Here is a 72,089-nt window from a genome sequence, read left to right as displayed (position 1 = left end):
TATCTGTTAAGGCTCTGTTCTAGTATGTGGATGAGCCCCATAGGCTAGTATCTGTTAAGCCACTGTTCCAGGGTCTGGATGGGCCTCATGGTCTGTTATCTGTTCAGCCACTGTTCCAGGGTCTGGATGGGCCCCACAGCCTGTTATCTGTAAAGCCATTGTTGCACCATGTGGACTTTTCAGTATCGTCCACAGTCCCTGCACACAGTCCTGTAGTCTAACTACATCATTTACAGTACATACAGTAGTTCTTAGGAAAAGGCCCTGTGGACTATCTCTGACACTTACTGTACCTTCTTGTTTGGAGTTCAACCCTCCTTCCCCTCCCTCCGTGTCAGCCATTGTACCTCACACACACCACAAGCACCAGATTCTTTTTTTCCTTCTCAGTAGCGGTGTGATGGTGACACATTTCAGCCATTTGCACCGTCTCTGGAAAATGCCGACCCCCCCCCACTCTCCCCCAGTGACAATTTGCAAAGTTCAGCGACGTGGATGTCAATCATGTTTATCTGCAGCTTCAGACGCGCCGGGGAGGCGGCTTTGCTCACCACACCGCAAGTACCAGAACAGGCGATGCACAACAAGTCTTCATTTCTGAGGAGGTGGGACACACTGAAACACAACCCCCCCCCCGGGGGCTGTGGGGTATTCTGTGTGAAATTTATGCCCTGCACTTCCACCCCAGTGGAAGCTGGCTCGCGGCTCCGGAAGCTGGCTTCCTTGGCCGGGTGTGGAGGTGCCCTCAGTGGGAATGCTGGAACACCGGCTGAACCTGCAGTCCCGACCGTGGAATGTTCTGGTGCAACACAGATTAGCAACGGGAAACAAAGCAGAAGGAAAAGACATGGGCCATGTGCCTCAGGGTCTCTCTCTCTCTCTCTCTCTCTCTCTCTCTCTTTCTCTCGCGCTCTTTCTCTCTCCCCGTCTCTCTCTCTTTCTCCCCCCCCTTAATCTCTCTCTCTCTCTCTCTGTCTCTCTCTCCCTCCCTCTCTCTCTCTTTAACTCCCGTCGGTTTGAAGGCTACAGACCTCTAATCTTGAAAAGAGCCAGACTGCTCGGCCTGTGGAATGTGCTTATCGCTGCTGTTTGCCTCCCTCCCGCGGCGGCTGCATTCCCCCTCTCCTCCCCAGCCGCACCCGCGCACTGTATGCTTCCCCCGAGCGGCCCAGCGGGCCAGCATGAATACCTTTCACCCACAGGCCCGCTCTTTAAATGCTTCCTTCCCGTAACGTGCGCGCTGTCCGACTCGAAGGCTGGTTTTCCCCCATCCTCAGCCTTGTTTCCTACAGAGCGCGCCACGGGAGGCTTATCTGGCTGGTGTCTGGATGAAAGCTTCGGCACGCAGGCCCATTTGTAGTGCGGCGTCTGCAAGATGTCACGGGAAGTCTAAACGAATGCAGCTTGTTTGCGGCTGCTCCTTGTCCGCTTACGGCGGGGGGGGGGGGGGGCGGGGGGTGGTTTCCGGGCGCTCGACCTCTCGGTGTCATGTTTAAGCGAGCAGGGGGCGGGGCTCGTCCGCGCCAGCTAAGCGCCGGGCCCCGCGTGGCGGGAACCCCTGGGGAACCTCGCCGGTGGAGACGCGATCCTGAGGGGTGAGCTCACCGCTAATTCTCCCAGCAGCCCCTCCCCCTCCCCCCCCCCCGTCACAGCCACTGATGACGCAGAGCAGTCAGTCCCATCTGGCGTATACTTAAACCCGCCAGCCCCCCCACACCCCCCCGCGAGGAGCCGCAACACTTCGGGCATTCGAGAAGGGGTCACAAACAGGGAAGAGATGTTGCCGTCGTCAGTTTTTGCGGACGCGCCAGAGAGGAGCTCCACCAATCACGGACAGCGGCAGGAAGCAGAGCAACACTGAGAGTGATTGGTGGATACTTTCTGGATGTACTTCTGGGCGCCCCTTTTCAACAAAGAGACTCAAACCAGAAGGTATCCAACCAACCTGACCTGAGGCACCAAATCAAAAAAAAATAATTATTCATATTCTTTCTTCTCTTACATTTTCAGTATATTAAGTTCCAATAATCATCACAGAATGATTTATGTTAGACAACTACACCTTAAATATGCATAAATAACGCAAATAAACAGTTTGTGCAACCATATGTAGAATAAAAAATTGGATGTCTACATCATCTTACGCAGTTATTACCCAGATTCCGCTTAACCTAATAGCTCTGTCCTTTGAACAACAAACAAAGGTAAGCGGTTACTTCTGTCTTTCTTTTCCCACAGCACAGTCAGTTTGGAGGTCATGAAGTTCCATGAAAAACACGTAACTGTAGGAAGCAACGCGAGGACACGTTATCTGACACTAAGCACAAAGGGCACTGCGGTTACCCTAAAACAAGGCCAAAGATCAGAACAGTCTGACGGCCCACACTGGCATGAGCCCTGGTGAAAGGTCTCTAAATTCAGAGAGCAGGTTTTCCATTGAGTGACCTCCCCTCTCTTCATTTCAGTTTACAGTTTTGTCTAAATGCCACTTTGGCTAAATGCCACTTTTCAAGAGCTAGAGACGGGTACAGTCACAATCAAATAAATGCCATCATTGAGGCACATCTCATGATACCTGCTAATTCAAGGCTTGTTTTTTTGTTTTTTGTTTTTTTAATAGTCATATTGTGGTGTAGTCAGACATAGTGGGTTTTCAGATGCTTGCGATAAAAGGTTAAAGTGTCTGTTTTCCACCCACAGGATCCTGGGAGTGTCTCTGCGGAGCTGAGCTGGTCATACCGCCAACACAGAAGAGACTTTCTCAACAAGCTCATTAGACCAGTGTTCAGCCTCTGACAGAGCTAATGCTAAGTCACACCTAGCATCTGGACTGCTGTTCAGCTTCTGACAGAGCTAATGCTACATCACACCTACCATTTGCGAAACACGAAAAAGCAATTAATCATCCACATACACAGCATGTATATTTCAGTATGTGGACACCTGAACATCCCACCCTTATGTGCTTGGTGAACATCTCATTCCAAAACCATGGAAATTGATATGGAGTTGGGCCCCACTTTGCCTACACTCTTCTGGAAAGGCTCTCCACTATATTTTGGAACATAGCTGCAGGGATTCACTTCCATTCATCCACAAGAGCATTATGTTGGGCGTAAGCACTGGCTCACAGTCGGCTTCTCCCTTCTTCCAAAGGTGTTTGATTGGTTAGAGGTCAGGGCTCTGTTCTGGCCAGTCAAGTTCTTCCCTACAACACTCAGCAAACCATTTCTTTATGGACCTTGCTTTGTTCACAGGGACATTGTCAGAAAGGGCCTTCCCCAAACTGTCGCCACAAAGTTGGAAGTGTACAATTCTCTAGAATGTCATTGTATGCTGTAGCATTAAGATTTCCCTCCACTGGAACTCTGGAACTAAGGGACCTCGCCCAAACCATTATTCCTCCTCCACCAAACTTTACATTTGGCACTATTCAAGCCAGTACAGTTGGCACATTCCGCCAGACAGTGAAACGTGATTCATCACTCCAGAGAATGCATTTCCACTGCTCCAGAGTCTAATGGCGGTGTGCTTTACACCACTCCAGCCGAAACTTGGCATTGCACATGGTGATCTTAGGCTTGCGTGTTGCAGCTCAGCCATGGAAACTCATTTCATGAAGCTACTGAGGAACAGTGCTTATGCTGATGTTTCCAGAGGCAGTCTGGAACTCTGTATTGAATGTTGCAACCAAGGACAGACAATTTTTATGTGCTACATGCTTCAGCACTCAGCGGTCCTGTTCTGTGAGCTTGTGTGCCTTATTGTTTTCTGGTTGAGCTGTTGTTGGTCCTAGATGTTTCTACTTGACAATAACAGCACTTACAGTTGACTGGGGCAACTCTAGCAGGGCAGACATTTATCAAACTAACTTGTTGGAAAGGTGGCACCCTCTGACAGTGCCACGTTGAAAGTCACTGAGCTCTTCAGTGTGACCCATTCTACTGCCAGTGTTTGTCTATGGAGATTGCATGGCTGTATGCTTAGTTTTGTGCTCCTGTTCGCAATGGGTGTGGCTTAAGCAGCCGAACCCACTAATTAGATGGGGTGTCCACATACATTTGGCCATGTAGTGTAGCAGTGCAGATAAAACAGGTCCCTTTTTTGCCATCTTTTCAAAGATTGTGACTTAAAAAGATCTGTGGCTTGAGCACAGGAAATCTGCTTCCTCCACAGCAATCATTATAATCATAAAATGATTTTGTAATTAATGTAATGTAGACTTTTAGAGTCACTCACACTGGAAAGCAGAAGAGCTGTTTGAGGTTGCAGAACAGGCTACAGGTAAACACTTGTGTGCATGCGTGTGTGTGCACGTGTGTTACTACGCACAAAATTCTATTGCAGAAAGGAGAAATTAACGTCCACTTTTTTCAGGAAGTAGTCTTTGATGTTGTGCGTAATCCTCCTAAGTCTCAATGGCTGTACCCCACTGAATTTGTTCAAGCATTGCGCAATTGTACTTTACCTCAGAACAACCCAAAAGCCCTTAAATTCCTAAAGAGCCTTCGAATGAAGCAAAGCCAATTTATACATAAGACTTCATGGTCCTTTCATTTTCAGTAGAACATATTTCACTTGACTGGCCTCCGCTTGCTTTTCAGTCTGACGCAGGCAGACTGCAATTCATTCTGGTGATGATCAGCAAAGAGACACAAAACTATTCACCAGTATAAACCCCACAACCCTGTAGAAAAATAGGTCTATTTTTCCCTGCCCTGTCACTGCTATTTGACTTTGTTTGCCTTTCATGCAAGTCGATGAATAATGCCCTTCTGCAATGATGCAGATGAAGTGTCAGGCAGGCAGTATAACCTTTGACCTTTTGGTTATAAGCTCAGACCATTTGTTTGGAGCATACTGCCTCCCCTATTTTGAAACTTTTAAATTGCTCAAACAGAACCCTAGCCTTTCACCTCAAACAGTCAGCCATTCAGCCAATCTAGGCAGTGTAAAGCAGGCAGTATACTCCAAACAACATTCAAACCTTTCGACAAAGAGCCACTGGTGAATATCGCTGTCGGTATACTCCATATGAACCCCATGTCCTTCCTTTCTTGTCACTCCACGTCACTGAGGGGCGTACAAACAAAGTTTGTACCAAGTTCCTTTGCACAACCCAGGATCACCGACACCCAACTCCATGGAAATGTTGTGACAGGAATTAGAACACAGTTCGTTGTCTTTAAAATCTTTGCGTGATCAGTCATAAAGGTGATATTGCACGAGTTCAGCAACTCTTAGCTACTCCGGTCGTGTCTAGATGAGATACAGGAGATTTCAGTAAGTGGTGTCCTATCTGATAGACGGATTGAGGAAATTTTTACTTCATTTGTCAAACTAAAGATAAATCATTTGGACAGAAATGTAGCCAAATAAAACATGAGGAAGCTACCTACAAAAGATGGAGAAACTAGTTCCCCCATCTTTTATTTGGCTACCTTTCTGTCCAAACAATTTATCCTTATTTTGGCTAACAAATGAGGTCAAATTTCCAAAGGAGGAATAAAGCACGATTCTATCTGGCGACCCTATTGGACCTTATTGGATAGGACACCACTTCTCGAAATCTCCTGCATCTAGACAGGACCTGCCACAGTACAGTGATGAGATGACCAGAAAAATAAAAAAAGTTGAACTCTGCCCCCCCCCCCCTCAGCCAGTCAGTCATGACGCAAGCAACCATGTTATATTTGGACGGATCAATTGCAGACTGGGGGAGATCTGCAAACTTGCAAACTGCTTGTGGACAATTTGTGCTTGGGGTTTGCACACACTGAGCTGTACAAATTTAAACAGGTCTTTTTGTTCCTCTCTTGGGCCATTTCAAACAAAAACACCTTAAAGAGCATCTAGCACTGCGTTAAGTCTGGATTTAAACACACAACTCTGACTCTACAACATTATTTGACAAATTATATTGCCATCTGTCTGTGTACTAAAACAATATATCTAAAATATATTATAATATATTTAATCTGGGTTGCTTGTGGTCACTGTCTTTACTATATGACTGCGATCTGGCCTTTTGAAAATGAGAACTTAATGAGATCTTAATCACTTTGCCCTCAGCAAACTTGTTAAAGAATGGTTAAGAATAGATAACGCCCCAGAACATTGTTATACAAAAAGCCCTGCTGCCTCTGCGCAGATGCATGGACAGGATATTGTGGTGGCACGCTGGCTGCACACACTGTGCACCGCCAGTGGAGAGTGGAGACAATGACGCAGAAAATGAGACCCGAAAACGCGTCGGCGCGCCTCCGCCGCCCGCCCGAGGTCCGAGCGGCAGGATGCGAGCAGCGGCCAGACTTTCCACGTGCTTCGGCCCCCATGGCTGCCAAGGGCTCAACACCGCAGGCTCTCGAGCGCTCGGCTAACCGTCGGCAGAGTTTGTGTTTTTGAGTTGAGTGGCTTCTGATAAGTCCACTGTTTTTGGAAGGGATATACATATCCAAAAAAAAAAGAGAAAAATCTCCCAGAGAGGGTGAGAAGATGCTTGATAAGGCCCACAAAACTGTTGGTGATTTTTGGTCAAGGTGAATTTGGGCTTAGGGGATATCCTTGAAAACCTTACAACCATCCCACAAAGCACTATGGTCCACGAGAATCTAGCCTCCCTAACAGCTGCTGCCAATATTGCAGCTAATTGACTTGTTGTGTGGAAAGGCTAGTGTAGTGACCACCTCCCAGAATAATAAGAGATCTTTGGATGCCCCAAGGTGTTGGTTGTGGTGATGATTTTAAGGTTGCTTTTTACTAGTCCACAGACCCTAAAATCCCTCAGGCCCTAAAGTCGGGCTTCAGCGGCCATTTTGAAACACAGCCTGAAAATTTGTGTCAGTATATTTTCAGTGGCCCTGGGTGTGCCATTCTGTAGTATTTCATGTATATTAATGTATTACAAGGGGTAAACCTAAAGCTAAATATATAATTTGAGATATTCAACTTGTGTAGATGGGCCTGTTGCATGTTTAGCCCTTGGTCAAACTGAATAGATCTTATAAATGACACTAGTAAGTGGTCTAGCAGAGTACTAGTATTAATAGTACAGAGCAGAGTAATAGTAGAGTAGTAATAAGGATAGTACACAAAATGGCAGCCGATAAAGTTGTAAAATATGGAAAAACGAAATATTTTCAATTTTGCTGTGTCGAACAAAAGACATTAACAGCTAAACATGATGTTCAATTATAATAGAGAACCGGTCCCTTCCACTGTATACACTGATATGTGCTGCATTGAAGCCAAATGTATTTTTTTGAGCAAACCAACCGAAATAAATAACCAAAACACGAGCCAAACTGTTTTTGAGACGGTTCACAGCGGCCCCCCAATGATGTCAGCCAGCTGCGTCAGACCGGTCAAAAGGGGGAACCAACACATACACGCCCCTGACGAGGGCACAACAAACACGGGGACTCGGGGCGTCACTTCCGCTGGAAAAGGTCTTCGTCAGTGCGGTCCCTGTGCAGCAGTCGCGAAGGGGACTATATTTGACCTGTTTGAACACAAACCACAGAACTTGCCAAAAAAAAAAGCAAAGCTGTGAAATAAACGCAGCCCGGCGAGCGCGCGCGCCAGCTCGAGCCGCTATCTCCGTCTGCAGAGACGCGTGTGCGGTCTGAAGAGGCGTGTCCGACATGCGAACCTCACGGCGGGCATTTTGCTTCCACTTGACCAAAACAGCAGACACCACCGCCATATCCAACGTCAAGAGAAACACCTCAGCAGAAATCTAATGTGTGTTTAGTGCCTTTTCTCCCAGAAGGCACAGTATAGCATGTGTGAGGTATTCAAATCATGCTCAGAGTAGATGAGCCAGTACAACATAAAAATGCAGGCAAACCACATCAGACTCCTTCCTCATTCTTGTGGATTAGATTATTATTGTACGCTGAGCTCACCAGTGTTCTTTTTCTTCTTAATAATGTTCCAAACTGTTGATTTTGGTAAGCCTTAGGTTTGGCCTATGTCTCTGACTTTTTTCTTATTATTTTTCAGCCACATAATGACTTCCTTGACTTTCATTTGCACAACTATGCTGACACATGCCAATAACAGATTCCAAATGTAATCAAAAGGAAAAGGCTAGAATCAAGACTAGATACTGAAAGCTCTCATAACTGCACTAATCGAAAACAACTGATAATTCAAACACCTGTGATGCCATTTGTCTCAAACATTATGATGTCCTGAAATGGGGGGACTATATATAAATCTCATAATTTCTACACAGTGAAACCAAAATGTGTTAAAAAGTGCCCTTAAATAAAAGCTATGAATATGAACTTTAACCACATGTGATTGCAAATATAAAATTGTGGAATACAGAGAAAATCTATGAGAAATATATTGTCCCAAATATTACGGTGCTCACTGTATATCAAATTCTCAGACTGATAGAAACAGCAGACAGGTTGGATTCCCTTGCCTCTCCACCACCACCAAGGGACCCTGTGGATGGTGGGTGTAAATAATATTCAAATATTTAATAATTACTGTATGTTGGTAAGCTAAGTAAGCAATATAGCAATCTTGTCCCTGAGAAAGCTAGCTAGCCAGCTATCTGTTTTAGATTAGCAAATCTAAAAAGCAAAGCCCAAGTCTTATAAGTTTTAAGTATGCCTTTATGTCCCGTGAATTTTACCATGGCAATAAAAGTTATTAATGATATGACTTTACATTTGATGGAAAAGGACATATCATGTTCTGTGTTTCTCTATACATGAATTAATGCAACTTCAATAAAATGTTTATGGGGGGATAGCAAAGCCATTTTGGGCTTCTTGCAGTGGTGGTGTGCAGTAGACAGTTGTCGACACGGGCTAGAACGCACAACTGAGCTGCAGAGTTTTAAAATGGTAGATTGAACATAGTCAAGAGGGAACTAAGGAGGCCGCAGTTCGCTAAAATGTAAACTGCTTCCATTTCCTGTCGCACGGCACAACAGCTCAGCACGTCCTTGAGATTCCCTTGTGCCGTCTGTCTCCTGAACACCGAGTGACGGTGTTTTTAATGTGTGCACGTCCGTGCCACGCCGTGCCCGTGGGCACGTCGCTACTGTGCAAGGTGTTTTTAATGTCTGCACGTCCTTGCCACGCCGTGCCCGCGAGCACGTCGCTGACGCGCTGTACCAGCGGGTTTTACGGCTGTAATCTCATGTCTGTTATTTTCGGTCAGTCTTGGCACAGCTCTGCGGGGGTGGGTTTCCAGTTACGTGCCAGGGCTTGACTGCAGGCACATCTGTTTCCCTGACCCACTGACCAGATTCAGACTTTGTTTGCTGGATGAAATGGCAAAAGGTTATTCTTAAACACTGATAGTAGGGTTGTACTCCAATACTTGAGAATAGGAAGGTGTAACTGTTTTTTACAAACCCCTGAGACACCAACAAATACAGTAAGAAACATAATACATTTTAAACATTGCAGCCATGTGGTTCGAATGCATTTATTTTCTCTGCTCTGCCCTGTATTATGGATAATACGGTCTGCCATCGGTAGTCAGCAGTATTTTGTGACTCGTAGTAATGTACTTATAAGGTATTGTGACAATGTCTTTGTTCTTTACAGTTCGTTCAGTAAACCAACAGACTCACTTCCTTTACAGGGAACTTTGGCTCACTGTAAGCTTCCAGCCAGGCTCCGCCCCACACTGGTGTGCAGTAGACAGTTGTCGACACGGGCTAGAACGCACAACTGAGCTGCAGAGTTTTAAAATGGTAGATTGAACATAGTCAAGAGGGAACTAAGGAGGCCGCAGTTCGCTAAAATGTAAACTGCTTCCATTTCCTGTCGCACGGCACAACAGCTCAGCACGTCCTTGAGATTCCCTTGTGCCGTCTGTCTCCTGAACACCGAGTGACGGTGTTTTTAATGTGTGCACGTCCGTGCCACGCCGTGCCCGTGGGCACGTCGCTACTGTGCAAGGTGTTTTTAATGTGTGCACGTCCTTGCCACGCCGTGCCCGCGAGCACGTCGCTGACGCGCTGTACCAGCGGGTTTTACGGCTGTAATCTCCTGTCTGTTATTTTCGGTCAGTCTTGGTACAGCTCTGCGGGGGTGGGTTTCCAGTTACGTGCCAGGGCTTGACTGCAGGCACATCTGTTTCCCTGACCCACTGACCAGATTCAGACTTTGTTTGCTGGATGAAATGGCAAAAGGTTATTCTTAAACACTGATAGTAGGGTTGTACTCCAATACTTGAGAATAGGAAGGTGTAACTGTTTTTTACAAACCCCTGAGACACCAACAAATACAGTAAGAAACATAATACATTTTAAACATTGCAGCCATGTGGTTCGATTGCATTTATTTTCTCTGCTCTGCCCTGTATTATGGATAATACGGTCTGCCATCGGTAGTCAGCAGTATTTTGTGACTCGTAGTAATGTACTTATAAGGTATTGTGACAATGTCTTTGTTCTTTACAGTTCGTTCAGCAAACCAACAGAATCACTTCCTTTACAGGGAACTTTGGCTCACTGTAAGCTTCCAGCCAGGCTCCGCCCCACACTTTCACCAGCCCTTTTTCCTAAACGCAATCTGTTTCGTAATGTCGAAATGTACGAGGGCACGCACGGGCAGACCTATCCTGGCAAAATCTATTCGTAAGCCGAGGCATGTACAGGAATCTCCCACACTGAGAAAACCTTACTGTAACTGGTGCACGGAGGCCACCTCCCGCAATAATGAGATATCTGGATGCCACCCTCCAAACCCTCACTGCCCAACACAAAACCAACTGCCATGACTTAAACAACAGGTGTTTTCACGTTTGATCCGACAAATAAATCGAGGTGAAACACATTTTGACTTAGAGTTCATTCGGTGTCGTCACTGAACTTGGCATAAAAGTAAGATGAAAAAAAAAAAAAAAATTTACCAAACAAAAATATCTGTTGAAATTCATTGAGAGTTGATGAAAGGAAATTTGTTGCTTACTCTGAAAAAAAAATCAGAGCTAGACCACTTCCTTAAAGGCCACTTTGTTGAACTACCATCTGCTTGAACTGGGAACTCATACTCAAATCCTGGAGGGCCGTTGTTTGTTCTTGTTTTTCATGTGTTCGTACGAGTTTGAGTCACTGATTGGCTAAATCGGCTGCTGATCGAAAGGAAATCACTCCGCAGCCCTCCAGGGCTGGAGCCGAGATACCTGTTCTAGAAGGTTCTGGTGTCTGTGCTACAACACAGTGCCTTCCAGAAGGTGCTTTGTACCTTGCACCATGAGACAAATCAACAACTGGCTTAAAGTATTGGTACCTTAACCCTCTAAAATTGACCACCAGTTCACCATGTGTTCTGTGCAATGTGTCCTCTGTGTATGTTTCATGTCAGTAGGAAGTATATCTTCACCGAGGCCAAAATAAAAGTCCTCTGTTGTATACGCACTTTTGTTTTGTGAACTGAAGCCCGGATGGGGAATCAGGCGCTGTAAACTCTTTTATTACTTGTTAATGTGTGTCATTCTTATCCATTTTTAAACTGTTGATCCAGCATTCATAATTCAGTGAGACGTTGGGGGCCTGCTGCAGCTTGTAGAGCAGGTTTAAGAGCTGGAGGCAGGCAGGTTTTCTGGCTGATATTGGTAAAACACTCAGAACAGACCTGTCACCACACCATGCTTTTAAGAGCCCAACTTTTTTGACCTTCAGGTCCTTGACTTCCTTGGTGTAATCAACTTCTTTTTATTCACTAATTTATTTTATTTCTAACTTTATTTATTATATTTTTTTGCAATGCTGACCTTATGGAAGAAAAATAATCCCAAAATGAATTGGCTCTTTGGTATTGTGCACACACCAGCTGCAGAAACTGTGGCCTATATTGCAAAAACATTTACTCTTAAATTTTACTGGAAATATTTGCTAGTGTTAGCCTACTTGTTAATCCACCTGCAAAGACAGTTTGTTTAGGTGATTAACTTAACGTGCCAGCTCATATCTCTGAATAAAAGAGTAAACAATCTATGTATTTGTCGAAGTTAAGAGCAAATATAGACCAAATCCTGGATTATGACCTGTTTATTTTTGCTATGAAGAAAACGAGAAACTTTCATTTAAAGGTCATCTTTCCTTTCTATTTCAAACAGCAGTATTCAGTCTTCTCTTTTACCTTCTTCCTTCTGTTCCTGCAAGGGATGTTTGTTAAGGCTCATGTAGCAATCTAAACGAATACTGTTAATGATTAATAGGTTTTGTCTGCCCCATGATTTATTTTGATAAGACAATTGAAAGCTTTACTTCTAGAAAAGACTTTTATGAAAGGCATGTGAGGTCACACATTTCCCCTCTCCTTATTGGCTGTCTTATATCACACGTTGGCTGCTCCTTGTCTTTGGCTGCCCACGGTTCAGTTCAGACCTCAGCCGTGGACGTTAGTCACCTCCATCAAGGCCCTCCTACACACAGGTGTGAGACTGGCCAGGGAAGTGGTTCAGGTTGAAAATCCCCAGAGATAGCAAAGCCGAGTTGAACTTTAACATTTTGACTGCAACTGCTTTTTTCCCCCCCACTTTCTCCAAAAATATTATTGCTAAAACATTGAACACACAAATAAATTCAGAACTTTACATTCACCATTTCTTCCTGTAGCCGTTCATTTGCTGGTACTCTCAGTTCCAGAGAAATTCCAGAGCCTACATATTTCTTTCAAGTTTTGCTTACAAAGAAAGGCAGAAACGCAAATCCAGTCTGTAGACACATGCCCTAGAGAGACAGCACCTTTGAATACGTGTCGATTGTCCCAGTAAATCTTAAGCTAAAGCTGTGCCACTCATGTGCCAGAAACGTGCCAACCATCAATAACTTGCCAGGCTGTTGCTGCTTTCCCTGCAGGCCAAAAGCCCTTCTGTTCACCATCAGCACACCAGCTGGAGCCCGTCTCTTCTGAACACAGTTCACGTGTATGCGTTCAGACAGAAACAATCTATTTAAGCAACGCACGTCAAGATAGATCTTTGAATGTGTAGCGTGTGTATCTGTTCTACACACACACACGCACGCACACACACACAGACAAACACACACTTTTGATTGTCATAAAACACATTGCGAAGTGTCCATTGCTAATATATGATAATATCATTTTTTGTTAAAAAAATACTCAGATTCAGATTCTTTAATGACCACACAGCCAAGGCTGGTGGAATTTGTGAGCGGTACTTTTTTTTTATGGAGACGTGCAATATGAATGGTTAAATCTTAAGCATGAACTACATGAACTACTATAATTGTTTAGCTATATAACTATATTACACCAAGTCTGTAATTCATTATTTGCCCTTAGTATAACATGTCTACTTTGACCCCTCTCCGTCTGATACTGGAAAATGATATACATTATCAATTACTTTTTATGCTAATGATAATGTATGAGATCATCAATTATTTTTTATTTATAAAGATAACGTATGAGATTTCCCAGTCTCAGATATTGAGGGGTCAAAGTAGACATCTTATACCAAGGGCAAATAATCAAGTACAGACTTTGTGTAATGTAATTACATATCTAAACAATTACAGTCCTTTGTAGTTCATATTCAAGATTAAACCATTCATATTGGAAGTCTCCATAAATAATTTGCTACTAGCTGCTTACAAGGTTACTGCAGTGATAAGCAGGCTTGTCAACGCCTTATTGGCTCCTCTACAGTACAGCTGCAGACCTGTTTCCTCATTAACGTCTCTCTCCAGCTTCATCGTAGCTTGATTGCAGTGTGTATATGAGGGCAGAGAGATTATTCATTATTGCCAACACTACAAATGCATGAACTCACGCATTACAAGTTAACCTGAACTTAGCTCTGACCTGACCTTGTCAAAGAACAGCTAAGGTTTTTGGGGCTTCACAACACATGCAAAACGGTTGGTTGTGTAAGTTAAAGTTAAGTTCTGTGTAAAAATCTTAGCTGTGCTTTGGAAATCTTGTGTCATAAAATAAAAAAGACTGTCGATTGTGTTTGAGTTTAGTTTATTCTTTTAGTTTCCTTTTCAGGTCTGTCTGTACGTGAGATTTCAGACTTGTTTTTTCCCTCCTTGTTGATTTCAGCAGAGATAACCTTTTTTATCGCCTCCTACACAACTGCCTAATACTCAGATGACCTGGATCCTCTCACATCCTCAGGTGTTAACTGTGCAATTGATCTTTTATCAATGTTTAAAACGATCTTAGTTAACGATGTTCAGTTAACTTAGGCTCGGGGGCAAGCAAGTCAGAATTCTAAAAATGACCATGGAAATACATTCTTACGCACCCTCCTGTGAGTAACATTTCCATGAGCATGCAAGGAAACCCAAAGCTGTCCTGGAAACAAGGCCATTTTGGCTCTCTGTCTGATGCAACCCAGGCTACCAGGGGGTTTGAACACAGGCAGTAAAGTAAACCAAAGGGCGCTAGCATGGCAACAATCACTAGGGTGGGCTAGGCCTGCTCCAGAACGGGGCAGAGTGTAAACGCGACCTTCTCCCTTGCACAGGACCCAGTGAGACGCAGCCTAATCGACAAGCTTGTGGGGGAGTTTCCACTAGCTTCTTACCCTCACCCACCTCACTGGCCTGAATCGACCTTGCTGGTGCTGGCTTTGTTTAAGCAACATATTGTGTTTTCAGGACAAACAGACATGGCAGAACTTGCGTAGAGAAAAACAGGATCATTGACCTTGTTCTTGGCAAGGTGGCCCTCTCTACCTTTGCTTAAAGGTAAATTCAACAGCCTTCGAGGAAATCTCTTTTTAGAGATGAACACTATCGTAATTCAGCTGTCTCGTTGAGAGACGGGCTGAGCAGTACTTGTATATAGCTTTACAGCATCTTAAAACAGTATTATTCCTTTAATAGTTTCTAAAAGCAATAATCCTCACTCACTCACTCAGAACTCAACTGTCCTTTCAAAATTTGTTCACATTCTCCTTTTCCTTTCCTAAGTCACAAGATGTATTTTCATTTTTAATTTTAAAATAACAATGTTGTTACAAAGAAGGAAAAGCTGTCTTTATCAGTGGTGATTGATCTACATGGCAAAGAGGTAAATTTTTCCTCTGTTGTGTCATTCTCTCCATCCTTCCTCTCCTCGATCAATCTCTCTATCACTCCCTCCCCTTTCGTGCCCTGCCTCTCTCCACTCCAATCTGCTCCACACCTCATGACTTCTGCTCTCCGAAACAAAAGAAAAAAAAAAGCAACAACAAGCAGCTCCCTAAGACAGATACCTGCCCAGTCGCTGAGCAGATATCACGGGATGGTTGTCTCCGCTGTTGCGTAACCACACACAAAGCACAGAAATGCACGTGGGCCCGAGTCAAAGATTGGAAATATTATTTCTTTTTCCATATGAATTTTCCATTCAGGTACAAGCATCTCATCAATGTTGCCACATAAGTACCAGTAATGACATAAGGTTCAGGTTCAGGTTCAGGTTACTTTATTCGTACCCGTAGGTAGATTTGGTTTGCAGTAGAGTCATCCATCTTGACACGATTTAAAAACAACAGACAATAGACAAACATAATAAAATAAATAAAATAGATAAAATGAAAGTACTCAAAATTCCAATCATTACTAAAACCACTAAAACTAAAGATAAAATAAATAAAATAAATAGATAAAACCTCTATATCAATCTGCAATGTTGCTACGACTTGTTCATCTGAGTGATGGCTGCTGGAACAAAGCTATTTTTGTACCGCTTTGTTTTGCACTTTGGCAATGGCGATAATAATCCTAATCATACTAATCGTAATAATTCTTTTATGTATAATTTCATTCAAAATGTATGTTCCGCCTTCCTCTTTCAGGAACAAGATTTTGAAAAAAATTTGGAGAAATCTGCTCCACCCCCATGCTAATTAATGACCCACAATCATGCTCTGATAAGAGGTCTGGAATGATAAGCAGGTCACATCAGAGGTTGTCTCCTGACTTTTTAAAATTTGTTTCTTTCTTTGTTTTTGGTTCCGACCGGGACTGGGCTGATGGGCTGCTGAAAAAACCCATGGTCAGACCAACGGAGGGAAAGAGCGAGAGGGAAAATGAGGGGATGGAAGGAACAGAATTGGTTGCGGGTTTGGAGCTGAGGGAGACAGACAGTGCTACACACAGGCCAGACCACACGACAGCCCGAGCTCCTGCAGACAGCATACACTAGCTGCTGATGAAGTGGTATTTCTGCGCGACAAGTGAAGCTCAGAGGCTAAAATTCACAGGAAACACAAGACATAGCCAGCTACCCACTTCGCAACGGTAATCTGTAGTCTGTGCACTGTCCTGTTTCAACATAAGACACTAAAGAGAGTGCTACAAATATTACATTACATTACATTACAGGCATTTAGCAGACGCTCTTATCCAGAGCGACTTACACAACTTTTTACATAGCATTTTACATTGTATCCATTTATACAGCTGGATATATATACTGAAGCAATGCAGGTTAAGTACCTTGCTCAAGGGTACAACGGCAGTGTCCTTACCCGGGAATCGAACCCGGGACCTTTCGGTTACAAGCCCAGTTCCTTACCCACTGTGCCACACTCCGTCCTGCGGATCCGGCATTCTAAAAAAATAGTACAAAAGTCAAATGGACTCTATTAATTGAAAAGTACTGCTTCCTGATGCATCCTTCTGGAGTTGTGCCACTCGAGACCAGTCTCAGTCTCGAGTCTCAAGACTGAATGTTGAGGGTCCATCTCGGTCTTGCATGTGTTTTTACTCTTGACTTGGACTTGGACAACAAAGATTCATATTTTTTACCGAGATCAGTCTAGTCTTTAAAAAACATGAGCTGTCGTTAACAGTGCCAGAAATCTTTGGTATAACGTAGGCTAACTGTATAAATATGAGGTATATTAATCTGCTGATTTGTTGAAAATGACCTGATACTAGGTTGTGCCCAGGCTGCGTGAACCAATGACTGTTCATTTCAAATGAAAAACGTCATACACCAGCTGCTAGGCCAATAGCAACTATCAGAGTTGCCTTCTGTGCTCTAGTAATGCGCATAATCATTTTGCATTGTGATGCCTCAGGATCCATTTTTTTTCTTTTGAAATTGTTTATGACAGTACATTTTGACTTACAGTTACATTATCTAAGACACTTCCAGTCATGGTCTTGCACTGACTCCCTGACCCCCTTGGGCTAGGTCTTGAGTCTGACTCGATTAACTAGCTCTGACCTCGATGGACTAGGTCTTGAATCGGTCTCGCTTTAGGTGTTCTTGAACAGGACACTGTGATTTTTCAGATAAAATTACCCTCAGAAGTCTGGTTTTGTATTTTTACATTTTTGTGCATGAACTATTTTTTTTCCATAACTGGCAACAGTGGACATGGTAGAAAAAAAACAACATTTTTATTAAATATAATTTTTTTTGTCCACATGAATTTTCCATTAAGTTCAAGCATCTCATCAATGTTGTCAAATAAGTACTAGAAAAAAGTTTGCTAAATAATAGGTGACATACAGTAATGATGATTATAATCATAAACATACTAATGATAATAATTATTGTATGCATTACTTAATTCAACATGTATGTTCTGCCTTCCTCTTTCAGGAACAAGATTCTAAAAAGAAAATAATAAACTGGAGAAGTCTGCTTCACGCCCATGATAATTAATAACCCACAATCATGCTTTGATAAGAGGTCTGGAATAATAACAAGTCAGTATGAAGCAAGTGGTTGTCTCCTGACTTCTTTTATTTGTTTCTTTCTTTGTTTTTGGTTTCCGTAATGTGACAGAGGAGATATTAATCTGCAGGTCCACGTTTCTGTGGAAAACCCAAGCTGAATAAAATATTTGTCATGACATCGACCATAATGGGCTCCAAATTTGGTGAGGGCACAGAACAAAATTCCAGACTCTGATTACAGGCTTAATATCACACCCTCCCAGGACACCTCAGGGGCATTTTTGCATTCTACTGGTGAACACGTTAGCCACAAATCTACCGATTGATTTTGACAAAGGTGCAGTTAATTAAGCCTTATAATTGTTTGCCTACTCAACGCCATTGTCCTGCAGTTCTAGTTAATTCACTGATGCCAAAATGTCTTGGAGTATTTTGTTTTTTCTGTTTTGAACCTGCCAATGTAAGAAAGGAATTTTAGCATTATTGTATATGGGCAGAGTGCCCGGGTTCCTGTTTTGCTTCTTGATTCACACCTCAGGTGAAACTGTGAAAGTGCACACACGTGTGAGAGCAGAACAGGCTGCAACTTCAGAAGGAAGCAGTGATCGAGGCTTCTCATCTCCACTGCTGGCTGAACCTCTTAGAGCAGGGGTCCCCAATCTTAACCCTGAAGGGCCGGTGTGGGTACAGGTTTTTGTATTAGCCCAGTACTTGGATACCTGATTCTGCTTGTTAATTTGTTGAATCGGGTGTCATGTTGCTGGGCCGAAACAAAAACTTGCACCCACACCGGCCCTTTTTGGATTAGATTGAGGACCCCTGTCTTAAGAGAGTTACGAGACAATGGTTTTGGCTCGTGTGTGGTGGAGTGGTCACAGTGTACAACAATGTGAGAAAGTCTGGGCAAGAATGAATATTCGCTTGAGGAGACACGGGCAGATGAACTCTATTCTTTAAAGGTTGGAGCCCACACACTTTTGGTCTGAGTCACTGCGGATTGTGACTTGCTCGGTGTCAATCTCGTGACCATCTGTGTCATTGTGGTTTTGGAGCGTTCGGCAGGAGGCTGTAGCTGAAACGGAGCACTTTGTCGGTTGAAAGGCAGGCATCTAGCAGGGCCAGGCAGTGCAGTGCAGTCTCCACCATCTCCGGGACGTCAGGCTTGCCCTGCTGAACTTAGAGATGCTAATCTCCTGCTCATTCACTTCAAGGCTTGCCTAACAAAAGCACAAAAGTAAAATGTCCTTATTGGTGATTTTTTTTTTTTGTTCAGCTGAAGACAACTAGATCTGGGCCACACAAACACACAGACACACACATGCACACACACGCACACACACACACACACACACACACACACACACACACTCACTCACACACGCACAGAAGCCGGAATAGGAGTGGCTTAGGGCTGGAACAGAGTACATATAAATCAGACAACCACGGCAACTGTCACGATACATATCAAACGTTCTTAAACATACCAGAACATATCAGATGTTGACACCAGTTCAGGGAAACAGAGACCAAAAAGGACCATTTCACCAAAAACCTTTTACCAAGAAAGTTCACATTGTTCCTTGTAGAATAAAATGCTACAGAAATGCACAAGAAACCAGACAGTACACTACATTGAGGAAGCAGATTTCCTCAGACGTCATGCTAGAACACAGAACTACTGGCCACGTGAATGGGCTAATAACCCGACGGACTTGAGACACGCTTCCCTGGCCTGTCGTGAGTCACTTGGCAGCCACACAGGGTCCCCACAGACCCGGCTCCTCTCCGTCCTCTTCCCAGATGGTTGGACAACCTTCCCCAGTCAGTCCGGAAGGCGGATTCACTGCCTGCATTCCATCTGCCTTTTCTCTTCTCCCTTCATCTCTGGGGTATACACAGACGACAGTGCTCGCTGTATTTCTAAATGTACTTATTTCTAGCTCGGATGGAGTTGGCTTACCTTGTGAAATGTACCTTCGTTATGAGTCTGCCCAATATATAAATAGTAATTATAAGGGGTTTTTCTTGGTGCTTGGTTTTTGGCTTTCTTTTCTATGCAGACAACTTTTGCCAAGCATTTTACAAGAGTTTTTTTCATAAATTTAACCACTTAAAATGGTTTCAGTATGAGATTATGTTTAAAATTTAAAAGAATTCAATAATTAAAATTATTTCAGCACAAAGGTATGTACTATGAATGATGTTCTTTATGGTCTCATGCAAATGTGCTTACGCATGACAATGTTCACTAAGTCAAACTCCTAAATCCTTTGAGCAAACAACATTCCAAAGTGCTGACTAGTTTGGCAAAGGAGCTGAAGTTTTCTTATAGTAGGAACAAATGATACACAAATCAAGGAGCCTGCCACATTATATGACATCATAGGTTCACAATCCCTTAACTTCACCCACTATCGCGATTGTTCTGCGAGATTACAAAATATGTTCTCCAATCTACAATTATGTAACACTGACAAACCATGCAGACAAACTGAGCAGACGCCATTGTTTGAAACAGAAAAAAAAGTAGACCCCGTAACTGAAAGAAATAAGCTGTGTCTTTCACAAAGGAGTGCTAATGTGTTGCTTTCCGGGTGACAACAGGGGAGACCAGCTGAGAAAAGTCAATGTTTACAGAAGAGGAGATTTAGTGGGCCTGGATGACGTGTTTCTGAACAGCTGGCTGCTGTCACTGAGAGACCCGGTGGCCTCCTGTCATCGCCTATGACTGACAAATTCAAAATGGCTTCCGGGACAAACAGAACAGTCGCCGTATGTGCGTATCGTGTGGACTTGGACCACGGATTCAACAAGGTGCTGCCAAGAACCAGCCAAGTCAACAACTCCTTAGCTTCAGCTGTGTTCCAGGAGCAGGCTCCATTCTGGCAGGACGCTGTACATACAGTGTCCATATGACATTACCGTTTCTCACGTTGGAAAACACAAGCAAGAAGTCGCACATTCAGAAGTGAACTGTGACCCACATGTTCGGAGCAAAGTGCAGTCAGACACGGAAAATCCAGCTCAAATCAGAACAATATACCGCCTGTTAAATTGGTTCATTAAGTTCTCTTTTGTACACTTCCAGCAGTGTGACCTACAAAAACCTTGGCTTTTGTACAGAGACAGTGTAAAATCTCACCTGCTGCTTCTGCCAGTTAACTAGGGGACTGGTAAAACTCCACCGTCTCCACACGTTTTCTAATCAACAAGAAAACAGGTTGACCCAGGTTGTCTGTCGGTTGTTTTTATAAGATTAATTGATGGGTGTGTCGGGTCAACAGAGTTGCAGCCATGTCAAAATTAATTGTTTCTTCTCAGGTGACACTTCTACCCATCACACAGGAGTGTCACTTTGAAATGCGTAGTGACAGCAGGACATGATTTGGTGACTGAAAAATGTTTCTTGTTTTTATTCGATTTTTCAAAAATCTCTGATTAACTGACAGTAAGTAAGATGGCTGGCTTGATGTAAGATGGAGGCAAATGTTAAATGTTGAAAAAATGTTAAGACAATGAGGAAATGGCTTAATAAGAAATGTGGTGGTGCTTCTAAAGCAGCTAGTAGTACAATTTGATAACACTGGATATTTGTGAAGCCGATGCACAAGAAATATAATAATATAAATATGAAATATAGAATTTTAAAAATCCATAATTACCACAGCCTCAAATTATTTCATACTAATTTCAACAGTTCTGACGTAATTCTGATTTTTGTATGCATTCAACTATTTTCTTTTTAATGTCAGTGAACCTTAATTTGCCAGGAAGACCCATTTTTCTAAGGAATCCTTTTTCCCAGGGACACTTGAAAGTTTTTTTTCTTCTTTTTTTTGAATAAGACATGTCATTATTTTGTTTCTATGGTGAAGCCATCACCCCCTCAAACCATGCTGAATAACTGGAATTGGGAAACCGATTTGTCACCAGAAGGTTGTGTGTTTAGGTCCCAGGTGTGGCACTACTCTTGTACCCTTAGGCAAAATACTTCATCTCAATCCCTCAGTAAATTTCCAAATAGGTATTAATGTCATAGCAACGCTGCTATTTAATTAGGCAACATTACAGCAAAGATTTTTTTTAAATTTCTTTTATTGTTTTAAAGAAATTTACGTGCAAACTGGAGTGATAACATATTAAAGTAAACTTCCACTGACCTGGGGCCAAGTATGGCTTTGGGTAGCCCTGAATTCAGATATTCACATTTCTTCTTCCTTTTTATGAGAAAAAAAAAAATTCCAGGCCAAATTTCTGTTTCCTCAATTCTCAGGGCGACTGGCATTTCCACCTTGGCTGTCTCACATTCCCAACATCGTCCTGTCACCTGGCACCGTTTCTAGTCCCTCATCACGAGTCAGCTTAGTGTTCTATATCTTCCTTTAAAATATTATGATTAACTTTTATCGATTGATTCCTTTATTAAACCCAACAGGGAAATTTGCTTGTCACTCTAAAAAAAAAAATAGACAGCTACAAAGACACAATAATTACAACAGACCAAGCAGCACACTGTGCATACAGGACAGATTACACAGCATTGTCTACAATGCCATTTTTAAATAAACAATATAACTATTCATCTCTGCCACTGGCTTTACGGTCATTAACATACCTGACGACAGTGAGCAGGAAGACCAGTGAAAATGTTCAGTTGAGCATCTTGGCAGTACCAGACAGTCTCTGAACCCGCTCCTCAGTTCCACGACAGCTGCACACAGGGGATGGTCGCCGTGCCTCGGAATCGTGTCGGTTTTAGTCCCAATGTGTCACTCGGTGACAGTCGCCAAGGAGTCGGGTGACAGGCCAATGATGGGACCAGTTTATTTACTCTATTCCTGTCCCCTACTGTAACACCAGTGCCCCAGCAGACTACTGCATAAGAAAGAGCACTGGCTGGTATGCTTTGGGGAAAAAAGCCTAGCTAATGGTGCTTTGTTAATAATTTTTTTGCATTTGCCTTTTTTTTTCTTTCACTTCCATCATTCCCAAACTGGCCATAATGGCAGTCTTCACATTTATCAACAGAAACAGGATTTGTCCTCTCATGTCATGTATAGTCATTAATAAATGGTTGAACCTGGGGTAATGAGAATGAAGGGGGAGCCTTCGAATGAACTCCAAATGCACACCATGTACCTTCAGATACTGCTCATTAAATCTTCAGCAAGAATACAATGGTGCCTTCTAGAAACGGCAAGCCCAAGATCAGGGTTCAGAGTAACAAGATACGGAAGCATGGAGTGATATGAGTGCTCAGAAATACAGGGAAAGAGAAAGCAGGGAAGAAGAGAGAGAGAACTGAATGGTAGATGATCTTGTGAAATACTCTGGATTGTGTCTCTTAAGAACAGATATTGCTATAATTTTGACTTTTTGGTTTCGTTTACAAAGGCAGTGTGACGAGTTACTTTCATTGACTGCTAAATTACAGGACAAAATGTACACAGGACAAAAGCCTCCATTGTGTCAGTGTTTGGGAGTAGTCCTGTATTCAGACAATTTGAGCACAAAAGATTCACGGATGAGTTGGAACAACACAGCATAGACTGAATGTTATTGCGTACGAAGCGTAAGAATAGGTTCTTAGAGAGATTAAATTTACTTTGATAAGCAGAGCCACTTTCAGCTCTACTTTATTTTGCTATGAGGCCAACCACTGAGTCAGATATATTTCTAAAGGGATCTCCAGTATGAAATATTACCTTTTTTTCATGCATAGAGAGAGACAGTGTGAACATTTCTTATGCTTGAAGGGGGGAGGGTGGCAGTAAAGATCAGGCCACTGTGGCTGTGGATGTGTCTGCAGTGGGACTCATAGAGAGAGACAGTGTGAACATTTCTTATGCTTGAAGGGGGGAGGGGGGGCAGTAAAGATCAGGCCACTGTAGCTGTGGATGTGTCTGCAGTGAGACTCATAGAGAGACAGTGTGAACATCTCTTATGCTTGAAGAGGGAGGGGGGGGCAGTAAATATCAGTTCACTGTGGATGTGTCTGCAGTGGGACTCATAGAGAGACAGTGTGAACATCTCTTATGCTTGAAGAGGGAGGGGGGCAGTAAAGATCAGTTCACTGTAGATGTGTCTGCAGTGGGACACATACAGAGACATTACAAACTTTCACAATAATACGCCGGCGCAGCCCGCCGTGCGTACAGGTCCCGTTGTGTTCGCCGCACGCCGATCCCAGCTTCCGCGGTGACGAACGTCGGCTGACGTCGGTTTCGGTTCGGCCCTCTGAAGGATTGTGCGCCGGTGCGGGTAGTTTCGCGGCTTACGTCGAGATGGATTCGGGCGACACAGACGCACAGCCCGCGTCGTCAGAGCTGTGAGCAGCCAGTCGGTCTCCATTCAGTCTTCGCCCCGTGTACCGCCAAGCGGGCAGTACTCTGACAAAGTGTAGCACAGTGGGTAAGGAACTGGGCTTGTAACCGAAAGGTCGCAGATTCGATTCCCGGGTAGGACACTGCCGTTGTACCCTTGAGCAAGGTACTTAACCGAAATTGCTTCAGTATATATCCAGCTGTTTAAATGGATACAATGTAAAAGAAGTTGTGTAAGTCGCTCCGGATAAGGGCGTCTGCTAAATGCCTGTAATGTAATGTAATGAACTCTCACTGAACGGAAGGACTGAGCTACTTACACAGCTGGTGTCAGTATGCAGCAGGGAGACTGCTAGCGCTAGCCGCCAATACGCAACAACAAGCGCGGAATAAACTCTTGACTCAGTCTCCTCTACCATGACTGGCACTGTGGTCAATTATGCACAGTCACCGTCAGCATTGTTATGCGATAAATTGGGAACCTCACAATGCATGACTGAAATGCACACACACACACAGGGATTTCCTGAACATAAGTTATTTGTCATGTGTGTATCTGTTCTTTTTTCTTCCTCAATAAATTTCTTCCCTGACTCATTCTTTTCCAATGCCACTCCCACTTTCCGTCCTAACTTTCTCAACCTCCGCACAACGATTTAAAAAAATGTCAACCATTATAAAACAATAAAACAATCATAATACATCGGATTAATCCATGAAACACTATATCTCTAGTTCATACACATTGATTTCGATAATGAATTGGGGATTTTAACAGATGCTGACTGATTCCACTTATCCTGACTTCCATTTTTATCATCTTAATTTTTTTATGATTATTCTATTGCAACAATGTTACACATTTTCATATCTATGTTTAAAGATGAAAGGATTCTGCCAAATATGATGTCAGCTGAAAATAGATTGGCAATTGAGAAGATTACTTTTCTCTTGCACATAGGGGCCACTGGTTTGTGTGTGATTTGTGTTTGTGTTGGTGTCACACAATACTCTCAAATTCTCAGAAACAGAAAAAAAGTTTCTTCTCATTACTTACAAATACAGAACTCAGATTTTAGTTACATTTTAGATTTTAGTTTAAACAAACTTGGGCAGCTGTTGAATTACACAACATTTACTGTGTGTGGTACTAGATGGGAATATTCAATGTCAGTTAAAAAATGTAATTGAGAAGAAATACTTTTTTTTTTTAATTGATAGACAAGTATTTTGTGTGGCACCATCCAGTCAAAATATATCAAAGGCACCAGAATTTGTGTTAAGCTTTAATATTTTAAAAGTTTTAATAATGTTTTTGAGCAGTAAGACAGGATAATTATAGATTTTTTTTTTACTTTATTTGTCATGGTGATGTGGTCTTCAGTTTACAAATGAGTGTACAAAAAATGCGGTGCTCCTACCTTATACTGATTCCTCATCTGAAACACATCATTTGAAATCCAAAGGAAATGGTTCCATTGAACTTTATCTGAAATTCATCTATGGCTTGGCCAGAAAGAGGAATGCTTGAATTGACTTGAATAGAATTGATGACGACAGGAAACGGGAATAACACACTGGCAGCCGGCTGAGGTGGATTTGTGCAAAACCACACAGGCCCAGGGTTGTACATTTACCTCCAAAATCAAACATTACAGGTTTCGTAGGCTGTGACCAAATATGGTGACAGAGCCGCCATGCGTTCTATTTTTCTCCATTCCAGTCCAGAAGGGTAAACAATCCCATCTCGACCGATATGTCGGTGGCACGGAGCTGAAAAAGAACAAAAAGACGTCATTTCTGGGAATTGAGAGTCAGTATTTGCTAAATAAACAGGACCTCTTGTTGACAACATTCAATCCCTCATCCAGAAGCACAGCCCTGTCGGCGTTACACTGCGGAGAACACGTACTTCAAAAGCACGCCAGGTTATTCTATGATATAACTGAACGAAATTAATATTTATAAAAACATCCCATTAAAAATATTTTCCAGTGGCAGGCAAGTCTCTGTCTCTCACAGAAAAATGACAAGTGCTACTCAGAATTTTTAGACAGCAGTGGCAGCGATTGGGCGTTGAAAATGTAAATTGTGGTCCTATGGAGAGCAGGCATTTATTCATCTAAAGCAAAAAAAGGCCCTACTTGGTTTAAAATGTGTTACTTTCCTTCATGTTCACAGACCGCTGTTAGCTATGAAGTACAGACATCGAGGTAATGCCGTTTAGTCAGACCTTGAAATCCCATCACAAAGTCTTCAATCACAATACATTATTTTCATGTTTAAGTAATATGCTTTGCATATTACATATGGTTCAACTGAATATATGAAAAATGGTAGTACTGCCACTCTTTGGTGCCACGGCAGTTGAAAACATATGTAAACATATGTGTAGACAATGAGTAGAATTCAGGGAGAGAAATCTACCAGAGTGCATTGCCTTCCCCACTTCTGGATTAATATTCAATACTTGCCTTTCTTTTCCAGAAATATCAAATGGATTAATCTCCAGTAAGATCCTATCCACACGCTAAATGCTACCTAAGGAGCCATTTAAGACTCTGTTTTCTGAGAAATTTTTTTCATTTCAGAACAGTGTCACTCTAGGAAGCATCCAGCTTTAAAGAAACATTTTCTTTGTTAGAGTTTAAATTTGACACCAATCTTATCCTTCGATCTTTTTTCCAAGGAGTGAAAATTCCAACAGTGCCAGTTTAATCACATACGTTTTGATTTGCACAGATGAGTCCTTTGGTGAAAAAATAAAATAATAAAAAATAACATACGGTCCATATTTCTATGGGCAGGGCATGAAGATTGTGGCATGAGTACTGGAAAACACGACACAAAATAGCATATATGCTTTTTTATTTCATGAGAACTACACCGTAAATCAATCAGATTATCAGATTTAAATGTCATATGGTCGCACACAAATCTTGCAAAGCATTGTAACAGCATTCATATACAGGTAATGTAGTTCAATGTATCTTATCTTCGTTCATAGAAAACTTCACTCATAGACACTAGCTTTGACTAGTACATTTTGCTGTACATTACTGCACTACTGCTAATTGTGGCACCCTATTTTGCTTTAACAAGGACCTGACATGTGAATCAGTTTGTTCACAAGGAAATTTTGAGACAACATGGGTTGTCTGTAAAACTGTCTAATATTATTGGACATAACCCTCTCGAAAAAGTATGAGTAGCCTACTTTCTTTACACCGCTTTAACATCATAATAATATAACGTAAACAAAAATGGTGCAGCATACATGTACTATTTGACTGAGAAGAATGGCGATTAGAGGAACATATCTCCCTGGTGATCACATCTAATAATCTAATTATATAATCTCATTAGGTTATGTGTTGTACTGGTAGGGGTTCCCATGGCAACTTTGCCACTTGTCTGTCAGCAACGCAGCATAGGCTGTTGAAAAGGTGAACTGTTGACTCGCCGCATAGGCTGACCTACTTCAGCCACGCAGACCTGTTTGAGCCGCTCTCCGAGATAACATCGCGTCCAAACTGACTTTCATGCAAAACGGGCCTTTTTTGCCAGTCAAAAGGGATAAGCAAAGCATGTGACTACGGAGGCTAACACCTCCTAATGACGTTTTTGTGATGCCACATTTAAATACAGTATCATGCCAGAACTTAATTATAGTAACTGGGCCTCATCACCTAGTTTGGAAATTACCTTGCATAAATATCTGTGGTGTTTTTGCAGGGGTGTAATTTGGTTCTGCAATGTTCTCAGCTCCAACTGTGGACAAGATATCATTATTTGCCCATGCACTGGCCTTGAAGATCAACTCTAAAGCATTTATTTGATAAAACATCTAGGTTTTGAGTAATAAAGCTGGCTCATCAAATAACTGTTAATTATGAGGTGATGCAACCAAAAGGCCTGCCATTTTCTGGAGGTTCAATGACATATCATGATATCATTTGCTTATTAGATTTAAAACTATGTTGACAAAATTTTTCCTCTCCCATGTGAAATGTCTTCTTGTAAATACAGCATTTGAAAAGAAAGAAGAGAGACTACTGATATAATGTTGGGGAAATCGAGAATGGTCATCCCATTTTCCCGCACGGGCCCATCTGTTTTATGGGATGGCCTCTGGGTCCTGCTCTCGGCCTGCCACTAACCACGCCCAGCTCTGTCTCCCTGACAACCCGAAATGGATCCCAGATGAGGAGAAAGTATGAATAAACCGTAGGAAAGCTCACGTTGCATTCCTCCAAGAAAGGAACATTCCAGAAAATACTGAGTAGGAATGTATTCATTTTTTTCTCATTTCTGCTCATTTTTCATCAGCTATTCCATTCTTAATATAATATCGATGTATACTGCGTGGCAAATACAGGAAGGCACACTATCAATAAAACAAATTAAAATACAAATTACACTGCATCCACAATAATGTTACAAATACTTGTGAATGACACAGCACTGTTACCATAATATACTGATTCAGCTTTTTTCGTTTTCAATAGAAGTTCAACTTGATAGCACGCTCAGTACTATTAATGTATACATTCAAAAGTGTTATTTTTATGCCATGACTTCCCCACAGTTGACAGTCGCATGTGTGTTTTCATTTCACATTAAGCATATTAAGCTTTCCAAACAAAATAGGGTGAAAGAAGAACTACAGAGCATCCATCTTTCATTCAAAGCACAGGGAAGATTCCAGAAATTTGCAAAAAGCTTTGGTTATCTGAAAGCCTTGGCAGTGGGCAGTAGGAAAGGACACCCGTAGAGGCTTCACAGGTGCGCACTTTTCAATTTTATGGTGGTTTGAAGTCCCATGACAACTTTCCCCTTCCCCAGGAAGGGACTTTTTTTAATAATGTGGCCCAGAATGCAGAAACCCGCAGGACAGAAGGAGGATTCTGAGTCAGCCGGAGACCAAAGTCATCTGGCGATAATGTGACCTACATTACAGGCATTCCTGTGATTTAAGGCATCGGGGGTGAGTCACCGTTAGGCACACTGATTCAGACCAGACTGACTAATCCGTTAAAGCAAGAGGGGCGCAACTGGTCCCCCGTCAGAGGCGGCCAAAATATCCTCGCAGAAAAAGCACCATTAGCCTTGCAAACCACGCCGAGTAAACAACAGAAAAAAAGGGGAAGATTTCTTCAGTCATGTGCTGCACACTCCAGCCGCAACCACCATGGCAATTAACCACTTATAAATCTCTTAGAGCTAATGATCACACTGTTCTTTCTTTTTATGTCTTTGTTTTCCATTGTGAGAATGACTTTAGGGTTGTTATAGTAGCTGCTCCAGGGTTTCATAATCGTGAGCTGTTTGAATCTGATTTGTATTATGGCTCCAGGTTAGCATAAGTTAACTGGCATTTACTGCTTTGCTAACGTCGCCTTACACTAGCTGGTCTGTTAATGTCCTCAGCCAGATCTAGCACTGTTGCTCACAATCATGGTAATGTAAATCGCTGTGGATAAGCACCTTGGCTAAAATAATGAAATGAAAATGTAACCTGTTTTGGCAACAGGGGAAATGACAACAATAATTTCCTTTTGGGCAAAAATTTAAGACAAATGTCGATTGAATACCAGTTGATTGAAGTCAGATCTTGATATTCCAAGGGTTCAATGATGGTTCAATGATCTTGATTTGAAGCCAGCCACCAAAAATTGTGTGTGCTTCTTGATAAAAGATCATCTTTAAATTTATTTTTAAAATGATCTTATTTTATTAAAGATGGTCTCAGAATTTCATTTTAAAAATAGTAATGACTTCATTTAAGGACTAAATAAGCTTTTTACTCGAAATTCAAGCATTCATTTTCTTCTTTGCAAACACATTCTTTGAGGTTTTAACAATCACTGAAATCAACTCTCCAAACTGTGTTAATACTCTTTATTCTGCATAATAACATGCAAATACACTCAAATAAAACAGCTATCATTATTTTTCAGCTATCATTATTTTTCTGAATCACCTCTCGCATACAAACACTCAAACATCCAGGACGGTTATGGGAATATTATTAAAGTCTATAGCAAAGCACCCAGTATTCACAAGTGACACAACGGTGTGAGTACTACATGCTGTAAAACTTATCAGAAGCGATTGCCAAGTTTATCAGAAGAGATTGATGAATTATTTTCTTGTTTTCTTTAAAGGAGAGTTCAGGGTCATCCTCCAATCTCTATGTTATATTTGTTTTGCTTTATTCAGACAGAGGAGAGACCACAGCAAAGAAAGTTCCTTGGCGGGGATTGTAACCCCCATCCACGTACGGGAATCGCACATGACTAAGAGTCAGTTGTCCTATGGACTGCGCCCGATGTTCTTTCAAGTAACCTTTTCCAGAAACGCCAGAAGCCAGTGAGTGTTTTTCTCAGAGGGAACGCAATTTGCCAGGACAATAAACGCCGTGACAAAAATTACCCGTTTCGTAGGCACGTTGCATCACAGAAAAACGCCAGTATGCAGGCCTACGGGAACTATGTCGTACGTCAATCGTGGCAAGCCTGCACAAGCAGACACTCTCCCTCCAGGGTCTGAGCTCTCCACGTCTCTTTTGCGTCTGAACCTTCTCAGGAAGAATTTAAGCCCTGCCACAAATAATACTGAGGTGTTAATATTTTAATCTGCACTCACAAGAGGAACATGCTGATTTAACACGCGAATGGCTCAACCTAGCCTTGAATTTGACATTTGTTACTGGAGATTGATTTAGAGGATTAGACTGGATTTGGGTGCTCCATTAGGGTATCGCAAAATGACGCACAAGTTCCATTGCATTTAATACATTCAGCAAACACAGAGTAATGGACACACGCATACACTGGTGCTGATTCACACACTGACTACATGTACTGGTCCACCAAACTGGTGTACTCCCAGAAACTCTGTCCTTGCCACATCGAGTCCACTTTAAGATGTTGTGTCTTCTGGTATTTTATTTTTATTGTTTCGTATGAACCTTTTATTTAGACAGGGTGGGTTGACTGAGCACGCACACTCTTTTGCAGCAACGCCCTCTTAACACCCCTCCCAAGTAGCCCAACCTGCACGTCGTTGGCTCAGAGTACTAGCACGGGACGGCCTCATGCAGATCCAGATGGTCTCTCCCACGGGGTTGTCCCCCCACCCCCCCTCCCCTCCCCTCCCCTCCCCTCCCCTCCCCTCCCATTATTGAATGTTTCCACATTTTAGTTTGCGCAACCGTGCTGTACATTTCTGAACACAATGTCCAAACAGCCCTCTGTGAAATATTCCAGAAGTTCCAGAAAAGGCCTCTTCGTGACTGACAAGACTGCAGCAAAGCACTGTTCTTAGAAGCAGAAAAAAAAAAAAAAATATATATATATATATATATATACATATGTATAGCTATTTTTTACCGAACTGCCATTTACTATGCCAAGGAGGAGGGGCCTCCCTCAGAGCTGCGTTTCCATGACGCTGTCTGGCCATTCCCAGCTTACTTCCCAAAATTCCGGGCTAATGAGCAGAGAGCCCGTGCACCAGAGCGGCGTTCCTCTCGCGGAGTTTTCACCGTGCAAGCCAAGCCGCAGGGGGGTGTTTCCATGGCAGTGCACTGAAGTGGGAGTGGAGAAGCAGAATCTGCAGAGGCTACGCTCAGCATCCATATATTGGCACAGAGGCCTTCTGAATTCAGAAGTTGCCAACCCAGTCCTGGAGAGCCACAGCGACTGCTGGATTGTGTGGTTTATCATTATTCAATTTATGAAATATAGCAGTCGATTGCACGGTTCAGTCATCTCACCTGGTTCCCCGGGTCTAAATTTGTTGTTGATTTTAGGGGAAAGACACAAGCCCCAGAACTGGCCAGGCCTGTGATTACTGACTTTATCAAGCCATGTCATTAGTTTAAATGTTCTCATCTTGGGGGCTTATCTTACCTCGATACACATTCAACCATTTCAGTGTTAGGTCTGTTTCACTAAGATACCTCTAGGTACTTTTTGTGAAATTCTGAGGTATATGCCTTTGTTCCATGTTTTGGTTTGTCCTTAAAGTTGACCTACAAATGTAAGCACGTGCTTCTTCTCCTCTTGTACACACAGTCCATCAACCTGTAACCAACAAATTTAATATGCAAAAAAGGAAAAAAAAAAAAACTGGCACTAGAACATGGCAAAAAAAAAAAAAGTAGGGTAGTAAAGGTAGTAAATCCAACAATTCTTTTTTTGTGTACGGTAGGATATTATAATGAATTGAACCCACCATATACTGAAATAGCTATTACAGAAACTAGTTTATTAGTATATTCAAATGGCCAAACTGACACCACTAATAAATTATTCGACCAATCGACATTATGCATGTTAAAAATATATATATAATTCCAATAGGTCTATAATTAGAGGGATTAGAGTTTAGCAGCCTATTTTCCTCCCAAAATGGTGATCATTTCATAAAACGTCACCCACTGGCACTGAAACACTGATATGACATTAGATACGGTATTTTAACATGTTTCTGTCTCAATAGCTATGTTACCCCATCGATAACAAACTTGCTAACTCGTACAATAAGGGTGTATGCTTGACAAACATGGTACAATGTTAAGCCAATTTAAGCAAAATATTACAGACTTTACAAAAGAAAAGTAACCACTTCAAGCTTGCTTTTGATGTGTTCATCGACACACCCCCTTCATTTGCCATATAGGAGCTTCCATTAAAGACCAAATGGCAAGAGAAATTATTTAAAAATTAGCCATACATTTTGGCAGAATCCTGTGGTGAATTCTGAGCTTTGTCTGATTAATTAAAATGTCTGTAAATGCCTCAGTGAAATGTACAGAAATCTTAACATGTGCACACACCCTGTTTAGATACTTGTGTGGTCACCTGATTGAATTTGGTTTCCCCTTTACTCAAACATTCCCAAAAGAATAAATGCTCATTTTCAGATACTCTCAATGTTTCGGTTTACTGTGGTTTTTGAAGAGGTCTCAATTTTCTGCTGCTGTTATTTAAAACCTACAAAAATTTATTTAGGTTTTCTCTTCAGAAGTATGACGTAAAAAGCATACTTTTTTTCTACTTTAAGCTTGAAAGTACAGTCAAATTTTGGGAATACAGCTTCAGTGGTCGGGAATAATTAAGAGTAAAACTGATTGGTTAAAGAAACACTTGCTAATACCGTTAAAGTAGCTAGTACTGCTAGCTGGCTAGTACTGTTCAATGTCATCTGTTGTTCATTACAATTTGTCTGTATTATTAAAAATTCGAAAGCACACACTGCATTGATTAAGTGTTCTGTCTGTCTTGGATTGAGCTGGTCAGGCCAAAGCCTGCCCTGGTTTGACTCAGAAGGCCTGGCGCTGCTAACGACAAAAAGGCAGAAGGTCCGGGCGTAAAACTGGAGCCCGAACGCCTGTTTTCGATTAGCTTATATTCGGAATGGAATGTACCCTCATTGGACCTCTGTACGACGAAGCTCCACTGTGTTCCCCCGGGACCGAGCCTTCCTGCTGATTCTTAACGTTTTGGTCCCAAACACCACAACACGTTTGTTCCATGTGCGCCGTGCGGCCTTCTCGATAATGACTCAGCAGTCTATAAATACACGCCAGGACTATTCCCGTATGTAGCTAATTAATCCCACCTTTGCAGGGTTCGGCAGCTTTCCACAAAGCGGATGTTTTTTTTTAATGTTTTTTTTTTTTTTTCATTTTTTCCATTTCACTGTCAGATGAACTGCCTGGGCGGAGAGCTCTTGGCGGCACAACCAAGACATCTGAGAGGAGAACGAGGGCGAGGTATGAAGCGGCCCGTTCGTAACGTCTGGCTCCGGACGCGCTCGCTCGGCCTTTTCGAAAGATTTCCTCCGGAAACGACCCGCGATAGCTTCCCGCCGCGCGGGCAGCGGGCGGCGCACAATCCGCAGCTTGTGTTGCGCGTTAGCGGCGCGGCTCGGAGGCTACGCCGCTTAACCCCGCCGAAGCGGTACATCCGAGCCGGATTTGACGCGGCGACGAAAACGGAACCGGGTGCCCTTTGAAGCGAAGCTTTGAGACCCGGCCGCTCTCTCGCACCCGGGTTTAGCTGCTCACGCTAACACCGTTTTGAATCCATCTGTTTGACATTATTTTTTTGGGGGGGGGAGGGGGTGCAGGCAGAGAGAGTGCGGTCATGTTTTTGTTGTTGATGTCGTTTCTTTTTTTCCCCCCCGCTCAATCGCGTATTTATCCTCGATGTTTCCTAATCACTTTTGAAATGTGCTGGCATAGGAGAGGAGAGGTCTGAACATGCACAGAGGCAGAGTCATTGCACCCGTGTACTGCTGCGGGGTCATCAAAACAGGCACACAAATCAAACGCGCAAGCACCACGGGTGCCGATCGCTCCCGCACAAATTTCCGTTCACGTTTCGCAAAAAATAGCGCAACGCTGTGTCACCGCTACGGTCGTTATCAGGGATACTGACACAAATTCGCTGCACTTCCAGCAGAAATAGCCTCAATCCCGTCCTTACGTATCGCCGTAGCCTCGCACACGAATTCTCAGAGTTCGCTTTGAAACATTTGAAGGGTCGGGAGGACAGTGAAGGGCTCTGTCGGGACAGAGAGAATGCGCACATTCACCGTTAATGCTTACCGCTGTACTTCTGTCTGCGGTGTGTGTCAATAGGGAGAGGGTGGGAAATACAGTACGTACGTGAGAGAGCCTTTCCAGCTGCCTCCCGAACAGACAGAAACCCCTTTGCAGGACCGAGGGACCGTGCAAACAAGTTCAAAACAGACGGGGGGGGGGAGAGGAAAATTACAGGGCTCGGAAGCCGCAGAAGCCACGGATTCTGGGACGGCTGTAAGGTCGACCCGCGTTCCTGCTCGGGGCAGAGCTTCCTTTCCCTTCGTAACCAGTTCGAGATTTGAGATATGACCGCTTGTCACAAATGCAATTCTTCTGCAGTGTATCAGCACAGCTGTAGGAAAACACTTTCTCATCTGTAAGCATTAGTCATAATAACAGATATAAAAAGGGTAGCTGAATCAGACCCGTGAGGATACCCACATACAGTATTTGGAAATTCACAGACGATATGTTCAGTTTTAGTTTTTGTACCTGAAGCTAACCAATGATACTCAGAAGGTATCTGAAATTCAAAAGCTGAGGTTAGTGGAAGAAGTAAGTAATGGAAAGTGAAACAACAGTAATTTGTTGCACACAATAAAACACATTTTAATGCATTTCTCATCTCGCATTTATGAAAGCACTTCATTGTGTACTGTTAATTTATAAAGTCTGTTTATGCTGAAATGTTGTTTCCAGTAAAAATGTTTCATTGCTTTTCTGTTACTAATTGTTCCATATTAATTGGCTTAATTAACTTTTTTTCTGCCGCTGGCCGTTGGTTTTGGTGCTGATCGTGTACTTTTGCGGTGTTTGCCCATCCATGTTCATCAACAATGTTTTAAAATTTCATCCATCTCCAAATATAAGGGCACAAACTGATTTCTTTTTCGGCCTATTATTTGTTTTAAATACTGCAGGTGGTAGATCATGCCTCAGAGAGTGGACAGGCTTTTGTACGCTTCGCATTTTCAGACAGATAGAAATCAGAGACGGTAACAGACAGACAAGGGACCGTCCAAACAGGTGGGTATGGCTCTATTGACTGCGTCACACATTTTGTTGAGATAAATAAGATAAGGTAAATTTGCTAGCTAGAGTTACAAAGCCATAAATCAAGGCTAGTTGTTATACAAGTTCCAGTTAATGCTAACTATGCTAACTAACTCTGCAAGGGGTTGTTTAAATTTCATTAGAGAAAAGAAGAACATTCAGTTCAGGTGCTCAAATTTTATTCCAGTTTAGCATGATGCAAGCTAATGGAGGGCAATGTAATGTTACAGCAGCTGCTACCACCAGAATATTGGACGATTAAAGGTCAGTAGCTCACATCACTGCTGATGTGGTAAGATTCCTCATAAAATGGAAGAAAAATCTCATGGTAATTTTTATGAATGGAAGTACTTCAGAATACAGAGATTTTCCCACAGACAAAGGATCAAGTGTAACACGATCCACCATGTTCATTTATAGTTAGTTCAACGTCTTAATTTGGCCAAAGCAAATGTGGCTACAGGAAGCTAGCAGACGTGTTAACTGAGACGAAGACGGATTTATTCAACCGGTGAAGTCCTGCCTTTGCTGTAAGACTGGGATAGACCCGAGGCAGGGTTCAGGTGACCGGCCCCAGCCCCAGAGCTGGCGGAGTTATCAGACAGGCCGGGAATGCCGTCGAGCGGGATCCAGGGCAGATAACATCCTAACACCAATGAGGTCGAGAGGCCGTTGTGACGCACGGCGTGTTCCCACACCCACTCTCCCCTCTCCCCTTCTCCCCTCCTTCATTTCCCTTCCCTCTTTCTCTTTCTCTCTCTTTTTCATGTCACCGTCGGCCCTTCCGGGAAAAGAACAAGCCCCTCTTTTGCAACCCCGAACGCCTGTTTATCTAGCGCACAAAGTTCTTCTCTGGCAGTGCGTCGTCCCACTCTGTCCTACTTTCAAAACTCACAAAAACCTTAACCCCCCCCCCACCCAAAAAAAAAATGGGGTTCCTTTCCTTAACTTCCAGCTGCAGACAGGAAACAGTGAAGAAAAAAAAGAGAGAAAAAGAGATTGAATAATTTAATTAATTAATTAATTAATTAATTAACAAATTAAATAATTAAATAATGAATGAATGAATTAATTAATTAATTAATTAATTAATTAAATAATTCATTAATTCATTAATTACATCATCCTTGTTTCTCAATTTCGTTTGGAGCCAAGAGGAAAACAAAAACAAACAAAAAGAACTCGACCATTGCCCAACAGCTCGTCCGTCCCGTATGGCAGGGTACAGGACATCTCCCCGTCAAAGCTGGCCTCCCCGGCCCTGCCCCGTCCCGTCCCATCCCATCCCATCCCGTCCTGCACTGACGGCCCCCAGCCCACCCTGCTGGCCCCCGGCCCATGCGCACGCGGCCCGGACTGCACCCCCCCCCGCCCAGTAGGGAGTGTCGTGGAGAGGAAGCTGTCAGGGAGCTAAATTTAAAGAGGCGAGTTCAAGTGAGCGGCGCCCGTGCTGGAAAAAAAGAAAACAACAAGCGAGCGCTTGTTGGGTTTGGGTGAGACGTACCAACTCAGCCCAACTCCAGGGCACGGGGGTGACACCAGCACCATGACTTTTATTTATCAATTGTTTTTTTTATTGTACCATAAGACCCACATTCAAGACATTTTTAGAAGAGACAAAAAATAAAATAAAACAAATTTGCTCTGTCCTACTTTCAAAACTTACAAAAACCTTAACCCCCCCCCCACCCAAAAAAAAAAATGGGGTTCCTTTCCTTAACTTCCAGCTGCAGACAGGAAACAGTGAAGAAAAAAAAGAGAGAAAAAGAGATTAAATAATTTAATTAATGAATGAATGAATGAATTAACGAATTAAATAATTAAATAATGAATGAATGAATTAATTAATTAATTAATTAAATAATTCATTAATTCATTAATTACATCATCCTTGTTTCTCAATTTCGTTTGGAGCCAAGAGGAAAACAAAAACAAACAAAAAGAACTCCACCATTGCCCAACAGCTCGTCCGTCCCGTATGGCAGGGTACAGGACATCTCCCCGTCAAAGCTGGCCTCCCCGGCCCTGTCCCGTCCCGTCCCATCCCGTCCCGTCCTGCACTGACGGCCCCCAGCCCACCCTGCTGGCCCCCGGCCCATGCGCACGCGGCCGGACTGCACCCCCCCCCCCCCCCCCCGCCCAGTAGGGAGTGTCGTGGAGAGGAAGCTGTCAGGGAGCTAAATTTAAAGAGGCGAGTTCAAGTGAGCGGCGCCCGTGCTGGAAAAAAAGAAAACAACAAGCGAGCGCTTGTTGGGTTTGGGTGAGACGTACCAACTCAGCCCAACTCCAGGGCACGGGGGTGACACCAGCACCATGACTTTTATTTATCAATTGTTTTTTTTATTGTACCATAAGACCCACATTCAAGACATTTTTAGAAGAGACAAAAAATAAAATAAAACAAATTTTAAAAAAACCTAACCTTAACCATGTACATTTTTTTGCTGAAGCAAGACCAGATAGGATCGGAGAGAGAAAAAAAGTACACAAATGCAGCGCTATGACTTTTCAGAAAGAGAGCGTCATCTGTTGAACACAAATGACGAACTGAGGATGTCAGGCATCGCGAGGCCTCGCAGCTCGTGACCTCTTCCCCAGTACACACGCTAGAAGCTCAGAGCTTTCGGTTTGGCTCACGGTGCTATCCGTGTGTTAAAGTGAGCGGCCGGAGGGGGGGAACTGAAAGTGTTCTAGACGTAATCAGCTGGGAACCATTTTGAGTGCGGTCACCAGACACTGTGGTTCCAGAGACCTGCGTCAAAACCGGTTCGTGCACCGACGCTGTGACGAACGCGCGGGGCGACTCTGCATCGACGACCTCTTTTCACACACTCACACGCACATTGTGTTCATGTTCTGTATGGCTCTCTGCAAGCTGAAATAAAACACTGCCACATCGCACACGTTATGTGCTTTGCCCTTTGTGAACCCTGATGTGTCTACTAAAAAGAGGAATACAAAACTACGAAAGAAATTCACTTGGGTTAGTGCCTAAGCTAGTAATACTTGAGTAAATATGGATATGAAATTATTTTTTTTACAGCCGTAACTATGAATACCCGTGGATACAGTGTGAATATTACCACACTGATTGAATGGTTCGAAAATGTTACGTACTTTTACGCTGTTAAAACATGACATACATATTGTTGAGATGGCATTATATGGTTATAGGGAAGCATTGCTTCACATCAGTGGTGTCAAACTCGTGCCATGGAGGGCCGTGTGTATGCAGGTTTTCATTCCAGCCTCAGATCTTGATTATATAATTAGTTAAATTATTTGCTGAATTAGGGATGCAGGTTTGTGCACAATGGTGACCCGACGTCTATGGTGACCCGCATTGTCTAAATAAAAATTTTCTTATATTCTGTGCTTCAATGCAGTTAAACGCATATGGCTGAATGAGTAATTGGACTCAATTAAGGCAGCGTTAATTGGTTGGAATGAAAACCCGCATACACACGGCCCTCCATGGCAACGAGTTTGACACCACTGCTTCACATGGTCACAATGGCCAGAAAAGGAATTTAGTTCCTGTTCTGACAAAGGCGCGGCATTACCGTCGGTAACTGTGATTTGGTACGTTGTGTGGATTTGCATGATCGCGGCCGAGCGGAGGCAGGCCATACCGTTACAGTCGTATAAATCTCGTGCCTCGGAGACACTGTCGTCATGGAAATCGCCCATTAGAACTTGCCAACTCGGACTGACAGAAGGAAAACAAAAAAAAGGTCTCCAAAACAATTGCTGCCGCAGGCCAGTGTTCATTTCTTCTTTTTTGGTCCAGCTGAGGAAGGCTCGGTTCCACATTATGACTCAGCTGTAGCTCGTAAGGATTCACATCCCCTTGCCAAACAAGGTCATTATCAATCTTAACGGCTGCGTTTTACGTGTGCTTTGGACTTGGTCAAACACCCGCACCTGTGATCAATCGGGCCCCATTTGCCTCCCCAGAACCAACTGCCTACTTCTCTGTCTGTTTTAAGGCCTATTAATGTTTTCAGTTTGTAGGAAACACGTTTGCCATTGAGAAGGCCTACTGCTGAAATAACAATGCTTATTATGGTCTTGTTTTCCCGTATCCATGGTGCCGTGATGTCAGAGGTCAGGCCAGCATCCTTCCCCTGAGCGGCCTCGCTGTCTGAGGTGCAAGAACAGGAGACTCGATATTTAGGTCATCTCCGTAAAGGCCAGTTTGTCTTCGTGGAAATGTTTTAGATGTAAACAACATGTTAAGGAAATGGACGTGTTAAGGAAACGGACGCCAAAAAAGGCAAGACCAACGTATTAACTATTAAGTTTCATTTTCTTTTAACGATCTTATTCCACATTCAACAGGATAGATAGCGTAGATTCGCTCACGGAACATGAATAACGTGTCTGAAACTCTGTACTTGCTTGTAGGGCAGAGCACCGTAAAACCAGGGGGGTGGGGAAACATGAAGGAAATGGGTACCGTGACCACACCCTCAAGTGTGGAAGTTCAGCAGCCAGCCACCCGCTGCATTGTGGGAAGTGGCGGACTGACCTCAAGGCATCGCTCTCTGGAATGTACGGAGGACGCTGGGGTGGTGGGAATGGCGGGTATTCCAAACGGCGATGAGACAGCAGGAAAGAGACACGGCAGCTGCAGCTTCTCATCAACCAACCTGAGCCATTTACGCAATAAGGCCAGATTTTTTTTTTTTTGTTCTTATACTTTTTGAGCGATTTCTTGCAACGGTCGGGATCATATGAAGAACGCGTTGTGGACTGGGTTTTATTTATTTTTTTTGAATACATATACATTTACATATTCCACGGGATCGCTCGAGTCCTGTCCTTTGTTCCATAGCCATGGACTGCTTCAGCTCTGTTCCTCCCCAGCCCATGCCTTGATGCTGTCTGGAGCTCCAGATCCATCACCCGGCTCCTCTAAACTGCACTATTCTGAACTATTTCATTTGGTCTTCTACTATTCCTGTTAGCTTTCACCTCAGGTGTAACCTGCTCAACCCATTTTATTTGCTGTCTGCTACTTTACGCCAGGCTAGCTAATTACTAACTAATTACTGTGCTCTCAATCATTGGCAGTAACATAACACCGTGTCAATATTCAGTACAGTGATGCTGCACATACACAGTCTAGCAACACTGTTAGCCATGACTGGCTCTGTTGATCACATACCAGATTGTGCTTGTTTTGTCTTACATTTTAAGTTGCTCTGGGTAAAAGTCTGCTAAATTAATGTAATGTAACTAACAGGTTAACAAACCCATAAAATTACATGGGAGAGGAAGACCACGGTGTGTTAATCCACTCACAAATGTAAGAACGTTGTTCTCTTCGAATGTAGTAAGCATGCATTCAGAAAATACCCATAGTTCAGTGCAGTTTTAAGGACGAGCGTCTCAGCGTACCGTTTTCAGCCTGCTAGCTGAGCCCCTGGCAGCACCCCTGGCAGCAGGAACAGGAAACGCGCAGGAGACCACAGGAAACGCCTCGCTGTCGACAAGCCGCCAGGAGACACAGGTGTCAAACGTTTCAGTTGCGGCGGCTGTCTCCACCCCCCGCCCCCCCCGCCCCCAACAAACCCCTCCACCCCCGCCCACCGCAGAGCGACATTTATACTCGCACTTAACACCAGCTCGTTCAAGCCTACCCCTGGGGAGAATTTCCGGCACTTTCTTTTCTTTTATTTCATTGGCCTGCAGTCAAACTACACCATGTTTAAGACATGACCATTTTAAATTTCATGTTTAGGGACAAAGTGGCTTTGTCTCTGAGCAGGGAAACTCAATTCTTTTCCAGTAAAAGTATGGCCATGTGAAAGTGTCTGAATGCTTGTAGATCAGACATGGGCTAAGTGGAGCTTAATGAATCTCTCCTCCTTTATAGCTGATAGGCTTTGCTTATTGGGATGGCAGGTATGCCATCCCGCCAAGTAATGCCTTAGCAGGGCGGCATACCCCGTACCTATACAGCCCCGAGAGTTTGGCATTTTCCAGAGCCAAGTTACTTGAAATAATTTAGGAAGTATTGGGTAGCAGCATTGCTTTGGAATACAGCATATTTAATTTGTGTTTGTAAGATTGCCAATATTTTTTTTATTGTAACTTGGCGTAATTGTAATATCAGTACTTTAAATTGCAGGCCTAGATTTTGCAAGTGTTAATGATTTATAGTGGTTTGTATGTGTGAGTAACTAGCATTTTTGTACATTGAAAACATGTTTTTGTTCAGATGGTATTTGCGATGGTTGGACTGAATCAAAGGGCTACAAGCGCTAGGGAGAACGGCTCTGACTGACTGGAATGAGACCGTCACAAACGAGTGTTGAGTACTGAATCTTTTGGAATGGCTCTGACTGACTGGAATGAGTCCGTCGCAAACGAGTGTTGAGTACTGAATCTTTTGGAATGGCTCTGACTGACTGGAATGAGTCCGTCGCAAACGAGTATTGACTACTGAATCTTTAGTGTGGATCACTGAGGGACTGATCACTGAGGACAGCAGGTCCCATGGTAGAGGTCACCCTCAGGCCTTCTGATTTGGGATTGGGGCGGGAGCTTGTCCTTTCGTCTGCGGAGGGCCCGAAGGGTACAGTGAGGTGACACGAAGAGGTTTTCGGAATGATGAGACGCAGACCTCCCTTCCTGTCATCAGGGCCGAGTGCGGAAATCAAAGGGCGACCGTCCACCCGCCGGCCAATCAGAAGAGCGTACACCGAGCGGCAGCCGTTTAATTACAGGGCAGACGGCCTGCTGCGCTCGTCGGAACCGGGCGACGGATTAAATCGAAACTTTGATGCACGCGGCCAAAAAAGAATTACAAACTCTGCACACATAGCAATTTGGGAGTCTGGAAAGAGCCATCAGACAGTCAAAAACACCGGTGATAGCACCTGAGCTAATGCTAACATAGTGGCCAGGTAAAATTTCCATGTGTTTACACTCTAGGTTAATGTTTTTGCGATAAGTGTGTATGGGGGGGGGGGGGGGTAAAAGTATTGCAAGACTCCACTGTACACCAGTAATCCTGCATACCCTAAATGCAATACTGCAGGAAGCAACTTGCAGCAGTAACTAACAGCTATTTGCCTCCATACAAGTAGATGACAATAAAATACAGTTATACAGGTTTTGTACTGTACAGCTGAAGAATTAAGGTTGTAAGTTCCACTACGGAAGCATCTAAATTTGGCCGTGCTTCTCCATATATGTCCAACAGTGCTGTACAGTGAGAGGGCTGTACTCCACCTAAATGAGGTCTGTGTGAAGGCACCATCGAAAGCTGTGAAAATAGGAAGGAATAGAAAATATTTGAAGAATAGAAATACTCGCTCTCGGTATAAAGCTGTGCTTGTTCCTTTGTGAATATTTCACACTTTGCAAATGTGTTTCAGAGGTAAGTGTGAAATCTGCAACTCCAGAGTGAAAACCGTTGCGAGCACTGCACCCCTAAATCCATACTTTCGCTGGAATGTTCTGTCAGCCAATGGGCCTGCTTGCCAAGAAACCACAGTAGACAGAATATTGCTTTAAACACACACATAGAGCGGTTGAGCCACACACTCAAATTTATTTTGGCCTAATTTGTGTGAAGTAGTACATCAGAGTAAAACACACAATGTCATGCTACCAAACTGTAAAATTTAAATTACCCCAGCATTCAGTGGGCGAGAGGCAGGAATTCACCCTGGATAGGTAGCCGATCCATTGCAGGGCACACACACTCGTACCTGTGGGCAGTTTAGAGTCTCCAGTTAGCCTAGCCTGTAAGTATCTGGACTGTATGTGGAAGCTGGAGTGCTTGGTGGAGGCCCACAAGGACACGAGGAGAACACGCAACACAGAAAGGTCCTTGGTCGAGATTCAAACTCGGTACCCTCTTGCTGCGAGGTGACAGTACTAGTCACTGGACCACCGTGCCACCTGGCATAGATGTGTCAAAAACGAAATTAAAAGGACTGCACCAGCATAACCTCAGAGGATTCACTGCAAGATGCAAGCCATTGGTAAGCCTCAAGAACAGAATGGCCAGGTTAGAGTTTGCTAAAAAAAAAAAACAGTAAAACATTTTTTGAGTTCTAGAACAAAGTTTTAGGGGGAGCTGAGTATCAGCCTCAACCAAAGTGATGGAAAGTGTGGAGAAACACACCCCAATAGAAACCACAGAGTTTTTTCAGAGCAAAAATGTGGAATGGTCTTGACATCCATCAATCCAATCGATGTATTATTCACTGATGCACTATTTCACTTATTCATTCATTTCACTTGCAATACTGAAGGCAAAAATCCCCCGAAACAAACCAGGAGCTGAAGATGGCTGCAGTACAGGCCTGGCAGAGCATCTCCGCAGAAGGTACACAGCGTCTGGTGATGTCATTGGGTCACAGACCTCAGGCTTCGGGTTACCTAAATCGACTCTATGGATCATTAACAAAAATTAACAACAGTAATCGCAAAGGGCCTGGTAGGCCACGGAAGATCTCTGCAGTTGATGACTGACCAATGTATAAAAAGGGGGCACTATGTATAAAAAGTTCTGTAAGTGCTGTGCTAAAACCAACATGTATTAAAATGCCCTCTAATAAAAGCTAAGAATCTGCACTTTTTCCATATGTGAATTGTTGGGATTACAAATATAAAATTCCTTATACTGTGTTCGATTCAAACCTAATACACTCATGTAAAGGTGTGTGTGCTCTGTTCCGGGCTCATTTTCTGAAATCATGTTTTCTTGTCTCTGTATGACAAAAGGGCAAAGTAGGTGTTTTCCACTAAAGACTGAGATTATGTTCTCTTAATAAAAGCGAACATAACATTGCAGAAGTGAAGTAGAAGTGAGTCGCTTGAACGATATGACAACTCAAACTAGCCGGTTAAACCGCAGTTTCACATCTGCTTACCGTGCGTTCAACAGCACAGAGAAACACACACATACACAAACACACCATACACACACGCACACACACACCTATACTCAAATCTACATTAGCAAACACATGCACATGATGAACAGAGAGAAGAAAATCATGCCGTGGTCGACTTAATGCAAATGTGTTTGGTCCTTTAGCGCAGTATTTGTATTAGTACATGGGAGGGAGAGAAAGGTACTTTCCCTCTTAAACGACAGTCTATAAATATGACCTCGTGATGAACGCCTACTCACTCTAAAGCACGGTCTACTTTTTCTTTTTTTTTTTACTGCAGTTATGAGGTCATTTATAATGTCAAGCATATGGTGCACTGAGGAGGACAGCTCCTGATGTCAGTCTACACATAAAGAAAACCAAATGCCAACGCAGAAAAAAATATAGCATGTACAAAACAGATGTTGGTGTTTAAAATCCCTAAAAATATACCAGGGCCTGTAGATAGATACTGACAAGTAGCTGACCTATGTTAGTACAGTATCTCCACATAAGTGTATCGCAGTTACTGGTATACAACATGGCACCTAAATGAAATTAAACAATGTTATAGTGAGAGCTTGTAGCCAAAGGAAACATATGCTGAGACTATTAACTTTTTCAGTGCATTGACCCTGACATATAACAATCAAGAGAAATGCCATAGAGATAAAAACAAAACAAAAAATGTTATTTCAATGTTCTTTGTTTCATTTAGAACTGGTGAATATGGGGAGGGCACATGTTTAGTGTGACTAAATTTCTAACTCCCTGCCATGACTAAAGTACTTTCAGTTAATAGTTGACGTGAAAATCAGACAGCCACTTCCTGTCTATTTAGCTTGTATACTTGTGCCGATGCTATCAGATATATGAGCCATCAGTACACAATGGAATTTCGCTGATGCCAAATATGCCAAAACATTTGAATCGTTTAGTCTCGTCTTCACTATAATACTGAGTGCAGGGGCTTTTCTAAATTTAGATACTGGGTTCCTTAGATCTCTGCATGCTTGTGTTTAACCCAAATGGTTGAAATTAGGATGCAGTCCTCTTGCATTTGCAGTTGATTGAAGATTCAGGGGTGACTCCTCACTCCCTGAAAACCCTAAACATCACAGTGCTCCGAATGTACTTAAGTTGTACTCATGTAGTACTCTGCCACATTCTACCCAATAGCCCCTCTACTCAGCATAGTTTATAACTACACCCTGAGCAGTATTATTATTTACTTATTTATTATTAGCAGTAGTAGTAGTATAATTATTATTATTAGCAGTATTATTATTATTATTAGCAGTAGTAGTATTATTATTGTTGTTGTTTTGTTATTATTATTATTATTATTATTAGCAGTATTAGTAGTATCATTATTATTATTATTGTTGTTATTATTGTTATTATTATTATTATTAGCAGTAGTAGTAGTATCCTTATTATTGTTATTATTATTGTTTTTGTTATTATTATTATTGTTGTTGTTGTTTTGTTATTATTATTGACACTAGTAGTCGTAGTTTTTCAGAAGGCACTCTTGCCTTATAGCTGAGTAACAGCAGACAGGAAGCACAAACGGCTGCCTGAAGATCAGCCCGTTTCTGTACTCCAGGGCCGTGCCTGCACTACTCGCACTGTGACTGAACAGGGGAATCCGGCACGCCCAGGCATGTTTACTACGGTGGGCCTGGGCCAAGCGCACGGAGGAAAGCCCGCCGGTGCGTGCGGAACACAGTGTTCCAGAATCTCGAGCCGCGGGCACCCTCCGGCGCACACGATGAGCACGCTAGCTCCGCCCCTTCCTGCTCACGAGGAAGACTTTCCATTCGCTGAGAAGGTGCTGGCAAAAAGAAGTGTGGGGGAAGGGGAAGGGGGGAGGGCGATCCTGAAGCACTCATTCCTGAAGAAACTAAATCCCAAAGGACAGGAACATTTTCCACTTCTCGTCATCCATTTAAAAATATTATTTGCAGGCAATTTAGACAAAAAGTCAAGAGGGATATTTTTAACTGGGCATTCTGCCTTTGCTTCCAAATTTAGGATTGCAATAAGAGGACAAGGTACAAACTGGTTGTATTTCAGTGCGGTCTAACCTCCAATGAGCCATTTACTAGACCATGCAATTGGTTAACCTGTCAAGCAAGTGTGCAGGTTTCTGTTTTTTTTTTTCTTTTGTGGGTGTAACTTTTGACTCAGCAACATACATAAAAAATATTCAGGTGTGTATACACTTCCTGATCATTACACAACAAGTTCACACACTTAACACAGAATGTTGTGTACAAAACAAACAGAAATTCTGAATAGTCTTGGCCAAACTATAGACTCAGGATGAAGGAGCGGTGAGTAGAAGTCAGGACTAAAATACTATGTTTAGTCCTAAAATATTACTTTTATTTATTTATTTTTCTAAGTTGTATTTTTTCAGAGAACACTATCGGGCCTGATATGTACCACAATATCTAAACATGCTCAGACCCAACAAAGAGAATATAAGTCTAATCAAATACTTAATATTGCCCACACCTGCAGATATCTAATTTCTAGCTATGGGCTGGACTGATGTCCTTGGCATCGGTGACCATAGTAACGTGTAAGCGTAGGGCCCTTTCAGTTGGAGTAGCTAATCTGCATACTTCCCATGGCATGTTGCACCAAAATACGGATAACATTGGCCTCGCTTGGTAGGCCTACACCACAACGCTTTCCAAAGTGACTCAGCTCCTCACACAAGCCATGTGTGCAGGCAGAAGGCACTTCTCGTCACACAAAACGCTTCACAGGAGAGGCGTGGACTGAACAGAGTCCAGCTTTCCTTTCTCAGCGCAGGGCTCTGAAAGGTGAAGCAAGTGGAGTATTGAAATAGAGAGAGAAGTAATTTCCAGTTTCCTTTACCATCAGTACTGCTGGTGCACTGCAATTAATCATCACTGCTCCCTCCATGCCTGTGCTGTATATGACTCACAGTGATACAGTAAAAGCAAACTCAGGAGACTTTCAAAAGCAGAAATTCAGCAATTCCACGTCTTCATTATCGTCAGTCGTATGTATTAATATAACACGAACATACACAATATGTTGAATATAAATTAAGAATCTGAACACGTACCCACACGTGTTTCTCTTCTTAAGTAATCTTCATGAAGTGGAGGAACATTGCACTTTCAATGTCGCCGCCTATCAATCAGTTGCCCTCTTGTGGTGAATTTGCGCTCATTTTGTCAACTATTTTTTTTTTTCTTTTTTTTTCTTTCTTAATTCACTCTCGGAAAAATGGGGAACAAAACAGCAGGTTCCTTTGAGGTGCGAGACCCCCTGTTTTAGCAGCAGCATACCTTTACTGAGGATGTCAGTAGTAGTAGCCTAATAGTTGTAATACTTATTCTTCTCGTCATAACATCAACTACCCTAAAGCGCGGACTATGCTTTAACAAATGTATTTCAGAAATATGCTAGCTTGGGTTAGATAAGATGATCTGGTAAATAAAAATGAAAACTAATATAGGCTATAAAATCCATAGTTATGCAACAATCAGATGTCTTGGAATGTATCTACAGTATGACAATATAACGCTCATACAGTTAGCGAATGTTGCGGATGTTGTCACTGAACATTTGGCTTATCGTTGTCATAGTTAGTATGTTGTTGATGAAACTGAAACTTTTGTTGCAGCTGTCTAAAAATACACAATGGCTTTGCTGGTTATACGTAAGACTGATTTTGGTATGGGATTGCTGTGGGAGTGGTGTGTACGGGAAGATTGCAAGGGAACTCCGCCTTTAACACACGGAAACACATAAATACTCTGTCAGACCGAGCACACAACAGCTCAGTAACTCGTGAGTGTCAGAAACCTCCTCACTGTGGAAGGAAAGCAAGATTTTTTCTGGGTCTAAATCTTCGTTTCTACTTGTTTTCAACATGTCCGACAGATTAGATGACACTCTCGTTATGGTAAGTCGGCTACTAATTCGAAAACTTTCCGATAGTTCGGATGAAAAAGTAGTGCAGAACATTAAAAACTTGCTAAACTATGGTAAAAGACGTCTTAACTCCTTAGCTACTTATTTTTCAGATGTACATAGACGGTTTTTTTTTTTTTTTTTTAAATAGTAAACAAACTATAGCTCGCATCGTTTAGCCGCTGGTGTGTCCTGCGGTCAATTTTTGCATAATAAATAGCTTTGCTTCGGTTTTACGCTTACTGTGAAATGTGTATTTGACTTTGATGTCTTCTGTTTTCCCACAGAAGCTGATCAAATTGGGTTCGGAAGAATCCTTTGGTCAGCACCATACTACTTCGGGGACACCTCGTTTGAATCGATCGACCTCATTCTACTCACCGATTTCCAAGAAACTAAGCCCGAGCTCTGAACATCTGGCTCTAGGCTGGCCATTGGACATTTGGAGTGAAACTCCGACCAGCAAACAGTTTTCATCCAGACCCGACCGCTCCATGAGTCTGACTGAAGCTGGTGCTCTCACGTTCAGCAAAATGAAGACCAACGAAGTGCCTCCCCCTCCTGGCTTTCCACCGCTCAACAATCCCGCAGCTCTACCTTCCAATCGATACAAAACCGAACTGTGCCGTAGCTTTCAGGAGAACGGCAGCTGCAAATATGGAAGCAAATGCCAGTTTGCCCATGGGGAGTCCGAATTGCGCGGTCTGCACAGGCACCCTAAGTACAAAACAGAGGCTTGTCGCACTTTTTATAACTTTGGCTACTGTCCGTATGGTGCTCGGTGTCACTTTATTCACGAAGAGAAACCAGCCCTGCAGCACCATAACCAGGCACCCACCACCAATCAGCCTCGCCTTCTCCGCCAGAGCGTCAGTTTTGCTGGATTCCTGGCATCACGGAGCTCTCCTCCGCCGGCAGTGAACGACACTCTGGGCTTCACCCGTGCTCCCTCGGTGTCCCCACCTCCTGCCGACCTGCTCTCCCCAGTTTTCAGTGAGTCTGGCACTCAGTCCATGAAAAATGCATTTCAGTTCTGTCACAACCGCCCGAGTTTAAGCGACATCCACAACATTCCTCAGATAATCGAGCCGCCAAAGTCCCCATGCTGCGTTTGTGGTCACGGAAATAACTTCGCGAACAGCCTGAACAAATTTTACATAAAGGAAGACACCGCATATGTCCACCAGCAAATCCTCCAGCGATCCCCTTCCGAAGATTCGCTCTCGGACCGGGACAGTTATAGCAGCACTGGCAGCACAAGCGGGTCCGAGTCGCCAACTTTCGACGGCTTGGGGAGCAAGCGTCTCACTGTTTTTGAACGCCTGTCACTGTCAGATTAAGGACGCTCGGCAGCAGGGACGATACTGATTTAGAATCTAAACGAACTTTTAAGGTTCAATTCTACAGATACAAATTTTGAGAATGCGCAACAACACTTTATACTGTTTATTTATGTTCACAGATGACTTGCTCAGTGGATTTTTTGTACACGCCTGTCTGTTATTCAAAGCTATATTTTTATAATTGTGTATCTTTCGTATATTTTCTATTATCGTCTTCCTTTATTTCCTTTCGTCTAATTGCCAAACATTCAAATGAGATATTAAGTGATTTCTACATAATTTGTCACTGACGTGAAGCCTCTAAGCTTGGTTTTGTTTATCAAAAAAAGAAAAAAACACACCCCCATTATATGACGTTTCTTCCAGAAATGAATATTTTTAATGTTCTTTTCTATACATATTACGACACAGCTAAATGTCAGTATTGGAAAAAAAATATATAGTTAAGCCATCAATGTGACAAACTTGAAATGGAAAACTTAAGATATTTACCCACTGTGATTTGCACTTTAAACTGTATTGGGAGAGAACTCTCTGCATGTAGCATTTAACCAAAGCTTCAGACTTTTCTACTTTTAAAACTTTTGTCATTAAGACATTCTTTTCTGCGTGATTTGCAATGCCTTGGCAAAATATTTGGAAACGGAATGTATGTCTGCGCATACAAATTAGTTCCAGTGTTGCCAACATTGCTCGACAGTCAAATTGTCTCAACCATTCTGGAGACAATATTCGTTGATGCAAACTGTAGGGCACTTCCCGATATATGGTGTTGCCATAACCAAAATGTTGTTTAGAGAGATGTTTGTGTTACGTAATGATTTGACAACCCTGGTTGGGATTTTAGTCGGCTCATCTTTCATCAGGGAAAAATAACAATATAGTACTTCATTATATTTTTGTTTGGTTTTGTTTCCTTTTTTTTTTTTTTTTTTTTTGCGTATTTTATAGACCTAACTAATATATTTATTGTACTATTTATTAAAGTAATTCCAATGTATTTTTTACTTATTTATCAAGTGTCTGGTTTTTTTGCTGAATATGTGACTTGATGCAAAAGAAGATGATTTTATTTTGAATTGTCACAAATCAAAATAATAAAATTACCATGAAAATAAAGGTCTGAGTGATTTGACATTATTTCTGTAAATTAGAGCGAGCTGTCTAAGTGAAAGCATTATTTATTAGGCTGTGCATTGTCTAGGCATGTTTTTTTTTTTGAAGAATCAGCTTGAGAATGTGCGAAGATTTGCCAGCTGAAAACATTATTAGATATAATCCCACAAATGTATGATTTCCCAGCATGCAAGTAAACACAGATACAGTCTTATAAAGGAATTGAAATGAATAATATCGTTGCCTGGATTCTAGAGACAACCATATCCTCTACATGACTCACACATCTGTGTAAAGTCATATTGATACCAAGTGGTGTCATTAAACCTAAATTCGGTTATTAGCGCTGATTTGCATATTTTGAACGTTAGACGTAATTGTACAGATTAAATGGTGTACAATACGCGTAACTGCCAGCATAATGCCTGGGGTTTGGTGGTGGGTGTGGTTACTGACCAACCATGGGTTGCGAAGTGACAATAGGAGGTCTTAAGAAACATAGTGAGCGTGACTCAGCTTTGAACGTGTTTCTGATATAGAATAGACATTTAATTAGGCCTATACACTCCTCAAAATTAGCAAATGGATACTGGAGCACATGGAAGTGTTTAGGTGGACAGTTTTCCTGCTGACTGATGATCCAAGTGGGAAAAACTGGCATTGCAATTGTTAAATTATCAGGTGTCACAGAAGCTGTGCTCCCATGAAGGAAAATAATAATAATAATAATAATAATGCTATGTATGGTATATCTACATCAGAGAATGCGAGGGAATAAGCTTACAAGAGATTGTTCTGAAAATCTGCAAGTTATTCCTCAGTTGAACACATGGAGCTTGTTCTTATTATTGGTAGATGTTCTGTTGTAAAAGGGTTACTCGATTTTGAAATGTAAAGGAGCATCCAGTTTCAGGTAATTTCCGGAAATATCTTAATTTAAATGGAATTGACAGTAACCCTGCGGTATTCATTGAGGTCATGTTAGATAATAATAGTGAATTCTTTTGATTAAACAATCCAGTTTTACCCTGCATTCAGCTGGTACAACCTGAGTGTCTAGCTAAAGCTAATAATCTTTGAAACAAGTTTATCAAATTATTATCCAAAAAAAAAAAAAAATGAATGTTGAGTAAGTATTCTTAGTAGTACCCTGATGAATTATTCACACAGTGCACTGCCACCCAAACATCATGGCCTCTTTCTGCATGTGTGATGTAAATAAAAGTAGGATTAGCCCATGTTTGTTTGTGCAGATAGTCTAAGGACAAATAACTCAATGTACTTTTGTTCTACTCTGTTTGTTTTAGTGTGCAGGGTAAACTGTGTCATGTGATCTCCCTTCCATGCCCTGCCACGTAATAGTGTGTGTGTGTGTGTGGGTGGGTACCAGTGTATGTGTGTGTGTGCGTGTGTGTGGGTGCCTGTGTGGGTGTGTGTGTGTGTGTGTGTGTATGTGTGTGCGTGTGTGGGTGCCTGTGTGTATGCATGTACGTATTTGTGTGTGTGTGTGTGTGTGTGTGTGTATGCACGCACGTGTCCATATGCATTATGTGCATCTGGGTGTGGTATGGTGGCATGTCTTAATGTGTGTGCATATATGTATATGTGCATATGTGTGTGTCATCATTCTATATAGTCAATAAATATTTTATGAAGTATTGTAGAAGGTGACTCTTTTATAACTAATAAGTTTTTATAAGGACATTTTTATATGTTCATAAACTAAATTTGTGCTGGCGGTTTTTGCTTTTGGTTTGAATTCAATCTCCAAAAACTGTTGGGCACCCTCATTCGCCTATAAAAAGTCTCAAAAAATGTTTTTAGAACTGGTTTTTTGTTTTAACCAGGTTTGCTTGAAGGAGAATTAAGACCAATAATGTTGCAAATACAACAAGGCACATTTAACAAAGGACACAATTATCGTACAGCACAAAAGCCTTGCTTTCCTTGAAAGAGAGCAGTCAAACTAGTGATTTATTAAGATGATGTCACTGTTCACAAGCAAACTAAAGCCAGCACAAAGGCCTTCTCTCTCTCTCTCTGAATGCCCTGGCAACATCAGCTGACCAACCCACGTCACTTTCAAGCCTGTGCCAATATTGCCAGTCAGGTCAGAACTGGGCTTGGACCCCGTGAGCAAAGCCATAAGGCACAGCTACTGATAAGAGATAAGGCTCAAAGAGGTGATGTCACCATCAGCACTGAGCTGGCTATCGCACTGAGCTCCACCATAGAATATTTATTCAGCCTAGATACATTCTGCCAGGGGCAGAGCAGGCCTGTCATGCATATGGGTGAGAGGCGTGAGTAGTCACATAGAGCTTCACACTTACCATAAGGAAATAAGAAATAAGAAAGCAGGCCCATTTTAAAGAGACATTTCAACATCGACTCTGATTTAAAAGATAGTGTTACTTGTCAGCATTCATTAGACAATGTATTATTGGCTTTCTAGACCAGAGATCAACTTGTCCTTATGTACTTGATTCTGTTCCTTTTATAAATAACTTCTGATATTATTTTCTTATTTATTTATTTTTTTTTAAATATCTGAATTCTTTGTAACTGTTTAACACCAGAAATGTCTGAAGTCTGACAAGGAATATCTTGCTGACACTTGACACTTCTGAGACCAGAGATTGCATGCGATGATTCATTTCTGATATAACTCAGTGTTCCTCTTGATACACTTAATGGGCGGGTTCATGGTTTGCCCTACGGTGGCCCTGGTGGTCCCTTTCACCTTATCTTTTAGATTGGACATTTTTTGACCACCTGACGAGGCTGTATGGAGTCTAATAGATAGCGGGTTAAACAGTATAAAAAGATGACATTATTTACTGTGCTGTTTTAAATCAATACAATTATGTATTCTCCACTTTTTAAACAATTATTGTTTCAAAAGTGATTTTATAGCATATTTTGTTTTGGAAAGTGTAAAGTGTAAATTCGGACTGTCCTTATTTTGCTTTATGCTGTATGTGAGGGAGTGGCCCTTCACTATCTTAACAATTGTTTAATTGATTGAATTTGATTTAATTGATTGTATTTGTTGTTTAATTGATTGATTGTTTGTTTGTTTGTTAATTGATTTAATTTGTAATTGAAACCCAGGTGCAACTGGTTGGCTCAGCCTATTTAAGTCCCTGTCAGTAAGGACAGAGGGAGGAAGGTGAGCCACTATGATAATTTGTACTGCTGGTGCGATTTAAAATAAATTATTTGTCTTTTTCAAGTCTTGTTTTTCTCAGCTGTTTTTAAGCCTTTTTTACACTGTATCTACACAAACAAGAACTCCCTCCCATGTAAGACCCTTTGAGTGAGTTTAAAATGAAAGCTTATCAAGAAAAAGTTTGGCATTGTTCATTCAACTTGTGCATTCAGACTAACCTTAACTCTTGGAAAAATGCCGCTTGATAACATCTCGCTATTCATGGTTTAACCTCAGCATGAATGACTTTGGTAATCTCAAGTTACCACCATTTTACTCCTCTAACTAGTGTGCATAGAGGCATATTGAGTTGCAAAATTTATTTGAGCACGAAATGTAAAAGAACAAGCCAATTTGGACTTCCCTTTCAATAAAGACAAAGGATAATATGTGGAACATTCAGGTATAAGCATTGAATTACAGTCAATAGACACAAACATTGATCAGTGGTTTATGGACTATAGAGCAGCAAGCACCAAATGGAAACTGTTAATGCCAAAACATACATAAACAGTGATGTCCATAATTTTTTGGACAAAGACATACTGCTTCTTGATTTGGCTCTATACTCCACAATTATAGATTTGGAATCAAGCAGTTCACACATGGTTAAATTGCATATTCTCAGATTTTATTAAAGGCTGTTTTTATGCATTTTGGTTTAAACATGTACTTATTTTTCGTAGTTTCCCAGGGCATCATACTGTTTGGGACAAATGGTTTCACATGTGTTTCTGATTGATCAGGTGTGTTCAGTTGCAGTGTTCAGTACAGGTATAAGAGAGCTTTCAGTATCTAGTCTTGATTCTAGGCTTTTGACTGCCTGTGGAGTCTGTATTTGTTATTTGTCAACATGAGTGTGCCAACAAAAGTCAAGGAAGCCAGTATGATGCAGATAAATAAGAATAAAACACAAACATAGGCCAAGCCTTTGGCTTACCGAAACAAATTGTTTGGAAAATCACTAAGAAGAAGGTAAGCACTGGTGAGCTCAATAATTGCAAACAGCCTGGAAGGCCATGGAATACCTCTACAGTTGATGACTAATGAATTATCTCCATAATGAAGGAAAACCCCCAAACACCTGTCAAACAGATCAGAAACACTCTTCAGGAGGCAGGCGTAGATGTGTCAGTGACTACTGTCCACAGGAGACTTCACAAACAGATAACCCTAACTACAGATGCTACACTGCAAAATGCAAAAAAGAAAAAAAAAGAAAAGAAAAAAACTGGACGGCCAGGTTACAGTTTATGGAGTACATAAAAGAGCCTACAGAGTTCTGGAAAAAGGTCTTGAGAACAGATGAGACCAAAATTCACTTGTATCCGAGTGATGGGAAGACCAAAGAGTCCCCCACCTTCTATGGTGGGGGTGTTATGGTTTGGGCATGTATGGCTCCCATAGTTACTGGCTCATCTGTCTTCATTGATGATGTAACTGCTGATAGCAACAGCAGAATGAATTCTGAAGTGTACAGAAGCATCTGATCTGCTCAAGTTCAACCAAACACCTCCAAACCCATTGGATAGCACTTCATCCTACAGCAAGACAATGATCTTAAACATATTGATAAAGTAACAGAGTTTTTCAAAGCCAAGAACTGGAGTGATGTAATGTAATGTAAATAGCCATTTACCTGATCTGAATCCAATTGAAATTTTTCATATGTTAAACAGAAAATGTAAGGCAACTAGCCCCCAAAACAAGCAAGAACTATAGATGGCTGCAGTACAGGCCTGGCAGAGCATCACTAGAAATACTCAGCACTTGGTGATGTCTATGGGTCAGAGATTTCAAGCAGTCATTGTATGCAAAGGATATGCAACAAAGTACTAAAGATGACTACTTTCATTTACATAACATTAATATTAAATATTATAATATTATGATGCCATGAAAATAGAGGGGCTGTGTATAAAAAGTGCTGTAATTTCTTCATGATGAAACCAAAGTGTATAAAAAATACTGTTAAATAAAATTTAACTGAGAACATGCATTTTCACCACATTGTAATTGTTTGATTACAAATCTAAAATGGTGGAGTACAGAGCCAAATCGAGAAAAAAATGTCTGAAACATTATGGAGCTCACTGTATATATGTATATCTTTTGGGTATAACAGTTTCCATTTGATGCCAAAACTGTGGTTAACTGGAATACACATGCAGACGCACACCCACACGCAAACACACACACACACACATATACAGAATCAGAGAGTGTAGGCAATGCAAGGGATTGAGTAGCCATGTCTGGCAAAAAATAAAATTGGTAAATTAACAACTGGCAGCAGGCATCTTCTAAAAGAGGTCAAAATCAACCCTAGAAATGAAACGGAAAGAGGTTGCTGTGTGAACCGTGGGATGTTTGCAGTGGTCACATAAGAATATTTTTATACTGAGGCTGAAAGGTGGGGTATTTTTTTCTGTGCCAGTGAAGAATGAGTTTAGCTGCGGTTAGCAGGGTCTGCTGCTTTCGCCATTCCAAAAAGCCACAGGCATTTGTCACGATCAGGTGTAAATCATGACCAATAGGAAACCCTGGGCAAATGCTGCCATCTGCATACAAAATTTTTTAAATAAAAACAGAATTGAAATAAACAAACCAGAAATTCAGAATATTCATATGCCCAAACAAACATGCACACTTTATTGATCAACATGTTCACATCGACCGGTCTGTTAAGGGGGAGACTACCTGTCCTCTAGCCTCAGTGCTGGAGATTACCACAGGGAGGAGTTAAATAAGTTCACGGTCCATTTAGTTCCTCTTGTCTTACAAGTCCGCACGTACACAGGATATGTTGTCATAACAACACAGGCAGCCCAGTAAGAGCAAATAGCCTCCAAAAAGCACAAATGAGCTTCCCTTTTTTTCAGCCTGCATCAATAGCTGGCATAGACAGCTTTACATTTGCAAACAGAGTTTGTTTGATTCCCGATAGCCGATTACCATCTGTTGATTGCCACCTACAGTATGTACCATGATGGTCTGCTGTTGTCACCATTATTATAATCATTTTCATGGAGAATCAGAGTGACTTAGACAACAACATCTCATATCATTTGAGGATAGTGTAAGGCCTTAGATAGTGCAGACTTAGTTTTCTAAAGAAACAACGAATGTATGTGACACAGAAATCATTACTGCTGTACCGGGGGTGTTCATAAGTATTTACCATCTTATTCAGAAGGACAGAGATTGCATTCAGAGCTCCTGAAGTTTGCTATGCGCTACACCAATTTGTAAGTCAAAGATATTGCATTACATTACAGGCATTTATAGCTGATGCTCTTATCCAGAGTGACTTACACAACATTTGACTTCGCATTTACTTTGCATCCATTTATACAGCTGGATTTACACTGAAGCAATCAGGTTGGATACCTTGCTCAATGGCTTGTACAATGGCAGTGTCCAACCTGGGAATCGAACCTGTGACCTTTAGGTTAAAAGACAGTGCCGTACCCATTATGCTACACTGCCGCCCCAATATAGGACGTGCAAGGAGGCCAACCGCTTGCAGAGGGAGCACAGTTCTAATGCAATACTCCTTGGACAGAGGCTTCAGGTCTTGCTGCACTAGGCCATGTTCACACCTGCTAACCAGCCGTTGCGTTCATAATCTGATGTCAGCAGCGAAGTGTGAATCACGCTTTGTGCCGTTTACGATTACAAAACCCCCCAAAAAACGACGTTTTAATCGAACGAGGTCAGCACGATGGTCGACTGACTTTTCTTACACAGCATTGTTGTGCGGAAGGGAGCACGCGGGTGTTGCAGCTACCTGCTAATCTTTTTAAAAAAACTTTATTGTGGTTTTTGGAAGCCAATCCTTTGCTTTTCACATTTTGTGATAATGAACACAAGTGATTCAGTCAACACATCCATATGAATAAGACGTTTATGTGCACCCCCCCCCCCCCCCGCATCTGAAGAGTCACCACTACACAACCAGAGCAATTCTCGGTCAAATAGTTAGCCAAGAAGGGCTTGCCTAACTACTTCTGGGTTGTGCTTAATAGTCCTTCTAGACATTCATCCCCATGGTATCTCCTGCACAAAACAGTAAGACATATCATCGTAATAAGGCGGTGACACCTTGGTGCCGGGTTTCCCAATTCAAACTGCTGACACAGACAGACTCATAGTGCTTGTGCACCCCTCAGCCGGGCCAACGTACAGCCCTCCACTGTGTGTGTGTGTGTGGAGGAAGAAACTCCATGGACACCATCTGTATCCGTCACAGGAACAGTTGTGAAACTTCCCGAAATACAAAAAAAAAATACCCAGGCAATAACAGTAGGAAGAGGAAGCTAGCCACACAATAAGGACTTCATACAGTTCTCAAATACACTTTATTTGTGTGTTTGCGTGTGCGTGTGTGTGTGTGTGTGTGCATATATTCCAGTAGTCCACAGATCTGGCACACATATACAGTAAAGTCAAAAAATGGTTTATAATTGATTCCAGCATCTTTTTTTTTTTTTTTGTCCAGTAGATGAAGTGTGTGTTTGACAGTGTGGAATCAACCACAGATGCATGCTATCGTAAATCTCTCCACTGCAGGTGTGCACAGAAATTACGATCAAACAGAACAACATGAAGGGACGGCATGTTCCGCCCTACGTCTCCGAGAGACAGACTGCGGTTTTCGTGCACCTCTACAGAACCTGCGCTCAGAACAGAAGGTCAGAGCCGAAGCTAGGCCGGAAGAAAGGCCTGTTTGGGAGTGCCTTTCTGAAGAACGGATGCGCGCTTATGTGTAAACATATTCAAGGTTAAACTGTTCGGAATGTATATTGCAATTAATGACGTAATGACATCAGTCATACGTAAATAGAAAGATGAGCTATTGTCTCGACCGTGTGCGTGCCACTCTGCGCTCTATGAGAATGTAGAACAGGAGTCATTTCAATACTCCTAACAGTGCGTGCCGCAGCCTTCGGACTCCTTTTATCAATCATAGCAGAGGCAGAAATTGACACATGCGTGAGAAGCACGGGACGTTTTTTTGAAACGCGCGCACACACACACACACACACACACACACACACACACAAAAAGAAGAGGAAAAAAAAGTTCCGTTGAGGTCGAGGCGAGAAGCTCGGTTCCCTCAGAGCAGGGAGCTGCGCGAGGTTTTCTGCGCCCCCCCGCCGCCTCGTTCGCGGGGTCGCCGAGCGATAAGGTGAACGTGCGAGGCGAGATCAAAGGCCTATTTGCACACGCCTCTGATGTGGCGCGGGGTGGCGTTGCGCAACCCGTTCCTCTCCATGGCGACGCTCTCTTCAAACAGACGAGCGCGACGTCACGGAAAAGCCGGTCCGGGGGCCCTTCGACGCGCCCGTGCCGCAGGGTTGCCATGGGAGCCCGTCGACGACGGCGGCGCGTCGTGACAGAGGGAAGGCCGCTACAGTTCCGCAGAGTTCCGCAGAATTCCGTACAGTTCCGCACAGTTCTGTAAAGGAACATATATGGACGCTTGAAGAACAAGATATGTACTAGACTTGAAAGTATGAACTTCTTCTGTTTTACTCAATTTGACCTGAGCCTATTTTACCAAAGAATATAATATAATATAATATAATATAATATAATATAATATAATATAATATAATATAATAAACATGTACAATAAGCATGTATTATGAAAGTTTTAGAAATATGTCTTAACCACCCCTTTAAATACTGCTATTATTGTCTCTCTTTGTGTCTTGCCAAAGGCCTTCCTCATTTGAATAAAGCGCATTTTAGAGATGACATAATGCAGCTCTGAAAACGACGCCCTGCTCTCTGGGTGAACTGTCCGGAGAAAGACGAGGAAAATGCGAGACCGGAAGTGGGAACCTGCAGCGTAAGCAGAATGCCAGCCGTAGCCCGTGCTGTGGAATTCCTTTTCTACTTTTTTTTTTTTCCTTTCCTCCCCTCCTTTTTCCATCGGAAAGGCGCGGAGAGTTTCCTGCGAGCCAAGACTCTGCGATGGAATAAGCAGGAAAGAGGAGGAGTTCGGGAGGAGAGTTTCTTCGCCAGATCCACTCCCCATCCCCCCACCCCGCCTCCGCTCCCGTGCGTCACGGTCCCCCCCCCCCCCCTCCCCGAGCCGTCGGGAGTCTTGAGCGCCCGTGAGGAATGCACAGAAGCGCAAACGAGGCTATAAAAGGCAAGCGCTTCCAGTGCGTTTCCCGCGTCATCTGTTTTACCCAGCCTGCACTGCTTCTGAGAGCAGCGAGCTCTATTCCTTCAGAAAGAGGGGAAAGGCTGCATTCTCTCCCTCTCTGCTTCGGAAGTCCAGGCCTGTTTACTTGTGAGAAGCAGGTCCTGGGCAGTCTCTGCACGGAAAAAGATAATTGTCTCAACTTATTGTGAACTTTCTGGAAAGCAAAAATACAGCTGGAGATTCACGTTCGGTTTTCTGCAAAAAATAAAATAAAAGTAAAAAATCTGTAGAGCCTGAAGTTCGTAGCTAGTCTTTCAGCTACAGATAGAACCTTCTGGCAGTACTGAAGAGCCTGAAAATAAATTCAGTTTCAAACTACTGTTTTCAAAGATAGACGATGCTTTAGAATGACTTCCTTTCTCTTTCAAATACACCCACTTAGCTTAAATTGTATGCTACTGTTATACACATGGAGCAGTGACTTTACCAAAACCATAATCAAAAGAAGAAAAATAAGTGACATTATGTTGGAACAACATGCAAAAATGAAACCATAGAAGGTTCCAAGTGGTGAAACAGAGCGGACAGATTTCAAGGGGGTCTCAGATTTGTACATAACATAATTAATAGCATTTTATGATAAGAAATGCAACGGAAATTAAATATGAATTGTGATGTAGTTTTTTTGAAATGAGCTCCAACTGAGCCTCACTACCATTTAGCCCTGCTCTAACTTTTCATTCTCTTTCTTCATTTAATCTGTACATTTTATTTTTGCTTTTCTTTTAAGTTCTACCTTTTTAAGTTGAAGTACATCTGAATTTCTGTGTGTGTTAACATTTCAGGCCACAGTATCCACATGGACAGAGTGCAACAGGTTGAGCCGTTTTGTTCTGCATAAGAAATACCCATCAGCTTTTTCACATCCTAGTCTGCCCATGGAGAAATGCATTTCACAACCGATGTATTTTAAAACTGCAGAAGCTCGGGCCCCACTTCCTGTTTCAAGTTCCTCTGTGCAATATAAACCAGGAGACCATAACAAAGCACAGCGAGCGTGCCAGAGGCTTCAAGCAAATCGGCCTCAGCCTGGTTTCATGGCTACTTCGCTGGAATCTTCTGAATTACAGCTGAAAGAAGATACTTAAGACGCAATAGGCTTCCCGAATATGGGTGGTTTGTGAGAAGAGGGGGACTTTCTAGCATTTTGCACAGTGGCACGAAGATCGATGACTTCAGCCCTGAGCTTGAAACCCCTCAGGCCCTGGCATTAGCGAAGATGGCGCAACTCTACACATGCTGAGGCAGCGAGGGAGAAGGGGAGGGGTTAGCTCAGGCTGAGGCTTTTGAGCGCTGGGGGGCAATGAGAGAAATTAGCCAAAGCCAAGAAGCTAACGAGCTAATCTAGGACTAAGAACAAAGGCACCATTTCTGAGGTTTTAAAAAAAGAAAGTAAGAAATCACCTAATTTTGGTTGCAATGTGTCCGCCTTAATGATCTGAGACTATGGAAGGAAGGAAGACCACATGAAGGAAACCATAGATATCTGTGTCATTTACCCTGCCCTAGAAACCGGTGGCGATGTCGAAACCAGGCCAAGTCATGCACCCAAGGCCCACGCTGTGAATGACAAGGCAAATGACAAGCAGTGCTTCTGCTCATTCACGTCTGAAGAAAACAAACAAACAAAAAAAAAATGCCTCTGAAATAGCTTCAAACCGTCAAAGTAAACAAAAATCAAATTCTGCTTACGTTCCATTCTATTTCGCCCCGGTGAAACGCGATCCTGTCGAGAGTGTGGTGTTTGGGCTGGCAGAAGTAAAACTCCGCAGCCCGCCTGGTTATGGCTCTCATATTTCCCAGCGGTCATTAGTATTCTGTGTTTTCGTTAACTCTAAAACGGGTCTTGGGTTTCTGTGCCAGGGTTCTGTAAAAAAACCAGAAATGGGCTGCGTGACATTGGCACGGCGAGCGGGTGAACAATTCCTCTTTGTGGAGCGCGCGGCCAAACTGGGTGTTTGAACAGGTGTGTGAATTTCGTGAAGGAAGTTATATATGCGAGTGCGGTCTAGAAAGTACACTTTGGGCGTACCCCAGAGCCATACCATGACCATTTTGGAGGCCTGAGGAAGTAAAAAAGGTACCTTTTTTGAACTAAAATAATCCATCTGGGAAAACAAGAGAAACAACCAAAAAGATTAGGTATGTACAATGGAAGGGTTGTGAACTGTAAAATCGAGACCTCTTAAAATTGCCCTGTGGTATAGATGGTCTTTAAATGTCCTTGATATTTTTGTATTTTTCAAGGACTGTACCTTGCAAAACAAAGCAGATATGGAGCTAGAGGTCATGCTCAAACATGACGGCTTGTGTAGGGCTGGAATCCATCCATTATCTATAACCGCTTATCCTGGTCAGGGTCGCAGGTGGTACTGGAGCCTATCACAGCATGCACTGGGCAGGAATACACTCTGGACAGGCTGCCAATATATCGCAGGGCACACACACCATTCACTCACACACTCAGACCTATGGGCAATTTAGAGTCTCCAGTTAGCCTACCTGCATGTCTTTGGACTGTGGGAGGAAACCCACGCAGACATAGGGAGAACATGAAAACTCCACACCGAAAGGCCCAGGCCAGGATTCGAGCCCATGACCTTCTTGCTGTGAGGCACCCACGGCAGTGTAACTGCAGAGAACCTGATCTGTGAAACTAGTTCACAATGAACGTACAGGCTTGGAATGCCATTTCGCATTGTGGAGTGCCGATTGGCTACAAGTAATGCTGCGGGAGGACATTGTCCAGTCCTTAGGATGACCTGGTTGAATACAATGGGCCAATTAGCTGCGACCAGGATAACAGGGACGCGCCTTGCTCCGGAGGTCAAACGGGTTTACTCAGTCCTTCCCAGCATTCATTGCATGTCTTGCCTCTAGCAAATCTGTTCAGGTAAACTTTTCAATGAGACATCTCATACGTCACTGTCCCACAGTCGCACATACATCTACCTCAGGCACTTGAGAACATATGACTGTTCACTCTTCACCTACACCTACTATACATTCAAATAACATCTAATATAACATGTAAATCATACTTCAGCTAGCAAACATTGAATCAGGTAGTGAAAGTCGAGCCTCGATTCAGTCTAACCTGAATGTGTTCATCAACTATTGTGTAGCGATTTTTGATTAATGAAGCGTTACTTTTATCATTTGTGACATTTCTGTTTGCTAACTGAACACTTACAATATTTGATATAAATAATAGATTCCTTCTTGTTATTCAGTCTTTTTTTTTTTTCGTTTGACTGTTGACCTTTCCTCGAATAACAAAACTTGACAGTTCTGAGCACTTACAACAAGGTGACTGCTCAGTGGTGTCTGCCAACTAACCTCTTTTATTTGCTGTTTGTTCACAGTCAAGACTGTTCACAGGCAAGCAGGTTACAGATGTAACAAGCAAAACACCTTTCAGACATAGGACATGGCCACCATGGTTCCCATGGCTCTGAAGGTCATCCCCATTACAGAGTTACAGACACAATGTCAAAAATAATATATATAATATATATTAATATATCAGAACATATAAAAATAGTGTGTGAAATAGGATGGGAGACAAAATTATTCAAAACATTGGCTTGTTGACTGACTAAAATAGCCAACTACCTGGACAGAATTATAGTTCATATGACACACATGAAAGGTTAACATGTTTCTATCCATATTCTTATTTTATTTTATTTTATATATTAAATAAAAATGTATTCTGTCCTATTCGCCATTGCTTGTTATCTTCAATCTGATAAGGGCTGGCTGAGTATCCTGTGTGAGTCAGCCACCAATATACCACAGGCCTGGGCTTATCTTAAACTCCCACAGGCCCACAGCGAAAAGCAAAAAGGGTGTGTGCCGCTGGACTGTGGGAAACAAAGTTTTACTTGTGTACCTAATGAGGTGGTTGTCCTTGGTACAGACATGCACGGTTGCACAGGCTGTCAGAGGGTAAAAAGGATGGCTGTAAATAAAGTTGTTTTTTTTTTTCAGTACAGTGCTAACCGTCGGCAGACGTACTCTTTCTGCAGAAATTAAGACCCAAATAATTGGATTAAGTGTGAAGTGTTTTCCTGACTGGATTCCCTCTCTTACAAGACAAGGGTGAATTTTTCCTTCTCAATCTAACACACATGGGCATTTTTTATGTATTGATGTGTGTTTGCATATGTGTGTGTGTGTATGGGGGTTGGGGGGGGGGGTGGGTGGGTGAGTGGGTGCTGAATTATTATAATTATAATTTTATAACCATTACGGTAACAACATACCAATTTCTCCTTGCGTCAGTCCGTCGAGAGTTTCTGAGGAATGCTTCAGCTTTGCTTGGAAAGCGTTCCGATTTCTGAAAGAACATGCGCACAGTTACGAAAAAAACAAACAATAAAAAAACAGCGAGGCTGGGGGAGAAAGGAGAGTGGAACTGCAGAAGGGAAATGGCCTCTGTGGAACAAACAGGAAATAGGCAGGACGCCTGTTGCCAACGGGACCCCCCAGACCTCAGAGCGCTCGGAGTGCGAGCTCACACCCCCCGCCCCCGCCCAATGAGTCACGGCCGGAGACACGCGGATCTTTAACCCAAGTGCCACATCTCGAGTGTCAGAACCAGAACTCTGCTGCAGATCCCAGTTTCCTCCAGGCCGGATTCCAGAGGCCATATTCATCGGGAGCTTGTGGAAAATATCACACAACCCGGCCTTCTCGGTCCTTACTCATCCACATTAAACGGACACAGATGCTCCCTGCACTCAATCTGCCCTGCCGGAGTCCGAGTTGGCACGTTGACGTGCGCGAGTGCGAAACGTGGTATGCATCCCATCTACTACTGCTCTCAGTAGACATCTACGCCTTGGATTTAATCCACACGCATCTTTTAACTAAAAAAAAAGATGTTTTTTTTAATATTCATAAATTCTTCAATAAATAAATGACTTCACTGATGACCAAAATAAACTCGGAAAAACGTACTTATTTCACATCGAATGTGAAGGTAAAATGTTGATTGAAACTGAGTTACAGCAAATGTGATATGACCTATGAAATTGTGAAGTGGAAGCAGTAACCCAAATATTCCAACTTCATGTCTTCACCCAGATGGTGAGGAAAAACAGAACTATACTTTTTTCCCCTTTTTTAGATTTAAATTGAACTCATTCTAACAAGAAGCTGTTAGATATATTACTTGCACAATATTACCATCCACCATGAATGATAACTTTACCACTGCGATACCACAGTATCTGTCCATCCACTATGACTCCTTGCTGCTCTGGCAATGAAAACAAAATCTCCTAGAACTGCTGACAACAGAAAGAGGGGTGGTTTCGCAGTGCTGGTGGGACCACACTCCTCACCCCACCCCTCATTCATATTTTTGGAAGACGTTCATCCCATTAATATTTTATTCAGACCGCACCCTCAAAAAGTATCTGACAATTATGTTTGCATCATAATAAAGGGCATGTACGTAATTGGACTACAACCAAGCCATTTTTACTTTCTGCCAATCAAATTGCCAGAGACCTGTGCTTTAAGGGAGGACCAGATGGTCTGTTTTGGTATTACATTCTTTGGTAAGACATTCTCGTCGAGCAACATGTTAGCCGCACGCTAGCTGCAGGCTAGCCACAGGATCCCAGTTCTGAAGCTGCAATCAGACTGCCTCTGTTGTTTGTGCAATTGGGGGTGAATCTGCTGGGGATTCGTAAAGACTGTAATAAAAGGACCCGGACAGCTTCATCCACATTTGTATTGCATTCCTATCGCACAGAGGCACAGATCTCTCCTCCTTAATGTCTTATCCAGGCGGGTAAAAATGGAGGGCTACATCTGTTAGGACCTGCGAGGCAGAGAATCACCTAAAAAAAAAAAAAAAACCCCTAAATAAAACATTTGAAATGTTATGAAGCAGTAAAACACGTTCGGTCGTGCGTCAGGCCCGAAGGGGGAGGGGAAATGAATGCGCCCGCCGTTGCATATGATCCTCTCTTATTTGCGGGGGGATTTATTACAAAATAAATGCAGACAACAGCTGGGGAGCAGACTGCCGTTTGGTATGTGAGAGCAGATTGCCTCTGCTGGAACTGCGTCAGGGGAACAAGAGTGATTTAGGCAGGGACGGGGCTATATTTGCCTGAAGGGGAGGTGCGTACCTACTCCAAACAGCGAAAGAATGGGGGGGGGGGGGGTGGCTTGGGGGGCAGAAGAATGCGCCTATTAACTCTGTCAGCCAAGGTCCTCAGGAAGAAAGATTTACCGATCCCCTTTCAGAGTTTTGTTTACAACAGTGAATCTAGAAATTAAAATAAAGTTTTAAAAAAACGGAAAAATCCTAAACGAGTCCCCACCAGAAAATGGGCCAGCATGCACTGCGGGTCTAAACCATAAACTAATGATCCAAACTGCACTAATGGCACTAATATGGCTCAGTGCGTCGTATAGCGTAGCTTTTGTTTATAATGCTACTGCTGCTTCCTCGTTACTATGAAACCAGCTGTGGATTACAAAACCGCACTCCGTTGCTAAGCGCTTGAATCAAGAACCCTTCTAAACTGACTGGAGTTACTTTCCTTTTTTTTCACAAAGAGATACATAAACTGGTTTGGTTTATGGCCAAATGCATTTGGACTCCAAACTGAAGTCCAGTGTTCTCACTTTAAAAAAATGCCCCATTTAAATTCTACTAAAATGTGCTTCTAATTTAGATAGCACTGTGCGTTTTCTGGCCAGACAGGACACTGGAGGCAAGCGGGATTTTGAAACGTCAGGAAAAAAAAGAAAAAGGGAAAAAAAAACATTTTCCCGGCTGGGACCCCTTTTCCTGTGAAGCCATTTAGTGCAGTGGGAAGGCCACCGATCCTTCGGGGAGGCTTTCCGAACTGTTCGGCTCCTCTGTCGCCACAGGAACAGGGCCAAGTCTCAGACCGACGACAGCCGATGGCTGGCGGACAGTAGGGGGAACTTCGGGAGGAAATGAGACGGGCGTTGACGTCGCTCGGAGAACAACCGCTTTTTCACACATACGCACTCCCACGGCGAGGGTCTGGCTGGAGTCCGCTGGACATTTCATAGCCTGGAATGTTAGGGGATTTCCCTCAGAGAACACTTGGTATTCAGACGGGCAAAAGAATTATAACAAAGCAACTGGAGCATAAGGGTGTCACGGGGCTGTTTGTTTTCAATACACAATTAAGGTATAAAAAACACCTATACTCAAAGCTATTATACAATAGAGGCAGTAGGTTTGGAAAACTATAGTCAAGATTATTTCACCACAAATAAAGCCACTTATTCTATTTGGTGTGATTCTAAAAGTGCAAATTTGAACATTTTTTATTTATATATTGACAATATATATTTTTTTTTAATAAAAGCTGCAGAGGAATCAAGTTGTTTTGAAAAAGTAAATATATATATATATAAGTAATTATAGCAATTTCTTTGTTAAGGTGATGGGGGTATAAGTGTTGGCCCACACAATATTGATGTGGGTAAATAGCTGAGAAGAAAACCTCACCCCTCAATCAGCCAAGTTCAAGAGAGATTAGAAAAAATTATAAACTACATTCTTCAATTCAAGCACATTTCCTTAGTGCTGTCGAATCGTGAGTAGAAATATCGCTTCTTTTTTCATTTTATGGCTTCATAATATTTTCCACTCAGGTTTGGGTTCAGGGATTGTTACATAGTTGCTTAACCTCAATATTACCTCCTAGGCTAACATAAACATTTTAGCTGTGTTGCGTTATTGGTACAAGAAGCTCATTATTAGCTGTATTACTTCACCGTCTGAAATACCTCTTGGACCTATCCGAGACTGACTCATCGACAGGCTTTTCACATCTCAGTCCGTATGTCTACGCGTGAGACAAGGCAGCTCTTCTCAGATAAAACAACACGATCCCTCGCTGGCCTGCGAAGGCCCGTTCACTCATAGCAACAGGGACACAAACAGCGCGGAGCGGGGCTTTTGACGTTTCGGGTTTACGCGGTGACACACGCCTGTCTAAACAGAGCTTCGACCTTAACACCGCGCTGACTGCCAGACAGCGAGCGTTTACATCACACCCTTTACGCAATTTCGCACGGATATTTGGGCCAAATTTCGTTTTTCGCCGATTGTATCTTCCTGTTCAATTGGCATCGTCAGAAATACTGGAGTTGTGCAACTCCGGTTACCGTAATCCCCCAGTGATGTCAAGATTCCGATTAGAAGACGGAAACATATAAAAATAAATTAGCTCTTATCATGTTAAAAAGTATCAACATTTTTCACTCAGATGGCGGTAGGACAGGAAGGCTCGCTAGTCAAGAGGAGCAAGCGGTTAGTATCCAGTGGACTGTTTATCTGTCTGCATCATGGTTTTTGGAACTGAGGACACAGACTTTGTCTTGTCTTAGTCCAAGGGCCTCACCGTCATGTAAATCCACTTTGATCTGGATATTGAACGAGACCTCTCAGAATATCTGTAATGCCAGGGTGTCTTTTTATGTATTTATTTATTTATTTATCTGCTATTGACCTCTTCCTGATTCGTAACAGTCACCTGAAACAAAGTGTCTTTGTGTGCAGAGTGTGTGGTTTTAATTGGTGGAAACCAGCAAATGACTGATGACACAGTTTCCACCCATTATAGGGTCTGTGAAGACACAGTCTCCTATCTAAATTTAAGAGGGTTGTTTGATTTGTACTTAAAGAGTAGACGTGCAGCGCAACAGATTCTAGTTGGTGTTTAATTAACAGGACTTGATTCGAGAGAACTCTAGGTTAACGCCCTGATTGTAATAGGAATAAATATGCAGCTGCAGTGTTTAAAAAGACAGTACGTCAAACATGAGACACACACTGCGAGTCTCTTTGGAAAAGAATGCCTCTTAAGCAAGATGGATGAACTCATATACCGTTAATCATGGTAGGCCCGACACTGTTAAGAATAGAACATATAATTCATACATGCCCCCTCATGCCTTTGCAATATTTCAGTAGTCCTTTGTTCCAACCAGAACCCAGTAAAGGATAGGTAAAACAGAGCCTTAAACTTTTTTTTATATATATATATATATATATTTATGATCTGGAGTAAAGGGAACTGGAAGGAGTGGGATTTTTCTCTCGAGCGGTCGAAGTGTCAGAACGCGATGTCTCTTTCCACAAGCTCGGGCCACTTCCTTCCCCTCGCCGTCCGGAGGCCCGTTTGGCTCGCGCTGACGTTCGGCTGCACCCAGCGCGCTCCTAGCCCTTTCGCTCGGGGCCAGCAGAAGGACCCGCGTGTTTCGTTAACAAACCCTAACCTTTTCAAAGGCAGAGGCAAATGTCACCTCGACACCTGGGTGTGAAGTAAATGAATAAAGCCGCAGAACACTGCAAGGTAAAGAGTTCAGTACTAATACGGTTCAGAAAAGAAGAAAAAAAAACACTGTGACGATAACACTGCGAGTTTTAGAGTAGGTCAAAAAAATTCTTTCTGTTAAATTCCTCCTGCTGATGCTTGAAGAAAAGGTCATACATTGTATAGGGGGGGGGGCGATGTCACACTTATGAAACAGTGAAAGTTCCGGGTGAACAGATGGAATTAGGTCAATGACCCAAATCTGCCAAATCTCTCTCACCATCCCCAACACAATCTGCGCATTCATTTCACACCCACAGTGCCAAGCGGATACTAGTCCCAAATGCCAAGATTGCAAAAAATTCCTCTTAGCTGCCTATGAAGAACCGTAAGAACTGAAGTTTTGGTATGAGTGGGGCCACCTCATTGCAGATGTTAAATTTGACCACATGCCCACATTCTCAAACTTTATGTGAACAGGGCGCAGTCTGCAGTGAGTGGTGAATTACCTGGTACCACTCCAAGCGTTTCACAACCGGCAAACTTAAGTGTTCATAAACGTGGGGGGAAAGTTGGCTAAATGATCATTCTCCGCACTCCGATTCCTGGAAGGAGAACTGCTCCCACAGGCCATTTCCAAAAAGTGCACAACAGTGGTGGAGATTCCAAGTCAAAATAGCTGCAGAGCCCTACGGACTCGTGAAATAAAATGTGCGTGTGCGTTACCCCAGGCCAGAAAAAGAAAGTAAGCTCAGTTTGGTTCGCAAGAGAAAGTAAGTGAAAGCTTGGCAGCGCGGGAGGGAAATTCCCTGAGCGGGGGTGAAAGAGAGTCCCACTAGCACACCGGAGGGAGGGGGCGAAGATCAGATCAAGAATAAACCAGAGCGCTTTAGGTCTTACAGATAAGTACGTAAGTAAAGTAAGCACATTTTAAGCAAGTAAAAGTAAGCAACTATTTAGTTACATAGCACCTTTCAAAACCAGTGTTACAATGTGCTTCACAATAAAACACCAAACATTTAAACATGACATCGCATAGACAAGAGCACAAGCACGATGAAAAGCCAGAGAATACAAATGGGCCTCACAACTTCAAAAAAAAAAAAAAAAAGTGATCTTTGAGTCGGATAATCTTATGTCCAAAGTAAGACTGTTTTACAGTTTCAGGGCACAGAGAGGCAATGCACAGTCCCCTTTAGTTTTAAACTTGTCCTCGGGATTAACCAGCAGTTAAAGACACTGAGAGACCTCACGTTGCTTTAGGGCGACAGCAGTTCAGAAATATATTCAGGGGCTTCATCGTGTGATGCTTGGTAAGTAATTGCAAGGATTTAAAAACAAATTCTAAAAGTCGCTGGCAATCAGTGAAGACACACAAGCACCGGAGTGATGCGCTTCCTGTGTTCAGTCTGAGTGAACAGAAGAACTACTGCATTTTGGACTAGCTGAAGACGAGTCACAGCTCCTTAGCTCAGACAAGTAAACGTACTCCATCTTGGTCACCAATGTATTCTGGGATATTTGTGTATGTGTGTTTGTTTGTGTGTGTGTGTGAGTGTGTGTGCATGTGCCTGCATGTGTGTGTGTGTGTGTGTGTGTATGTGTGCCTGCACGTATGTGTGTGTGTGTATGTGTGCCTGCACATGCGTGTGCATGTGTGTGCCTGCATGTGTGTGTGTGTGAGTGTGTGCGTGTGTGCCTGCACGTGTGTGTGTGTATGTGTGTGTGTGCCTGCATGTGTGTGTGCCTGCACGTGTGTGTGTGTGTGTGTGTGTTCCTGCATGTGTGTGTATGTGTGTGGGCATGTGTATGTGCGCACATATAGGAACCAGTATGAAAATACTGCTGGTTCAGCTTTATGCATCCTTGTTGCTCTTTAGTGTTGAAAGTGGCATCTTTCCCAAACTTGGCTCACTCTCTAAATGAATTCACCTGAATGGGCAGGAGGCAGAGTTCTTTAAACCGGCACACCTACATTTGCGGTAAACTCCAGGCTGGCTGACATGACTTCTTCCACTGAGAGAAGCCTTTGGAAAAGCTAAAGCATGCCACATCAATATTGAAAGGGACCTTCTGATGGAAAAAAAAAATCCCTCTAAGCGATATATTGCTATTGCCTCACATTTCAAAACACTGACCCCATACTTTCCTCACGGAGTACCAGGAATCCAGCTAATCACACACAGGAGCTGGAGGGGTTTTTTTTTTTCAACGGATTCCGTCAAGTCGACGAGAAAAGGTCCTGCAGAGAAATTGCTCAATCTTGAATTCTACATGTTCAAAAAAGAGCATATTTAGAAATGACTCACGCCGCTATATTGACACCTCTTACGCAATCAGAAGAGAGAATTGATGGGAGAGCAGCTGAGAGCTTAAAAACGACATCGTGAGCAGTGTGTTTTGCAGAA

At 42.6% G+C, this 72,089-nt stretch overlaps 1 protein-coding gene and 1 long non-coding RNA gene across 4 annotated transcripts; one reads left to right on the top strand and one right to left on the bottom strand.

The window, feature by feature from the left end:
* Positions 1–15,402: 15,402 nt before the first annotated feature.
* Positions 15,403–48,147, bottom strand: LOC135237023 (uncharacterized). 3 transcript variants are annotated; one of them, XR_010324733.1, is made up of 4 exons: positions 43,255–48,147; positions 41,012–41,096; positions 25,380–25,731; positions 15,403–24,024 (listed from the first exon to the last, which is right to left on the bottom strand). It is a non-coding gene; the product is annotated as an uncharacterized LOC135237023 (long non-coding RNA). The 3 variants fall into 3 exon arrangements; XR_010324734.1 differs by lacking the exons at positions 41,012–41,096; positions 43,255–48,147 and having other exon boundaries at positions 15,403–24,158; positions 25,380–31,066; XR_010324732.1 differs by lacking the exons at positions 41,012–41,096; positions 43,255–48,147 and having other exon boundaries at positions 25,380–31,066.
* Positions 48,148–48,297: 150 nt separating this feature from the next.
* Positions 48,298–50,927, top strand: zgc:162730 (uncharacterized protein LOC564559 homolog). The gene is made up of 2 exons (XM_064303739.1): positions 48,298–48,457; positions 48,753–50,927. Exons 1-2 carry the CDS (start codon positions 48,425–48,427, stop codon positions 49,803–49,805), a joined length of 1,086 nt encoding a protein of 361 aa, XP_064159809.1. The 5' UTR covers positions 48,298–48,424; the 3' UTR covers positions 49,806–50,927.
* Positions 50,928–72,089: the final 21,162 nt, after the last annotated feature.

The sequence above is a fragment of the Anguilla rostrata genome, chromosome 12, assembly GCF_018555375.3.
Source record: "Anguilla rostrata isolate EN2019 chromosome 12, ASM1855537v3, whole genome shotgun sequence".
Lineage (NCBI taxonomy): Eukaryota > Metazoa > Chordata > Actinopteri > Anguilliformes > Anguillidae > Anguilla > Anguilla rostrata.
Note: the sequence above shows the minus strand (reverse complement) of the source record. Positions and strands in the feature narration are given on the sequence as shown.

Excerpts from the sequence above, each read along its gene's own strand:
- zgc:162730 (XM_064303739.1), top strand. The coding sequence starts at position 48,425 with ATGTCCGACAGATTAGATGACACTCTCGTTATG. Across the intron at positions 48,458-48,752 it reads TAGATGACACTCTCGTTATG|AAGCTGATCAAATTGGGTTC; the intron begins GTAAGTCGGCTA and ends GTTTTCCCACAG.